We start from the raw sequence: 72,089 nt of genomic DNA, 5'->3' as shown, positions 1-72,089 counted from the left end.
GGGAACGCTCTACAGAGGAACCCGTTAGAGGCGTCGTGGAGGAGCATCATAGTCCTGAACGTCTCCAGGTGGCCCACAGCGTCGGTGGTTCCGTCATATTGCGGAACGGTCGACATTTTGAACCCTCTGGGTGCCAGCGCGTTCATGACATTATTGGTGAACGACGGTCTGCTTGAGAACATCTTTGTAGCAGGCCGGCCTTGATCCTTTGTCAGCTCTTCTTTACGGTGGTCTATCTCTTCTATCCTTCGTAGCATTGGATCAGCCCTCTGGTTTGCTCGACCCACTGATCTGTTTTTCTCTACTGATTGGCTCGCAGTAGAGCTGGAATGACTTTCTGAACTCCTTCGATGATGACGAGATCTTTCCCACGGCGCACGGTCTTCCTTGGCTCGGTGCTTTTGTGCAGAGCGAGATCGTGACCTCCGACGGTGGTGAGGTTCTATATGGGCATGCCTGGTTTTGGACTGATGGACTCGTCTTGTGGAGTGGTGGGTCCGGTCTCCACTAGGATGTGCTGGCTCCCCCCTGTGAGTACTCGACCTTTCCTGTACGGGTCGTGGATCCTCTGGGGGATGTTGGGGAGGCGCTTGGACCAGATGTTGGTATTGGCCAACAAGAGTAGTCATCTGTTGAAAGAGAGCTCGAACTTGTTCGGGAGTAGGAGCTGGGTTCAGGTGTTCCGAATGGGCCAGGCTCTGCTCCGCTATTGCTGAAGGGGCCACTATCTGTGAGGCCATTCGTTCGCTCTGAATCCTGCGAGGAGCTTCAGCTCGAGCCACCCGAGCAGTTGGTACTCGGGCACTCCTCCTTCCTGCCATTTTGTATAGGGGATTTGAACAGCTTTTAGTTCAGGGTCCCACGGATGGCGCCAATCTGTTAGGCCTAAAATTGGTAACAGATATGGCAGTAACGTAGGTGCTGATCTGGGGGGCCCAAGGAGCTGAACTGAAAGAACTGAGTCCTGCACAAGAGCGCACGAGGTCAGAAGACCAACCCGGAGTCAGTATGAGCAGAAGTGCAGAGCCTAAACTTTAAGAGTAGTGGTTCAGAAGTTATTATCCCCTTCTTTGAGCCTCAGGAGGCCTTTTATAGAGAGAGCCCTGGGGTGGTTGAATTACCTACTCCAGGACAGGTGTCGGCCCATTTGTGGGTTTAGGTTTACCTGCTCTTGGCAGATTACCAGACTACTCCTGACCAAGTGCCGAATTCGTGGTAGGCCCTTTAAGGGCCACGTGTCGGCAGCTAATTAGTCGTTGCTTTTCATACCCCATCAGTGAGATCACACATAAGATAATATTTTTGGCCATGACTATATCGACTATAACATATAAAAATGCATTTTCAGTCACAGGCATCAAATTTATTCTGATACAGTATGGCATATAGACAAAAAAAAGGCAGCCAAATACTTGTAAATGTGAGTACACAGGTTGTTTGTTAAAGAGGACTTCGAATGGCATTTTGCCCAAGAGGAGCGGTGTAGGCATGCAATTAATGATATAAGCGGCAGTGAGAATACATTCACCCCAAAAATGATGGATAAGTTGGCTTAAAAGCTAAAGGCATGGGCAATCTCAAGAATATAATGGTGTTCCGCTCAACAATGCCATTTTGTTGTCGTATGGCAACATAACTGCATTGATGAGAAACCCTCTTTTATTCAAAGAAGGATGGCATAGATAGAAACTCAGATCCATGATCAGACTGTATGGTTTGAACTTTGCAACTAAATTGAGTTTGTGCTAATGCAAAAAAGAATTTTATCAAGGATTGAGTTTCGTATTTAAATTTCATGAGATAAACCCAAGTGCATCGTGTAAGATCATCCACATTAGTTAAAAATAATTTGCACCTAAATGAGAAGGTTTAGTGTATACACCTCAAATATCACAATGAATTGAGCAAAAAGGCTTATTAGAAGAATTAGTACTCCTTATAAATGGTAAAGGAGTTCGTTTTGCTAAAGGACAAATCTTAGGAGTCATTAAGGAAAATATAAGACGCGACGTTTGATAACTTATGAAAAGGTGTGTTAGTAGGATTACCAAGTCGACTGCGCCAAAGATTCGGATGAACGGAACTGGACGTTGAGAGTGCATGAAGCGAAATATTGAAAAGATGGTAAATGCCACAATTTTCTTTATCCAATCCGATCATCATTAAGTCATAAAAGAAATTCATTGAATAATTGTGGGAATTAGTCAATTTAATAAAAGATGAACGATTGAATTTAAATGAAGGGATACAAAAACATTATCAAGATGTATGTTGGAATTGAGATGTGGAACCAATGTGAGATATGGTGCAGGGGTTCTTTTCGGCAAGTTAACATGTAGTGACGAGGTGGTTGTGGAGGAAGAATGTAATTAGGAGAAGAAATCATGCGGTCATTGGCACCCATATCAATAACCCATGAATGAGAATCAGAAAACAAGAAACAACAAATAGATTTACCTGCAAAGTTTGTTGTGAGCTGTGATTTACCACCATGGAGTAATGAGAGAATTTTCGTTGTAATTTTTAGGAGTGAAGGAAGGCATCATGGATTGATTGCATTCGGGTATCTCTTTATCACTTTGGAAAACATGAGTAACATCGTCATTTTTAGGCCTTGCACTGATGAAGCAAAACCTGCTACCTTATCAATTTAGGAAACATGAGTAACATTGTCATCTTCATTTTTGAAGCCTTGCTTTGATGAAGGAAAACCTAATTTGTGACGACGATGACCGATAGATACCATTCAATTTGTAGCAACTGGCTTTGGCCTTGCCGGGGGCAGTCTCGACGATTACTATATGAGTTTTTCTTTTCTTTTCTTTTTTGATGAGTTATTAGTGGCAGATTGCTTTGCAACGAGAGCCACAACCTCAGTGGTAGGTGATGCAGTAATTTTCCATTGTTTATTCTTTTGAAGAACAAAAGAATAGATACTCTATTTATATAGGGAAGTAGATCCAAGAGGAGGATCTTCCCTTGAATGGAAATGTAAGGATCATCATTGAGTCCCATGAGTACCTTAAGTCCTGTCAGAAATGTTGGAGAGAAAGGTACTTCTGGTGGTAAGAAAAACAGAAATTGATATGCTTCAAGGTGTGATATCACTTTCCTTAAGACAAATTTCGCCCCCACCAGAAGTTTGCAAAGCGGATCCGCTAATTGCCTCCAAGATACAATGAAGCCTTCTAGGAAAATCCTACAAACATTTGATGATGCCTCGTACAGGCAGAATCAAACACGAAACACCCTTTGAGAGTGGCAAGCCTTAGGTAAATTTCCAGATACTTTTTCTTCATAATAACAGTATCTAGAACACAAGATGAGACCAGTATGTAAAATGACAAACTTGGGGGATAAAAAGACAGTAGAATTGTGTTTGGAAGTTCTCAAAATATCACAACAGAGTACCAAATTCGTTTCTCATTCATAAATGACAGATTTTTGCTCTGTCATAGGTGACTTTTCAGTGTGAAAAGCACCTCTACAGAGCACCTTTCCATATTGGTTTAAATTCTGACCGTCTGATTGCACCTATTCGCGATTCAATGGTCCATATCGATCTTGAAGTGACTGTTGAGCTATGAAAACATTCGTGACCATTGGGACAAAAAGAGAATGAAAAAAAAAATGAAAAAATGGCTAAAGAAAAACTAGCCGTTTGAGCCCCAATGGCTCTTTTACTACGGAGACTCGGTCGACCAGGGTGAGTCGGTCGACCGCCCCATGTTGCTGAAACTTTTTATTTTTTGGTTTTCGACCAAACCCTAACGGTCGACCGGCCCTACTATGCTGGAAATTATGGAATTTTCAGAACCAATCTACAGTTGACCAGGATTGCCCCGAATGCCAAACGTTTCACTTTGATAAAATATTTTCAAAACACTATGATTTGACCCAAAAACACTAGATTTTAAAAATCAAAATCTCTAACAATCCCTCACCATTTTCAAAATCAAAGAAAGTATTCTCATCAGGCTTTGAAACCTTATGTATAAATGAAGGTATCTCTCGATTTGAACATTCACTTAGTGAAAACACATCAAAGTTAACCAAAATTGCATGGTAGACATATCTTTAAACTAGCGATTTTATTTGGTTAACGGGACACGTTTCACACGCAAGACTTCATCTCTTTAGGCAATTTTTAAGAGCCGACACATGTATTGGCCATGTGTCTATATCTTAGTTTCATGAGCGCTCTAGAGACTTGCCAGGTCTCATAGGAAGCGGCACCACTCCCTCACTCACGTAAGTAGACTTATTAAGGGTGCCCATGTAACTAAAACACTCCAACACCATGTTATAAGCCTATTAAGAGCCCAAATGCACAGTCTTTCCCGTTAAACATTACAAGTACCAAGCACTTTACCTTGGGATGACAAATAAAATATATTATAGTGCTTGCAATCACTCCCTATGATGTACTTGGACTCACTAAACTTAAGACTTGATCTTTATTCAAGTGTTGAGTCGAGGTTCCATCACTGGTATTTATCAGTTTGTGGCTTTAACCCTATCCCTTTTGATGTTTTACACATTAGATATCTTGCAAGAGCTAGTCAACAGATCAGCCAAATTTTTGCTCAATCTCACAAAATCAATAGTTACTAGACTCTCTTACAATACTGTGTCTAAGTCCTATATGTCTGGGCTTACCATTGTAAACATGATTATATACCCTTGAAGTGTGGCCTGACTATCACAGTGGACACAAATCAATGGCATTGGTTTAGGCCATAACGGAATTTATAATAACAAATTCCAAAGCCATTTCGCCTCTTTACAATATGCAGCCAATGCATAAATTCTACTTCCATAGTAGAAGTTGTTATGCATGTTTGCTTTCTAGAGGCCCAAGAGACTGCTCCCCCACCAAGAGTGAAAATCTACCCACTGGTCGATGTATGGTTTATATGTGCAGTTATCCAACTGGCGTCCATTTATCCTTCTATTACTTGTGGATACCCATAATAACATAAACCATAGTTTATAGTTTTCTTTAAGTATTTCAATATTCTATATACTGAGAAAGCCTAGGACTACTGGTAAACCTACTAAGTTTACCTACTGCGAATGCAATATCAGGTCTAATACAAGCCATAGCATACATAATGCTACCAATAGCACTAGCATACTCTAGTTGGGAAATGGTCCTAGCAATATTAGGACATAACCCCCACTATGATCAAAAGGTGTTGAAACAGGTTAACAGACAAAATGATTAAGCTTTTCGAGAACTTTCTCTATGTTTCCATCTACTTTGATCATCTTCTTGAAAATCCACTTACAATCTATAGGTTTAGACCTGGGTGGTAGGTCAACCAAAATTCAAGTTTATTGCCCATGATGGAATCCATTTTGTCATTAATGGCTTCTGTCTTAAAAGCCGCATCCTGTGACTTTATGGCTTCTTCATAGGTTTGAGGGTTAGTGAAATTCCAAGGGTGGTCCCGAGTACGGCAACTATGAGGAGTGAAAATTAATTAGGTTTCTAACAAGTTTTAATCTTTTGAAAAATCAAACCTAAATTGGAAATTAAGAGATCAAAATGAAATTCAAGCACACAAGTTAAATCTAGAGGTGCAATGCAAAATAAAGAGCTAGAGTTCAAGAGAGAGCGCACCCGAGATTTAAAGTGGTTCGGTCCTTAAAACGCGAGGCCTACTCCACTCCACCAACAAAGACCCGTTGATGGCTTCACTAAGTGATCTTCTTAACTTCGGCGAAGATCGGTGCCGATTACAAATTCCGATGACCTTTAACCTTGGTGGCAATCTTCACCACGGAGAGTGGGCTACGCTTCTCCGAACACTCACCCGAATACAATTTCTTGAATAAGAAAGAAAGAACAAAAATTCCTCACAAGGGTTTACAACTTTGTAGAAGATGTACAAATATAGCCTAAAGATCCAAATCCTAATCTTAGATGATGAGAGGCATAATCAAGTCTGATTCACTCTTTGGATGTTCAAATGAAGTTTAAGAGTGTTAGGATTGATTGTCTTGAAGTTTAGAATGCCCATATATATAGGAAAACCAAAATATGACCGTTCAATGGTATTGTGATAATTCCAGCAAAATTCCCAACGGCTCAAAATATGACCGTTATAGTGTTCTCGGAGTTCCGAGAATATTTCTCGGAGTTCCGAGAAAAAATCTCGGAGTTCCCGGAATACAAACAGAAGATGAAAAAAAAGTCTACTGGACCATTTCTCGGAGTTCCGAGAATTTCTCTCGGAGTTCCGAGAAGCCTATGAAGAGCATATTTTCACTTCATGTTTTTGGGCTTCCAACTTAACACCAAGTTGGGATTGCTATAAGGGTTCCAAGGTGTTGGAACACCACAAAGACAATCACATATAAATTTAGGGTGTGTGTTTATTTCCTTAATTATGCCTTTCAGAATCCTAAACTAGGATTGGATCTTAATACAATCTAATATAACTTGATCTTCAATGGACTCTTCAAGTCTTCATTTATCTTGGACTTCGATGTCTTTGGCCTTCCGAATGTGGTTCATTGAGGCTTCTTGGCCTCAATCCAAGCAATGATGTCTTAGCACCAATGTGATCTACAACTTAGACAATCAAACATATTAGTGATCATAAATCACTTGTGTATTGGAATCATCAAAATAAGATGGGAATGCCAAGGTGGAAACCATTGGGCTTACAATCTCCCCCTTTTTGATGATGACAAGCACAAGAGATTTTTCAATAAAAGCACATATATTTTTCCTAATACTAAATTCTCTCCCCCTTTGGCATCAATCAAAAAGATTGGGGTAAAAGAGAAACAAATGGATGAAATATTCAATTTAATGCTCCCCCTTTTTCAAGGAAAAAGACAAACCTAGAACTCCCCCTATTTAGAATTTTTATTCAACATAAGAGGGGATATTTAATTAACTTTGAAAAAGATATTCAATTTTAAGCATGCCCCTAATCTAAGCACATATGATGAAAATCATATGGGGACTTTGGGAACCCAAGATTTCTTGGTTCCACCATAATCCCTAATCTTAGATGCACATTGGAATTGGTAATGACCATTTATTCCACAATAATGGCATCTAACATGAGGGTTAGACAAGCTAGTCCTATCATAAAATGCATGATTAGGTCTTTGACTAGCTTTCTTTAAGATTATGTCAATAATTTTATCACCATTTAGAAAACCATGAAGACATAATCTTAACCGTTCATTTTCATTATGAAGATGGGTTAATTGCTTTAAAGAATTATTAAATTCATCTTCATAAGATTTGGAAGAGCTTGCCATATTTTGAAATTGTGCTAATTGGCAATTTTTCTCATCCAAAATACCCTTAAGGGTTTCAAACTCAAGTTTAAAATTTTCAAGTTGTATTTGAGATTTGGAAGAAAATTCATTTTTCAAAAAATTAAGTTCATTTTTTTATTTTGAAATGGATTTCTTTTGAACTTTATTTTTAGAAATTTGAGAGTGCAAGGTTGAGCACAATTCATCATATGATATTTTTTCACTATCACTACTAGATGAATAACATGAAGGGTTAGAGTTTACCTCGTCTTCATGGGTGAGTGCCATGAAGCAAAGATCGTCTTTCTTTTTTTCCCCTTCGCTTGAACTTTTTTCCGAGGTGCTAGTAGCATCCCATCCGGCGGCAAGAGCTTTATGTTTCTTCCATTCCTTCTTTCCCTTGTATTTTGAGGAAGATGACTTGAGAAGTGGACAATCCGGTCTTTTGTGTCCGGCCTTCTTGCAATTATAGCACCTTATTCCTCCTTCTACTTCACTTTCTTCTTTTTTCTTCGTTTTATCCTTTTTATGTTTCTTTCTCCATAAGCTTTTAAATTTCCTTAAAGCTTCTTCTTCATCGCTATCCGCCTCGCTAGAGGATGATGAGTTTGCTTTGAAGGCTTTTAGAGCTAGAGAAATTCCAAGGGTGGTCCCGAGTGAAATTCCAAGGGTGGTCCCGAGTATGGCAACTATGAGGAGTGAAAATTAATTAGGTTTCTAACAAGTTTTAATCTTTTGAAAACTCAAACCTAAATTGGAAATTAAGAGATCAAAATGAAATTCAAGCACACAAGTTAAATCTAGAGGTGGAATGCAAAATAAAGAGCTAGAGTTCAAGAGAGAGTGCACCCGAGATTTAAAGTGGTTCGGTCCTCAAAACGCGAGGCCTACTCCACTCCACCAACAAAGACCCGTTGATGGCTTCACTAAGTGATCTTCTTAACTTCGGAGAAAGATCGGTGCCGATTACAAATTTCGATGACCTTTAACCTTGGTGGCAATCTTCACCATGGAGAGTGGGCTACGCTTCTCCGAACACTCGCCGGAATACAATTTCTTGAATAAGAAAGAAAGAACAAAAATCCCTCACAAAGGTTTACAACTTTGTAGAAGATGTACAAATATAGCCTAAAGATCCAAATCCTAATCTTAGATGATGAGAGGCATAATCAAATTTGATTCACTCTTTGGATGTTCAAATGAAGTTTAAGAGTGTTAGGATTGATTGTCTTAAAGTTTAGAATGCCCATATATATAGGAAAACCAAAATATGACCGTTCAATGGCATTGTGGTAATTCCAGCAAAATTCCCAACGGCTCAAAATATGACCGTTATAGTGTTCTCGGAGTTCTGAGAATTCTCGGAGTTCCGGGAATACAAACAGAAGATGAAAAAAAGTCTACTAGACCATTTCTCGGAGTTCCGAGAATTCTAGGAGTTCCGAGAATTTCTCTCGGAGTTCCGAGAAGCCTATGAAGAGCAGATTTTCACTTCATGTTTTTGGGCTTCCAACTTAACACCAAGTTGGGATTGCTATGAGTGTTCCAAGGTGTTGGAACACCACAAAGACAATCACATATAAATTTAGGGTGTGTGTTTATTTCCTTAATTATGCCTTTCATAATCCTAAACTAGGATTGGATCTTAATACAATCTAATATAACTTGATCTTCAATAGACTCTTCAAGTCTTCATTTATCTTGGACTTCGATGTCTTTGGCCTTCCGAATGTGGTTCAATGAGGCTTCTTGGCCTCAATCCAAGCAATGATGTCTTAGCACCAATGTGATCTACAACTTAGACAATCAAACATATTAGTAATCATAAATCACTTGTGTATTGGAATCATCAAAATAAGATGGGAATGCCAAGGTGGAAACCATTGGGCTTACAGTTAGTTTCGATATTTAAGTCTAACACGATCGAACTATGCAGTTTTTCTCTTGTCTCTTCTACTAGATAGGTAACAAAGTCAAAGCCAAAACTTCTTTCCCTTCGATCTCTTTACTTCTTATTTTACTAGGTTCATCAACTTCTATTTGAGGCTCTAGAGGGGGTTCCATAGAAGTAATAGGTTAAACTTTCTTTGGAATCAAGGTAAATCTATTTTAGTAGAAAATAATATCTCTAGACTCAATAACAGTATTAACCTCTATCACTCATTAGGTTCTTTAACTAGAAACCTACAGGCCTTACTACGGCTAGCATATTCTAAGAAGATACACTATATACTCTTTTTACCTAATTTCTTTAACTTAAGTTTTAATTATGGTCCTACAACCCCGAACTTTAAGGTAACTTAAGTTTGGTTTCCTTTCTTACATAACACATAAGGGGTTGTATTTTATTTCTTGCTTGATACCTTATTCAATATGTGACAAGCAGTACGAAAGGCTTCACGCCAAAAACTCTTATTGAAACCAGAATTAACAAGCATATCATTTATCATTTTAGTTAGGGTCATATTCTTCTTTTCTGCTACACCATTTTGTTGTGGTGTATTAGGGGCGGAAGTTTCATGTTCAATGCCTATTGATTTGCATTAATTAGGAAAGTGCTTTTCACCACCCCTATCGGATCTAATGCATTTAAACTTTAATTCAGATTGGTTTTCTACTTCTGTTTTATAGATCGTAAACTTTTATAACACATCATCTTTATGACTAAGTAGATATACATAACAGTACTTTGAATAATCATCAATAAACATGACAAAGTACTTTTTACCTCCCTTTGTGGGCACAATATGTATTTCACATACGTCGCTACGTACAAATCTAATAAATGAGTAGTTTTATCTACTCTAGGAAATGAATTAGTTACTATTTTAGTTTGCATGCATATTTACATCTATCTACAAAGTCATTTTCATACTTAGGAATTAAGTCTAACTTAACCATATCATTTTTCTTGCATTTACATGCCCTAAGCGACTATGCCATAAAAATAAAGAAGAGTGCAAAACATAAGCAAAGACATTCACTTTAATGATATTAAGTTTGAACATTCCTTCATACATTTATCCCTTCCCAACAAAAGTACATCCCTTAGAAAGAATGAATTTGTCAGATTCAAATACAAGTTTGAAGCCATTCTTATTAAGAATACTTCCAGACACTAAGTTCTTTCTAACTTCTAGTACATGGTAGACATCGGTTAGAGCGAGTCTCTTTCCAGATGTGAAATCAAGTTCCACCTTTCCTTTTCCTTTAACTTCTATTGTCAACGAATTGCTCATGTATAGCATGCTTCCATCTTCAACTAATTCATAGGTTGAAAACAGATTCCTGTCTTTGCACACATGCATCGTCACACCCGAGTCAATCCACCAATCATTGCCATCCTTAAAGACATTTGGCTTGGAAATCATGGCCACAAACTTATGTTTGTCTATTGGTGCACCTCCTTTCTTATCTTTAAGAAGTTGATACACTCTTATAATGGCCAGGTTTGCCACAATTGAAACAAGGACCCTTTTTTTTCTTATTCTTATTAAAAAAAAATCGGGATCCTTGTTTCTCTTCCGATTGCCTTTCCATTGTTGGTTCGAATTCTTAACATTTTCCACCAAATGGATTTTAGATGATAGAGATTCTTGCTCTTCTTTCTTGTCTCTCATTCTCAACTCTTCCTCGTCTCTCATTCTCAACTCTTCCTCAAACCTGAAGCTTTGAACCAAGTCTTTAAGAGAGATTTTCTCTTTCTTGTGTTTGAGACTTTTCTAAAGTCTTTCCAAGTTGGGGGAAGCTTGTCAATTATCGAAAGAACAACGAAGGAATCAAGTAAAATACCTTGCAAATGAATTTGACTCACTATATACTATATCTCATAAAACTGATCAATGACAGACTTATCATCTACCATGTGATAAATTTAAAATTTGACCCATTGAATTTTTTGCTACTGGCATCTTCCACCATGTATTTGGCTTCAAGTGCATTCCAAATCTCGCTTGTCGATCTCATGCCTTGAATATATCGAATAGTGTATCCGACATAGCGGTAGGATGTGTCATTTGCAAATGTAGTCATCATGTTCCTATGTCAAACTTGCACGAGCCTCTGCCAAAGTCTTATTTTTGTTCACCACCGGCTTTGGAGTTGTAAGAACATGAACCACTTTGACTGATGTAAGAATGAAATGCAACTTCTTTTGCCACCGCTTGAAATTCCCTTTGAAAAAACGTTCAAGTCTAACAAAGTATTGGGTCATTTGACGGTTGGAATACAACTCCATTGAAGCAACATAAAATTTGTCTTAAAATTGTTGAAGAGAAAAGTACTTTTGGTGGTGAGAAAACAGAAATTGATTTGCCTCAAGGCGTGATATCACTTTCATTAAGATAAATTTCACCCCCACCAGAAGTGTGCAAAGGAGATCCGCGAAATGCCTACAAGATACAATGAAGCCTCGTAGGAAAATCCTACAAACGTTTGACGACGCCTCTCACAAGTAGAAATGTCATTTGAGAGTGGCAAGCCTTAGAGAAGTATCTCTTCAAAGTAATAGTATCTAGAACACAGAGGATGAGGACAGTATGTAAAATGACAGACTTGGGGGTTAAAAAGAGAGTAGAATTATGTTTGGAAGTTCTCAAAATATCACAACAGAGTACCAAATTCATTTCTCATTCAGAAATGATAGATTTCTGCTCTTTTTATAGAGCCACAGGTGACTTTTCAATGTGAAAAGCACCTCTATAGAACACCTTTCCATATCGGTTTGAATTCTGACCGTCTGATTGCACCTATTCACGAGTCAATGGTCCAGATTGATCTTGAAGTGGTCATCTTTGGGTTGTGAAAACATTTGTGACCGTTGGGGGGCAAGAAGAGAAGGGAAAAAAAATCAAAAAATGGCTGAAGAAAAACTAGCCATTTGAGCGCCAACAACTCTTACTCCACACATACTCGATCGACCAGGGTGAGTCAGTCGACCGCCTCATGTTGTTGGAACTTCTTATTTTTTGGATTTCAACGAACTGCGATCGACAGGCCCTAACTGGAAATTATGAAATTATGAGAACCAATTTGCAATCGACCAGAGCAATTCCGGTCGACCCGCACAAGAATGCTGAACTTTTCCTTTTTCTCAAAACACTTTGAGAAAACATTTTCAAAACACTATGATTTGACCCAAAACACTAGATTTTGAAAATCAAAATGTCTATCAAGAAACTGTAGGATTTCTTCCGTTCATGTTCTGAGAGACCTGTTAGTGCACCACAACTACAAGTTGATAAAAGAGGTGTATGATACGATCGGGATTGATTGAGTGGATATTTTTAGATACTTTCTATTAGTTAGTATTTGCTAATTATCTTATATTTATCGATTTAGTAGGAACCTTTGCTCTTATTACTTATTTAGCTTTATTAGGATTCTTTTTAGTAAGAAAGTGCTGTAGAAGAGATCTTTTATTAAAAATGTAATTGCCATTTTTCAAGACAAAAAATGAAAAATAATCTTCTTCTTCCCCTATACTTCTGTTATTCTTGAGGTTATCTCCCCGGACGTGAGATTAATTAAGTCTCTCTTCCAAGCGCCGTATTAATTGGTATCAGAGTCGACGATCTTCGGCTTGCGTATCGATAATCATGGCAGATGGAACAAGACTTAAACAAATTGAGGCGGAATTGAAACTCCATTCTACTGCAATTTCTAAATTGCAAGAATCCGCCTCTCATCATTTGGAAGAGCTTACGAAGTTACAAGATGTTGTTGCTCAAATAGAGGCTTCGATTACAAGTCAGTTTACAGAAATTTTACTACGCTTAGGAGCGACAACCATTCGTAATGTGCCTGCTTATTAGGAAACTGAAGGTAATACTGTCGATCGGAGTGATATCGTTGTTCCACGAATCTCAATCCCTCCTTCGGGTACATTCCAACCCCGTTATGCAAAGATCGATTTTCGTAAATTTGCAGGCGATGATCCAAAGGGTTAGGTTTATCGTTGTGACAAATTTTTTTGGGGTTAATGGAATTGATACAGAGCAAAGGGTGTCTCTATCCTCAATTCACTTAGAAGGAAAAGTTGTTCAATGGCTTCAATGGTTTGAGCACACTCATGGAATTGTTTCTTGGCCGGTCTTCAAAAAGGCTATTTGTCAACGCTTTGGGCCAAGAGTGAGCGAAGATCCCAGTGCGGATATTATAAGGCTTCGACAATCTGGGACGGGTGCAGCATATCGAGAGCGTTTTGAAAAAATTTCCCGTAAAACTGAAGATCTTCCTGATCAATTTTTTATAAGTGCGTTCCTTGTGGGACTTAAAGATGAGACTCGACCAGGTGTACAAAAGCTCAAGCCTACAACTCTTGATCAAGCTATTGAGTTGGCCGGGTTAGAGGAGGAATCGATTGATGCTATTAACCGTCGTCCGCGACCCCCTCCTAAACCTGCTCTATTACCTTCACCGCCCGATTCGAAACCTTAATTTGATGGTAACAATGGCCTTCCTCCCATCAAACACCTCACCGAAAAACAAATGATGGGACGCCGAGAAAAATGCCTCTGCTATAACTGTAATGAGAAGTTTGTACCAGGATACCGTTGTAAGCGACCCCAACTGTTTCTATTAGAAGGTTGTGATAACAATGAGGTTGAGGCAGAGATGGAAGATACTGATCTTTCTCCCGAAGAAGTTCCACCTGCGGATTTACAGATATCTATGTTCGCACTTACAGGCTCGCCGTCATTCCCAACTATGCGTATTAAAGGGTTGGTAAAAAAGATGCCGATTATGATCCTTGTGGATTCTGGGAGCACACATAACTTCCTTGACCCACGAATGGCGAAACGATTCGGTTGTGTCACGCAGAAAACAAATCCCTTGCCGGTGACTGCTGTGGATGGTACTCGACTTTTTAGTACAGGGATTTGTTGTGAATTTCAGTGAATGATGTGTGGAAATAATTTTTGCATTGAGGCGCGTTTATTGCCATTAGGCGGCTACGACATGGTTCTCAAGGTACAATGGTTGACAACGTTAGGCCCGATAACATGGGATTTTGCAAATTTACGTATGGAGTTTTCTCGTGATGGCAAAAAATTTATTTTACGGGGTTCCACGTCAGGAGATGTTCAAACAATGGACTCTCAACATATGAGCATGGTTCTGAAAAATCTACGCAAGGGATGATGCCACATGAGAACAATGGCGAGACTTTCACTAACAATTTGCAAATTTTAGACCTTGAGGACAAGGTCATTTTGAAGGAGAAGGGAATTGATACGATCGGGATTGATTGAGTGGATATTTTTAGATACTTTCTATTAGTTAGTATTTGCTAATTATATTATATTTATCGATTTAGTAGGAACCTTTGCTCTTATTCGCTATTAGCTTCTTTAGCTTTATTAGGATTCTTTTTAGTAGAAAAGTGTTGTAGAAGAGATCTTTTATTAAGAATGTAATTGCCATTTTTCAGGACAATGAATGAAAAATAATCTTCCTTCCCCTATACTTCTATTGTTCTTGAGGTTATCTCCCCGGACGTAAGATTAATTAAGTCTCTCTTCCAAGTGCCGTATTAGTGTACCGCGTGAGTTCATCCCAATAACATTTCAGTTGGTTAAAATAAACTGCAAAAGATGTGTACTCTTGAATAAGAGAAGAAATAGATCTTTTGATCTGGAAAATACACTCTCCTTAAGATCAACCTATACTTCACATGCAGAATCAATGTAGCTTGACGGCAATGTGTCTATTGAGAGAGAAATACAGGTAGTCCTCTGATACCATGTAAAGTTTTGTGCAAAACGTTTCACCTTTTCCTTGCTTTGGAGAAAGAATACATAGAACAATGTTTACATATATGAATACCTTGATTGAAGGGATTGATTAGCTGCTTAAAGAGATACAGCAATTTTGTACAAATACAAGTCATATTCAAATTTGCACATGTTTTGTATATGATTTGACCAAGAAACAGTACTTATATGTTTTTGCAGATGTTTTGCATGTGGTGGAGACCAAGAAACATTCCTAACAGGCTCCTTTCTGCCAGTAAAATACATCTCTCCTGAAAATCAGAAGGCAAAACCTTAAAATACATTTTCTTTTCAAGGAGACCACTAGTATAGAAAGAAACAAGATATATGTCCACTTTTTCTTGTCATGGCTCTTATTACAGATTACCAGAGATCTATAGCATTAGCGACGAAAAGTACTGCTCAAATTCTTTATCGATGGTTGGTTTCTTTGTACCTGCTCTAGCATCTGCATCCAAAAAATGGCAGGTCTCTGCACTCAATACAGGAATTTTAATGGAGAAAAATAAAGGCGAGAAATATCGAACATTTACCATGGTTGACACCCCATCTCCCAGACGAAAGCACATAAAAATTCGATGGGGCCTCGTTGGAATAAAGAAGCATCTCCTTGGCCGCTACGTCCAAACATTGATCTTGGCCACCGACTCCAAATTCTGAGCAAATGTCATATGCATAATTCATACCTAGTCTGAGAAGTTTGTCTTCCGGGCATGGAGTTTCGGGCTCAAACTGAGTGACATCCTCCAAATTCGGCCTAAAATTGTTGCTACAACTACCCGAAGAAGTCGAAGGTTGATCATGGTAATACATCTTCCTTTTTCCGGTCTCAATTCCAAGCTTACTTTCTGCATCTATGGGCATGGAGGTATCAGATTCTCCCATTAAGACATTGCTATCTATCATGGATTCTGATTGTTCCAATCCACCCTCAACCTCCCTTTCTGTTTTCCCCTTGATTGTACATCCATATGGGTTCTCTTCTTTCTTTTCAGCAAACTGAATATCATCTGTGTCACTTGATCGATCTCGAAATTTATGCTTTGGTAGAGGCAATTCTCCTTGCTCAGCTTGCAACTTCCTCTTCTTGGTCAAGTCAACATTGTTTGCAGGAACTTTGACGACCTGGAAGCTGAAATGACATAGGAGAAGAAAAGAATTGTCTAGTGTAAGAAAAGCAGAGGGAGCCATGATCATAATATTGTCCTTGGAAGAAAAGATTCTATTGTTTCAAGTCACATAGCTAATTTAGTAGCTGCAACAGTCATGTTTTGGTATATTAATGGAAATGCATTAGAGAAGAACATCTCAAAGTCTTATGGTATGTACTAAGTTCTTAGCATTGACCAGACCATAGTTGTCGATTTCGTTTCATTTCGTTAGGAAAACCGGAATGGAATATGTTTATGATCCGTTTCGTCTAAAACAAGAGCGAAATGCCTTCTTTGATACGAAACACTTATTTTTTTCTCTCCTCTTCTTGCCTCTTCTTAGTTCTCTTCTCTTCTTCTTGCCTCTTCTTAGAATTGGATATTTACATTGTCCATTTACTTAAGATTTACATATAAATAAGGAAATAACCCTCAATTTGGATTTATTAAAAATAGTTTTAAGACCCAATTCTAAAAAGATAAAAAGTCAACTTTCCAATTCTAATACAAAATTCGACCTTTTTCGGCCATTTTGGTCTGGTCAAAATCTTAACTTCCAAACAATGTAGTATTTTTGTAATTTTAAAAAATTATAATTTCTACCATGTACAAAAATTATTAAATCCCAAAAGTCCTATAAAAAATTCTCATAATTGGGTCTCTAAAAATTCTCTAAACACATGAGAGTGATTTTCCTTTCAGTAAATATTGGATCTTTACAACCTTCATGTTATGATGGATTGAGTTGTAGAGGATGACCCTAACGTTCCAATTTTTAGCAATTTTAATTTTTTGGATTTTTATAAAAAAATTAACTATTAAAAAAAATTGCTCCGGTCGTAGCGTCCTTTACAAAACGAAACGACGAATGAAACAGAATCAACAACTAAGGTCCAAACCCTTCCCCTTTCTTCTTGTCGAGGCCTACGATGGCTGAATGGAGCCAATTTGAGGAAAACCAACCTCCACTAAAAATTTCAATAAGCCAGCCTCACAATTACAATCAAAGCAATATATATTGGACTTCTCTAGCTACCAAAAAAGCAGGAAACAGGTGTACCAAATAGGAAAAACTCTAAAAAGCCCTTGGCCTCCTAAACATTAGAGCAGCATCCTACTAACTTGATTCTCCTAATTAATAGTAACAATCAATCTTTGGCTAACTTTATTCTACTAATTAATAGCAACAGTCAATCCAAGTAGCAACCTACTAACTTTATTCTCCTAATTAAAAGCAACAACCAATCAAAGCATCAACCTCCTAAACCTACCATGCCCGACGTGGCTTTCCAATCTTAAGACTTAAGTGGTGTTCTTCCCTATATTTAACATCTCGCCCCCATAACATTGATCTTCTACTGGAGAAAATTCTGGAAACCGAAGCTTCAATCCTTCAACATCTTTCCAAGTGGCTTCTGCTAGTGACAGTTCTTGCCGGTGTATCAATACCTCTGATTCCGATGGTCCAAGATAGCATATGAGGGAATGGAATGATAACTGTCGATAACATTGCCTTCCTCTAACTGCTGGTATTGTAAGTTGAACTTGACCTTGTTGCCCAACTTCCTTTTAAGGAAACATGATGTATTCTAGTGCCCTCAGGTAACTCCAACTTATAGGGAACAAATCCAGTTCTCTGTAAATTTTTAAATGGGCCATAAAACGGTGAAGAAAGTTTGAGGTTTCCTCAAATTGCAAGAGAAGTCTGGCTATATGGTTGGAGTATCTCCAACCTGAAACTCCATATCCGTCCGATGTGCATCATAAACTCTCTTCATTATTGATTGGGCTTGTTGTAGATGATGTAGATGCTCACGTAGTTCTCGTAACACCCATTTTCTTTCTTGGAGCTCCTTATCTACCGATTCAACTTCGGCTGTTCCTGGGACATGGAAAGCAGAGTTGGAGGTACTCTAGCATAGACAACTTCAAATGGAATCTTCTTTGTGGAGTAGGGGCTGGTATTGTAGCAGTATTCAGCCCAAGGAACCCATTTGGCACAATCTTTCGGTTGAGAGCTCGTAAAGCATCTGAGATACATTTCGACCATCTGATTGACAAACTCCATTTGCTCATCTGTTTGAGGATGGCAGGAAGAGCTAAAATTGAATTCAGTGCCTTGTAAGCGAAACATTTCCTTCCAAAAAAATGCTAGCGAAAGTCAGGTCACGATATGAAACAATAAACTCGGGCATTCCATGTAATTTGAACACTTGTTCAAAGAAAATTTGAGCAACTGAAATTGCTATGTATGGGTGAGTAATAGGGATGAAAAGGGAGGATTTAGATAACCTGTCAACAACTACAAAAATTGTGACCATACCTTCGGATACAGTTAGCCTGTCAATGAAGTCCATGAATATATGGGCCCATACTTGATTGGGTATTGGCAATGGCTGCAAAAGCCCATATAGAGAAAGGTTCTTATACTTGTGACGCTGAAACGTATCACACTCCTTGATCTATTTCCTTATCTGTTGCAGCATGCCTTGCCAATAGAAAACACCCTTAAACCTATGTTTTTAGGAAGCCCTCATGAGTAGTGACATATATATTGCCTTGATGATTGGTTAAATCAAAGAAGAATCTCGAGGTAAATAGATTCGATCCTTGAAAAATAAAACACCATCTTTATGCTCCCACGATTTTTAGAGATTACTGTACTGAACACGTCATAGGATGATCTAAACCGTCCATGTGATGGGCTCCAACGTAAATTGGTCCCGCCCCCAAATCATTTCCATAGGACGATCCAGTTGCCGGGCCACGACGTAAATTGGTTGCACCCCCTACATCATTCCCATAGGATGATCCGAATCGTCGAGTTGGGTCGCAACATAAATTGGCTGTGCCCTTCAAAATCATTTCCATAGGATGATCCAAACCGTCCAATTGGTGGTCATAAATACCCTAAAGGCTTAAAAGGGGCTGACTTAGGGAAGGAAAGGAGGCACAGCCCATTTATGTCGTGGCCCACCAATTGGACGGTTTGGATCATCCTATGGAAATGATTTAGGAGGGAATGACCAATTTATGTTGCGGCCCATCCACTGGACGATTCGGATCATCCTATGGGAATGATGTAGGGGGCAGAACCAATTTACATCGTGGCCCGGCAATTGGACAGTTGGGATCGTCCTATGGAAATGATTTGGGGGTGTGACCAATTTACGTTGGAGCCCATCACATGGACGGCTTAGATCATCTAATGACGTATTCAGTACAGTACTCTCTGAAAATACGGGACTATAAGGGCTTATACCAAATAAATCTCGATCATTTGGGTTTTTACAGGTGAACGTGCGGGTCCGAGTCACTTTTTGCCCGATCTACTCTCTCCCACTCTCTATCCCACCCTACTTTCTCTCTCGCCTCAACCGTACCAAGAGCCCAACATATTTTTCTCCCCTAATCTTATCTCCCATCTGTTGGTGTACCACATACCCCTCTACATTTTAATCACATAAGAGTGGCCACCTCACCTCATCTTTTTACACATTTTCTCTTTATGGTTTGACACATCCCTCCCCAAACTAACCTACACAATTCTTCTTTTCTTTGTGCTAATCCATTCCACCTCATTAGGCACATGTCACGCACCTAGGAAAGTGACTTATAGATTTCTTCCTTTACTCTTATGTTTAATTATTCTCAACCAATTGGAAGAAACCTTGGTGCTTGCAAATTCTATCACCTCCCGAGAAAAATAAAACTCTATAAATAGAGCTATTTTCCATCGCATGAAAAGAGGAGAGAAAAATAATAGAAAAGTGACAGAATGACCAGCTCCCCTTCCACGCCTTCATCTCCTCCATATTAGCCTCCACTCTCCCATGTTCCTCTCCTCCATTTGCAGTCCCACCACCATTCTTCCTCCCCCATAGCATCCCTCTTCCAACACCTGTTAATGGGGACATCAACGAAGGAGGAGTATTTAAAGTTTACAAGCGAAGAAAGAATTGTGGGAAGGAGAGACTAATTTTTGCATGAGAGATGGACGTTCACACATGCTTACATATACCACATGTGTTGTACCACATGCCACATGGCGTCCTCTCTATGTTGACATTTTCTTTTAGTTTTTTTTTTATTATTTACTTTCTATTTCTATTTTTTTTTTGTAACCTACTTTTTAGGCATCAAATCTCCGTCCATTTGGTGTGTCTTTTGGTATTATTAGAAACGTTTTTCAATTACCTATCTAAGGGACCCAAGATCACATGATTTGGATGTGTTTTGAGCAAGTTATGAGTGTTTTTAGGAAGTGGTGTATGTCTATTACGAGATTACTATTTTAGGTAAGTTTTTATCTTTATTTAGCTTTGCTTTATATTAGATGAATGGTTGAAATTAGTTTTTTACTTTAGGTTATCTTCTAGGGTTTCTTTTCTTATAAATACATCTTATGAAAGTAATGCAAAAGACTTTTGGAATATTGAATAAAATTGAGAACTTTTTGTGAGAGCTATTGTGGCTTGGACTTCTTCTTCTCTTCTCCTCTTGGTGGCTTGGTGCCCATCTCCTCTCATCTATTATCTTCAATCAAATCAACACAAACAAGGTTAGTAAATCAGATTTTCTATTTTCTTTATTCTTGAACCCTAAAACTAGAAAACCCAAAATACATAGATCTCCCTTGTTCTCCAAGATCTTGTCATGAGATTTAGAGGGATTGTTTTTATGATTAAACCTCAGCCTAAACACCCAAGAACCCCAACTTTAAACCCCTTTTTAGCCCAAGCCTATAAACCCTTTTAAAAGATCCATAGCCTAAACCAACTATCAAATCAGAACCTAAACCCTAGAATTACCTTTCTTTTACCTTCTAAACCTTAACCTAAGATTTGGACATCAGTATTAAACCAAAATCCCAGATCTGCCAAATTACCAAAATACCTCTACAACCCAAAACTGGACTGTTTTGAGCCTTTTACTGCTGCTGGAAATTTTTTTCGTTTTTCTTCATTAGATATTATTATTTTCATTCTTGTGTGACATCTATTTCATTGGTACTTGCATTAGCTTTTAGTTCTTTTAATTGGTTGCATGTGTAGGCCTAGTTTCGAACTAATCTTTCTATTATCAATTCATCTAACGAGTCCTTATCGCTTTGATTGATTTGTATAAGGTCCAGCTCATGCTTAATTACAATCTTTACAATTATTTATGCTATTTAAGTCTCATTATTGCTGCGTAAGACCTAAATTGTCCTAAAGTCTTAATCCCACCAGGAGTGTAGGATTTTCCCTAAATTAGGTATTGTCCTGCATCACCTCTCCTCCACCACCCATAGAACCCCAACACCTCTCCTCCACCACCCATAGCATCCCAACACAAACAGTCCCCTCATTCCTCCACCCACATTATTTCAATAGAACCGCCATCCTTATTTGCAGCCCCCATTCCCACCGCCTCAATTTGCAGCCCCATAACGGCCAGCGACACTCCCATTCCCTTGCGCCTCCACAATTCCCTACCATCATCTCTAACGTTACTTTGCGCCACCACCATCCACAACCATCATCCCGTCCATTGGTACCCCATTCGGTTTCTCACAACAGCACCCTCTGCCATTCGGTTTCTGCCAATAGCATCCTCCCTTCCCTCTCCCTCATTTGTCTAGCCTAGGGTCCCACCATCTCCATAAGCCTCTCTTTCTCTCTCTTCCAATTCTTTCGTGGCCGAGCATTTCGTCCCACTCTCTTTGGTCGAGGCCTCCTTGACCCCATCCCTTCGCCAAAATCAGATTTCAAGAGGAGGTTAGGCGAGGCCCTTATCAAGTACGGGTTCTACTAAAAGGTGTGCAGTCTTCCTTTTGGTTTACTTAAGATTTTCTTTAGATTAGTTAATTGCTTGTTTCATTTAAATAAATAGTCTCAACATGCCAAATGAACAAAAGGTAGTTCACTTAGACCAAACATGACATTAACTTTGATTAGAACTAGTGGATTTGTTTTCTTAAAATAAGGCGGTAACTTTGATGAGACCACATAAAATTAGTGGCTTGGTTTTCCCAGAGCAAACATGTCACCAGCTTTGTATGGAATAAACATGTCAATAGCTTTGATTGTAGCAAGTAGAATTGGTAGTTTTGTTCCCTTTGAATGGATCAAATAATTACAGTAGCATTATCTAGTTGAATAAAACAACATGTCAGTAGCTTTGAGTGCATCAAATAGAATTGGTTGAAGAATAACAGTAGCACTATCTCATAGTCTCATGACAAATGCTAACAGTAGAAATAAAAAAAAGGGGCCCACAATCCTTTTAAAAAAATCCAATCAAATCTAAGGGCCAACACGGCCTAATCGACTCGAGTCCAACCTTAGTCCAATCCGAGTTCAACCCGAGTCCAACTCGTACTCACACCTAACCCAGGTTCAACCCGAGTCACCCAGAGTCTAAACCAACCTCACCTGAGTCTAACCCGGACTCCAATCCGAGTTATGACCCAAGCCCAATTCTCGAAGCTCCTAAGGGCCACCCGGCCTTGACCACAACCTCGATCCGAGTCCAATTCCTGAACCCTAAACCTAGGATACCTTGAAGGGGAGTGTTATACGAAGCTGGTTGTGTGTGAAATTATTGTCCTTTTTTGTTGTATTGGTATTTTAGTAGTTGTTGTTGTAGTTTTCTTTGTAGCAGAGTTCCATAGTATATACACTCCAGCTCGAGGGGGAGTGTTGAAGAGTGTGCAAGTGTAGTTTAGTTATTACTTGTATTGTAAGGAGTATTGTAGTCTTTGTACCTTGTTAACCTAACTTGGGCCTATATATAGATCTTATTACATGAAAACTCCCTAGCGGAGACTCTCCATCCTCTCCATTCCTCTGCTTCTTCTCTCTAACCCTATCCATATTTCTAACAATAACATTACCAACGTATTTAAAATAATAAATCTACATCCCTTACAGAATTAGAGGATCAACTTATTTATGAGACAGCTCCTTGTAGAGCTATTGACAAGGAAATTTATTAAACATCAAGTTTTCCTATCGATTCAACCATCAGACATAATTGTGCATTTTGACAATGACTTCACATGCCTTCTTTAGTTCATCCATTATGATATTATGTTTTGCACTTCTTATATGCAGATTCATACCCTCATCTCATGCATTGAGCCAGCTTAAACCTAAGACCAAATGCCCCACTCAACTCACAAAAGTACAAGATATGGGCATTGTTAAATGTATTGACGCCCAATTAGGGGCATTTTTGTCTTCCAAATATATATATATATATATATATATATATATATATATATATATATATATATATAGAGAGAGAGAGAGAGAGAAGGGTTGCTGCGCTCGAGCACAGAAACAGGGGGTGGGGTCTTTGGGGGGGTGATCCTAAGCATTCATTTGGAAGGCCTCATTATGGATGGGGGGCTTACCAAAAATCAGCTCCATTGGATCACCAATGGGTGTCCATTTGTGGGGCCAAAAATGGACAGATACTGTTTGTCCACAAATCTGTCCATTTTTGGCCCCACAAATGGACATCCTAAGGTGATCCAATGGAGCTGATTTTTGGTGGACACCCTACCCATGACAGGGACCATCAAATGAATGCTTTGGATCCCACCCAAAATGTGGCCCCACCCTGTTTCTGTGCTAGAGCGCAGCTAAGCTTAGCTGCGCTCGAGCGCAGCAAATGCATGCTCATATATATATATATGAGGAAAGTCTTCCTGAGTTATAGCTCAAATAAGCTTATCTGAGCTGCGTGGCCCCACATTTTTGGGGGGATCCAAAGCATTCATGTGGAAGGCCCTTCCATGGATAGGGTGTGTACCAAAAATCAGCCCTGTATGATCATCCTAACTCTGCCATTTGTGGAGGGAAAAATGGGCAGAAACTTGGACACACATTGTCTGTCCATCCCCCCCACCCCCACCTTTGATTGGGTTAGAATGATCATACAAGGCTGATTTTTGGTACACACCCTATCCGTGGAAGGGCCTTCCAAATGAATGCTTTGGATCCCCGCCAAAAATGTGGGGCCAGGCGTGTTTTTGAGCTGCTTATCTGAGCTATAGCTCAGGAACACTTTCCTCTCTCTCTCTCTCTCCATATATATATATATATATATATTACGTATGGGGGGAGGAGAAGGCTTACGGAATTCACTCTCTCACATACGATTATGTCAAAGCCTCTCGTTCCCATCTTCTTTCTCTCCTAAATCTAACACCTAAAATGGTGTCAGAGCCATGTAGATGAACCCTATCTCTTCATCTTCAAAATCCTAACCCTAATCCATCTCAACCCAAAATGCAAAACTGCAGCACTAAATCATCCAAACCAATTCCATCTTTTCATTGCGAGTCGTGTGAGTTAGGGAAACACCATCGTGTGTCCTTCCCATCTCTTATTAGTAGTAGAGTGTATCGTCCATTTGAGCTTATTCATTTTAATGCTTGGGGTCCAGCTGGAACTACTTCATTAAATGGACATAAATATTTCATTATATTTGTTGATGATTATTCGAGGGCCACGTGGTTGTTTTTACTTAAATATAGATCTCAAGTGTTTAATGCATTTCGTCATTTTTACTTTGAAGTAGTCAACCAGTTTAAATGTTCTATTAATTGTTTACGTACTGATAATGCTAAGGAATATTTCTCTGTATCTAATGGGTTTCATGATTTTCTTTCCTCTCGTGATATTATTCGTCAGTCGCCTTATGCTCACACATCACAACAGAATAGTGTGGCTGAAAGAAAGCTTCGTTATTTACTGGATATGACTCGTACACTTATGTTTTAGATGAAGGTTCCTAAAATTCATTGGGGTGATGCAACCCTCACGGCATGCTTCTTAGGTAACCGTCTTCCTTCTTCAACTTTATCTGGGCAAACACCTTTTTCGGTCTTGTATCCTCTTGGTCATCCATTTCCATTAGTGCCACGTGTCTTTGGATGTGCATGCTTTGTTCATAAACTATCTCCAAGACTTGACAAGTTGGAACCAAGGGCAAAAAAGTGCCTCTTCTTAGAAAGACTATAAATGTTATAGTCGTTGTCTTAGAAAGACATTTGTCTCTGCAGATGTCACGTTCTTTGAGGACTAGCCTTATTTGCCTGCCATAGGTTCTCGCTGACATCACTAGCCTGCCTGTCCCTATTCTGATGGCTCCTCCTTTACCAGCCCCTATGGCTGTTCCTAATCTTCCAACGGGTCCTCCTATGGCTTCTAAGGGTTCTGAAGTGCAAACTTATACTCGGGTACCTCGCCAGGTTGTTCATTCTACGACTGAACAAGCACTATCTTCGCCCACTGATCCTCTTCCACAGTAGGATTGTCAGCCTTCAGATACTTGTTCTCCTACTCATGATTCACCAACTGCATCCTGTACTCGATCTTGTAGCATTGCTCATCCTATATCTAATTTTGTTTCTTATGACCATCTCTCACCTCCCTTTCGGTCCTTTGTTTCTAACATGTCTTCGATTACTTTGCCTAAGTCTGTTACAGATGCTTTGAATCATCCGGGATGGAGAGTTGTTATGGATGCCGAGATGGGTGCCCTTCACCCAAATAAAACGTGACGGCTGGTTCCTCTTCCTTCTAGTGCACAGACTGTTGGGTGTCGTTAGGTCTTTGCCATTAAGTACCTTCCAGATGGGTCTACTGAGCGTTTCAAAGCCCACCTTGTCGCTAAAGGGTACACTTAAACGTTCGGTGTTGATTATCAGGAGACGTTTTCACCAATTGCTAAGATTCCATCGGTTCGTGTATTGATCTCTCTAGCAGTTAATCTTGGTTGGCCTCTATATCAATTTGATGTCAAAAATGTTGGGAAAGTTGCCATATTTCCCACCCACCGTGGGTTTCTTGGGTGGGAAGGTAAAAGCCAAAAGAGGAAAGCTTGGCTTTTAGGTTTTAGGCAAGCCTAAGTATAAAACGAGATTTTTTTTTCTCATGTGGGCGTGTGAGGCATAGAGAGTGAGAAAAAGAGAGGTGAAAGAAGAGGGTTTTCTTCTTGGGTTTTCTCTTGGCGTTTTCTCGGGTATTCTCTTGTGGGTTTTCACTCGGGTTTCTCTTGTGTACGATCTTGGGTTTGAGAAGCAAGGAAAGGGTTGCGGGTTTGTGGGTTTGCGATTAATCCATTGTAATCCTTGTATATTGTTTTTCTCATAGTTGAAGATCGTGTTTCTCGCCCGTGGAGTAAGCTTGGCCGAACCACGTAAAATCTTAGTGTTCATCTTGTGACTTGATTTATAAATTTACTTTTCCGTTAATTTGTGCACGATCGATTTTCTCAACAAGTGCTATCAGAGCTCAGGTGGAGCAATCATCGAAGCCGGGTGGAGTAATCGTGGGTGTTGTGGTTGGATCGCAGTTAGAGCGATTTTTTGGGTAGAAAGATTGTCCAAGAAAGATTCTTGTTCGAGGTGGAGTGCTACACCGAGAAGTGCGAAGTAATCTGAGATGACGGTAAAATCAAGTTCTACTCAATTCAACATTGACAGATTTGACGGAAAGGGGAGTTTCACCCTATGGCAGATGAGGGTGAAGGACATCCTAGTTCAACAGGGCTTGGCTAAGGCATTGAAAGGAAAGGATGGGAAGCGAGAGAAGATGACGGGTGCCGAGTGGGAAGACATAGAGTCGAAGGCGGTCAGCACGATTCGACTATGTCTGGCAGATAGCGTTATGTTTAACGTTATGGAAGAAGAATATGCGCCTAAATTATGGGATAAATTGGAAAAGCTTTATATGTTAAAAAGCTTGGCCAACCGGTTATATCTAAAGCGGCAATTGTACGGGCTGAAGATGCACGAAGGCGAGGACCTTCTTGAACACATTACGGTGTTCAATGGGCTTGTGGATCAGTTCCACAAGGTTGACGAAAAGTTGAAAGAAGATAAGTTCCTATTACTTCTTACTTCACTTCCTGATTCGTATGACAACCTGGTGGCGACTTTATTGTATGGTAAGGATACGATAAAGTTGGAGGAAGTCACGGCGTCGCTTTTATCGAATGAGATGCGGAAGAAACCTGTTCTTGGTGTAAGTAAAGAACAAGGGTTGGTTGTTCATGGTGGGAATCAAAGAGGAAGGTCGTCTGACAGGGGATCAGGAAAAGAAAGGTCAAGATCCGCGGTCGGCGGAAAGAGCGTGCAATGTTACCATTGTAAGAAATATGGCCACATCAAGCGGGATTGTCCAAAGCGAGCTGACCAGGTGTACAATGGTGCTACGAATACTGTGGTGGCGGTAACGGATGAACAGAGCGAAGAGTTTGGAGACGTTTTCACAGTCTCCACAGGTAATCACACTTCTCCTCATGATGAGTGGATTTTAGATTCAGGGTGCTCTATTCATGTATGCTCCAGGAGAAAATATTTTGATATGTTCCAGGAGACAAGGGCTGGTGTAGTGTCCTTGGGTGACGGGTCTACTTGTGACGTCACGGGAGTTGGGACGGTGAAGATCAAGATATTCGATGGAGTAGTTCATACTTTGGGTAGTGTGGCGTATGTCCCAAAGATACGGAAGAATCGAGTATCACTTCGTCGATTGGACTCCAGGGGTTGCATGTTTTCAGCTGCAGGTGGAGCCATGAAAATCACAAGCGGCTTTATGGTTCTGATGAAAGGAGAGGAGTGTGGTGGATTATATCGTCTGGTAGGGGACACGGTGACTAGTGTTCCTAAGATCTCGATGGTTAGATGGAAACAGGGTAATGGTGTGCACACACGTAGGGTCTCTTTCGCAGTTGGTACAGAGACAGGTTTCCAGATTGCAGACGATGGTGAGAGGATAATAGTACCTGCGTTGGGGAGGATGGATCGAGATCCCTCTCCAAGGTTGACTAGGTGAGTCAACGGGTTGGCAGCTACACACGTGCATTGGCCGTGTTGATCGAATCAGAAGGAGTCAGAACCAGGATTGATTCGAGGGTGTGTAGCTAGTACTTCGAAAGGCCAATGGTAGGTTTCGCGGTGACAGCGGACCAGTGGCAACATCGGATCGATGGGAGAAAATTTTCAGGTGGCTGGGAAATAAGCCAAAGGTGGAGATTGTTGGGAAAGTTGTCATATTTCCCACCCACCTTGGGTGGGAAGGTAAAAGCCAAAAGAGGAAAGCTTGGCTTTTAGGTTTTAGGCAAACCTAAGTATAAAACGAGATTTTTTTCTTGTGCGGGCGTGTGAGGCATAGAGTGAGAAAAAGAGAGGTGAGAAAAAGAGAGGTGAAAGGAGGGTTTTCTTCTTGGGTTTTCTCTTGACGTTTTCTCGGGTATTCTTGTGGGTTTTCTCTCGGGTTTCTCGTGTACAATCTTGGGTTTGAGAAGCAAGGAAAGGGTTGCGAACTTGCAGGTTTGTGGGTTTGCGATTAATCCATTGTAATCCTTGTATATTGTTTTTCTCATAGTGGAAGATCATGTTTCTCGCCCGTGGAGTAATCTTGGTATTCATCTTGTGGCTTAATTTATTATTTTACTTTTCCGTTAATTTGTGCACAATTGGATCGGATTGCCCGGCGGATTTTCTCATCAAAAAATGCCTTTCTTCACGGCGAGCTGTCTGAGGAAGTTTACATGGAGCAACCTCCTAGGTATGTTGCTCAGGAGGAGATGTGCTCATCAGTATGCCGTCTTCAGAAGGCGATTTATGGACTCAAGCAATCGCCCAAGGCTTGGTTTGGACGATTTAGTGCTACGGTTTTGCGTTTTGGGTTGAAGCAATGTGTTGTTGATCATTCTGAGTTCAGTCACAAATCTAGTTCTGGATGTATTCTCCTAATAGTGAATGTTGATGACATTGTAATTACAGGAGATGACAAGTCTGGCATATACAATCTGAAGTCCTTTCTCCAAGGTGAACTTTCTACTAAAGATCTAGGTCAGCTCAGATACTTTCTTGGTATTGAGGTTGCTCGCTCTCGTCATGGTCTCTCATTGTCACAAAGGAAATATGTGTTGGATATTTTAGAGGAGACAGGCTCAATGGGGGTGAAACCTGCGGCTATTCCTATGGATCCAAATGTTAAACTTCTTCCTGATCAAGGAGAGTTGATGAATGATTCCGATCGATATAGAAGATTGGTTGGAAAACTAATCTATTTGACTATCAGCCGTCCAGACATATCATTTGCAGTTGGTATGGTTAGTCGCTTTATGAGTGCTCCACATACTTCCCACTGGGCCGCTGTCATCCAGATCATCAAATATTTAAAGGGTACGCCAGGTAAAGGTCTATGCTTCAGAAAATATGGACATGAAAAGGTGGAAGGATTCAGATTGGACAGGATCTCTTGCTGACAGGAGATTAACAACAGGATATTGCACATTTGTCGGAGGTAATCTTGTGCCGTGGAGAAGTAAAAAGCAAGATGTTGTGTCCAAGTCAAGTGCTGAAGCCGAGTATAGAGCTATGTCATATATACGAGTGGGGAGCTAATATAGCTTCGCTCATTCTTATCAGAGATTGGGTTCACATCGACGTCTCCAGCACAGTTATATTATGACAATAGAGCGGCAATTCATGTTGCAACGAATCCAGCGTTTCATGAACGAACCAAGCATATTGAAGTTGATTGTCACTTCATTCGTCATCGAATTCAGAGTGGTGAGATTTGCTAAGTGTTTACCCGATCTGCAGATCAACTTGCAGATATGTTTACCATAACATTGGGATGTGCAAAATTGAAAGATTCTTGTAACAAGCTTGGAATGTATGATATATACATTCCAGCTTGAGGGGGAGTGTTAAATGTATTGACGCCCAACTAGGGGCATTTTTGTCTTCCAAATATATATATATATATATATATATATATATATATATATGAGAGAGAAGTGTAGCTACACGTACGGGTAGCTAACTTAGCTACTCTGTCGGCTTAAAATGCAGTGGGGCCCACATTGTTTGGGTGATCCAAACCATTCATTTGATAGGCCCTCACATAGATAGGGTGTGCCCAAAAAATCAACTCCATAGGATCATCCCAACCCTACGATTTGTGGAGGCAAAAAAGGACGTGTAAAAACCTTCACAAATCTGTCCATTTTTGTCTCCACAGTTTGAAGGGATGGGATGATCCAATGGAGCTGATTTTTTGGGCACACCCTATCAATGTGAGGGCCTATCAAATGAATGGTTTGGATCACCCAAAAAATCTGGGCCCACTGTATTTTAAGCTGACGGAGTAGTTAAGTTAGCTACCCGTACGTGTAGCTACACCTCTCTCTCTCTCTCTCTCTCTCTCTCTCTCTCTCTCTCTCTCTATATATATATATATATATATATATATATATATATATATATATATATATATATATATATTACGTATGGGGGTAGAAGGTTTACGGCATTCACTCTCTCCCACATACGATTATGTCAAAGCCTCTCATTCCCATCTTCTTTCTCTCCTAAATCTAACATCTAACAGGCATATATATATATTACGTATGGGGGTAGAAGGTTTACGGCATTCACTCTCTCCCACATACGATTATGTCAAAGCCTCTCATTCCCATCTTCTTTCCCTCCTAAATCTAACATGTAACAGGCATTTAATTACAATAAATGAGAAGGCATTCGCATAAACAACCTTCTTACTTTCCTACAGACATCATTTCTTTCCTACTTTCTTAATTTTGTTTGTCGGGCTTTGACAGTAACAAACTGATCAATTGGACATCTTGGCCTTAGTGATTGGGAAAGACTGCCACCAATAGAGTCAGCTATCCATAATGTCACTCCACCGTCTATAATTTCACTGTTATTTATGAGTTCTAATTCCAAAACATATTTGCTCCCTCCATGGCCTCTTCCAATATCCACAAGTAGGTCATTTCTTTTACTTCTCCCAATTAAAGATCCTTATAAGTTATAATGTCTTGACATTCCTCGTGAACAGCCAAGAGATAGCTTGGACCAAGTTTCATTCCATGATGTGTTCCCGCAAAGTGATGTCTGAGATGATATATATACCTCACACTACATACTATATAACCCTTACGTTGATCCCCAAGGTCTTCATATGCATATTTCTGTGCAAAATCCCTCTTTTTTGCCGTATTACAAAGTCACAACCATAACGTACTCCAAACAACATAAATGAAATGGAAAAAATAAACATTGGAGGACTGGTTGGTACCATTGATGATGATCTTTCCATCTTCAATGAAATCTTGGCCGAAGTAAGGGCAAAGCAGACAACAGGCGATTTGCATTGTAAGTTAACATTAAAAAACCAGTAAGCTTACTGCAATCGTGATGTGAAGGGCACTCCAACCTAAGGGCAATTTAGGTGTATTCCGCAATATACCTCACCGCCAAAGGTTTACGCCACACTATTGTCATACTTTTCTCAGTACCCTTCACCTTGAGGCATATACCTTCCACACTTCTATGAACAATAGTTGGAAGTATAATATATCACATTGCAACTAGAAATTGATATGTACTTCCACTCAATTTGGTGTGAGTAAAACAATTCTTCGGTGCATTGAAGGAAAGATGGATCATGGAATACAATATTTGACTGCTGAAAAAGTTGATATTATTGGTTAATAATATTGCCTAAGCAGGAGATGTTGATGATAGTAAAATCACATGAGGAAATCATTTTGGTAAGGGTTATGAGAAATTTTCATAGTTAAAATCACATGAGATCATTTTGGTATTGGTTATGAAAAATTCTCGTAGTCCTCAAAGAACAATCTATAGTAAATCTCTCAACTGATGCAAAATACGAAGCAGTTTCAGCACATGAATGTGAAGAGGTATCGATAAAAGTTATGTTCAAATATCAGTAAGAAATGCAACCACGCATATTAAGTCAAAACTCTTCAACCACTTTATCACATAATCCAATGTCCAATAGACAAAGCAAGCATAGAAATTCACTACCATCATATTCGAGACTTGGTGAAAGATCAAGAAATGAAATTCAATAAATGCAATTACAATAACGCATTTCATTCATTCTTGTTTGAATCTGCTTATTAGGGGTGCAACTCGGGTCGGGTTCAACCTGAAAAAAAGTCGTCTCAGGTCGGGCTGGGTTGAGTTCGGGTCGGGTTCGGGTTCGGGTTCGGGTTGAGGTTTCCCATCCCGGGTGGAGTGCGGGTCAGGTTGAGGGCTTGGGAAACCGACCTGAGTGAAACCCAACATTTTTTTATCAAATTATTTTTTAACCTAAAAACTGTCAGTGGGAATGTTGAGAAGATAGAATTCTATAGAGTTGCTTCAAGGCGCGTAATCGCTTTCCTTAAGACAAATTTCCTTCAAGATACAATGAAGCCTTGTAGGAAGATCCTACAAATGTTTGACGATGCCTCGCACAAGCAGAATCAAAACCCGAAACGCCTTTTTATGAACTTCAAGCCTTAGAGAAATCACTAAAACTGTTTCTATAGAAAACAGTCTTTGGTGCGCTGTTTTATGAAAATCTTATCTTGAAAAACAAGAGAGTAGGAGATTGCTAGAGAAAGAAAAAGTACAGCAATAACTAACTGTTTTCTATATATGAAAAGACAAATTTATGCCCTTTTTATAGAGCATTTGATGTCTTTTCATTGAGAGAAGCATCCCTTTAAAGCATCCCTTGGATTGATTGAATAATGGCCATTCGATCGCAACTTTTTGCAATTCAACCATTTTGGATCATCAATAAAGTGTCCCTTGAGTTTAAAATCATCCATGACTGTTAGGAAGCAAAAGACATGAAAGAAGCTTCAACAATAGAAGTGAGCCGCGGTCGACCGGGGCTACCGCGATCGCCCGCCAATCGGCTTCTGGACTTTTATTTTTTATCAATCCAAAGAACCGCGGTCGACCGAGGCTACCGCGATCGACCAGCCACACCTTTCTAGAAACAATTTACATTTCTAGTAACCAGTCCGCGGTCGATTGGAGCACCCGCGGTCGACCGACCCCGTTTGAAAATTATTTTTCCATATTAAAATTAACTTATGAAAATTCATTTATATTTCAATTTTAATTTGAAAATCTCTAACAATCTCCCACCATTTTCAAATTAAAATAACTTTCTCATCAGGCTTGGAAACCTTATGCATAAATGAAGGTATCTTACGATTTGAACATTCACTTAGTGAAGACACATCAAAGTTAGCCAGAATTGCATAGTAGATGTATCTTTGAACTAGCTATTTTATTCGGCTAACCGGACATATCTTCAGACATAAGATTTCATCTTTATAGGCAGTTTATAAGAGTTGACACATGTATTGGCCTTGTGTCTGTCTTTCGGTTTCATGAGTGCTCTAGAGACTAGCCATGTCTCATAGGAAGCGGCACCACTTCCACACTCACATAGGTAGACTTATTAAGAGTGTCTCTGTAACTAAAACACTCCAACACCATGTTATAAGTCTATTAAGAACTCATTTGCTCATCCTTATCCTTGTAAACATTACAAGTACCAAGCACTTTACCTTGGGATGAAAATAACGTATATTATAATGCTTGCAATTACTTCATATGATGTACTTTGGCTCATTGAACTCAAGATTTGATGTCTTTTCAAGCGTTGGGTTGAGTTTCCATCATTGGTGACCATTGGTTATTGGCTTTAGACCCATCACCATTGATGTCTTTAACACCAAATCTCTTGCAAGACCTTTTGTTAATGGATCAACCAAGTTCTGGCTTGATCTCACATAATCTATAGTTACTACTCCATCAGTAAGTAACTGCCTGATAACACTGTACCTAAGTCCAATATGCCTGGACTTACCATTGTACACATGGTTATATGCCCTTGATAGTGTGGCCTGACTATCACAATGCACATATATTGATGGCATAGGTTTAGGCCAAATAGGAATTTCTATTAGCAAATTCCTTAGCCACTCTGCCTCTTTACAACAAGATGCCAATGCAATAAACTATGCTTCCATAGTGGAAGTAGTTATGCAAGTCTGCTTCTTAGAAGCCCATGAGATAGCTCCCCCACCAAAAGTGAATATCCATCCACTTGTTGATGAATGATCAACACGCTTAGTTAACCAACTGGCATCTGTGTATCCTTCTAACACTACAGATACCCACTATATGACAATCCATAGTCTATAGTGCCTTTTAGATACTTTAATATCCTATTTATAGCATTCCAATGAACATTACTAGGATTACTAGTAAATCTACTTAATTTTCCAACTGTGAATGCTATGTCGGGTCTAGTACATATCATAACATACATTAAACTAACTATGACCCTAGCATACTTTAATTGAGATATAGACCTACCAGTATTAGGATCTAATCTTAAACTTGAATCAAAAGGCATAGAAACTGGTGTGCAATCAAAGTGATCAAATTTTCTAAGTACCTTTTCAATATAATGTGATTGGGTAAGAATAAGGTTACTACCTTCCCTTAAGATTATAATACCCTATGAAGCAGGGGTGCAGGTGCGACACGACACGGGTACGCGGGTACGTGATTTCCAAAAAACTTGGGTGCGGGTGCGTTCGGGTGCGTTGAATATAATAATATTTTTTATTAAATTTTTTTTAAAAAAATAGGAAAGCAATCAAATAACAATAACATCACCATTCACCAAGATGGAAAATTCTAATATTACTCTTCATTTCATACGTGATTAAGTTCATCATTAAAACACCAAAATAACATAAAGCACCAAAATAACATAAAGCATCAATGCATCATCAATCCTAGAAGTCAGTCGCTTCAGGCTTCAGCTCCAATATCGACAACATCGTCCTCTACGTTGTCGGTAAAAACAATGGACTCCAACTCCGGCTCATCCAAAGAAAGACTAGCAACTTCAAGTACCCCTACATCCTCGAAAGAATCAAATGTATCTCCACCTATGTCCCACATCTTTGTCTCTCCTTGCTTATATTGTGGAGTTTGTCTTGAGAGAAGCCGAAGATTGCTATGAACGAAAACCAAATCTTCAGCTCGTTGTGGAGTCATCTTGTTCCTCTTGAGAGAATGCACAAAAGAGTAAGTGCTCCAATTCCTCTCGGCACAAGATGACGATGAAGGTTGCATAAGAATCTTCAAAGCTATGCTTTGAAGCATAGGAGCACATGTACCATGGATGGCCCACCACTCATGAGGCTTGATAGTGAACCGTTCATTGATGGAATCAACATCATTGAATAATCCGGACTTCATGGAGAATTGCGCGAACTCCACATTAGCTCTTGTGCGGTCCGAGGAATTGGTGAAGTACCTCTTGAAGCACTTCATCCTCTCAGTATAAATTTCTGCATCCTTATGTGGAGGCACCCGACTTGAATCTTCACTAAGCCAGTGCTCACTATAATACCTTTAAGAAAGAAAAAACTAATTTAGCTTCAAATTTCAAGTCAAAAGTTAGAACTTAGAAATAAACATAAATAACTAATAATCCAAATAAATTTAAAGTCACCTAACCTTGGATTCAATGAATGAGCCAAGCAATGAAGTGGAGTGTTGCTCTTGTTCCAACGAGCAACTCTCGTGCACCACGTCAAAAAATTTGGACTCCTCTTCTTTCCTCTTTCCTTCCTTCCTATATATTGCCGCCCTTACTTTCTCTATCATGGTATCCCACAAATCATAAACCAAGTGAAGGCAAGGTGTATCTGTGTCACACTCTCTAAGCATGTCATAGATGGGGGATGTAAATGCGAGTATGTAGTCGATAGAATCCCACCATATGTCATCTAACACCTTCTCTTTTACAAACCTCGATTTTCCCATGTCATGCTCCCTATAACAAGTCCATTTGTCGCTAATAATCATTGCTTGAAGACCTTGCTTTAAGAGTTTCAATCTCTTAAGCATAACAATAACACTGGCAGATCGAGTCTCCGCCACGGCAAGCAACTTCAAAGTGTTGAACTCGTTGAATATGGCTAGTCTCATGGAATGATTCATTATGAAATTCTTAATGATGCTAGCATCTCCCGAAACATCCGTTATCCAACTGCATTCGTCATATGTAACTTGATTTGCTTCCACATTCTTCGCAGCACATATGTTCTTCAAAGCAAGGTTGAGGGTGTGCACCACACATGGGGTCCAAAAGATGGAAGGAAACTGTGCCTCAATAAGTTGCCCGGCCGCCTTGCAATTTGCGGCGTTGTCGGTAATTACTTGGACAACATTTTCATGCCCAACTTCCAAAATTACCTCCTTCAACAAGTTGGCAATGAAATTTTTGTCCTTTGTCTCCCCTGAATAATCTACCGCCTTGAGAAACATAGGCCTACCCTCGGTTACCGCCATAAAGTTAATGAGAGGCCGCCTTTGTGAGTCACTCCATCCATCACTAACAATGCTCACCCCTTTATCCTTCCATGTCTCTCTAAGGGGTTGCAACAACCTATCAACATTTGCCCTCTCTTTTGTAGTAGAGTTGTTCTTCGCAAGTTGTACCCCGGAGGCAAATAACCGAAAATTTGATTGTTGGCCGCACAAGAGTATGAACTCGCATAGTGTGGGTTCCTTGCTAGGTGAAATGGCAAGCCACCGGAGTAAAACATCCGAGCAATCTCGCCATGTACTTGATCGCGGGTCGCCATGTTAAATGCCTTTTCAATAGCACTCACACTTCTACTTGGACCACTTGTCTTCCTCCTCTTTAGATCAAAACTTGGAGGGACAAACATACTACTTGGGCAACTCAATGATCCACTACTTGATGATGGCGGCAATGGCACTCTCTTGGGAGCATTTTGCTTCATAGCCTCCTTGCATTCTTCCTCCAACCTTTGCATTCCGAGTAGGTCATTTGCTTTCACCTTAGGACACGCTCCGATTCCTTGTCCTGATACCTTCAACAAGTGCGCTCTAACCCTTGTGTATGAGCTATTCCAACTCTTATGACAAAAATTACATTCCCATCTCACATTCCCTCCACCCTTAGGATTTTTATCAAATCTAGTGGCATACCTCCATAAGGGCTTCGAGAGGTCTTCATCAGTAGAAGTAGAAGGTGGTGCATTTGTGGCTTGGGCGGCGCTACTAGCCCCGGATGAAGACATTCTATTAAAAGAACAAGCACAAATTTAGTTTTGGGAGTCAAAATTTAACATAATTTTTTACTCTTAAAATCAGTTTTGGGCTCCCAATCGATTGTTACAATCTTAAATTAACATGGCCCTAAAGGGTAAAGGCCTCTAATTGAGCCCAAAACGGATTTTGGGGGTCAAAATTAAACATAATTTTTTACTCCTAAAATCAGTTTTGGGCTCCCAATCGATTGTCACAATCTTAAATTAACATGGCCCTAAAGAGTAAAGGCCTCTAATTGAGCCCAAAACGGATTTTGGGGGTCAAAATTAAACATAATTTTTTACTCCTAAAATCAGTTTTGGGCTCCCAATCAATTGTCACAATCTTAAATTAACATGGCCCTAAAGGGTAAAGACTAAAGCCCTAACGAACTAACCCCTCTAATTGAGCCCAAAACGGATTTTGGAGGTCAAAATTAAACATAATTTTTTACTCTAAAATCAGTTTTGGGCTCCCAATCAATTGTCACAACTCACAATCTTAAATTAACATGGCCCTAAAGGCTAAAGGGCTAAAGGCTAAAGCCCTAATGACCTAACCCCTCTAATTGAGCCCTAAAGGGCTCCCAATTGAATGTCACAATCTCAAATTAACATGGCCTGAAAGCTCACAATTGGAAATTTGGGATTTAGGGCTTTAGGCCCCAAAGCCCTAAATCCCAAATTCCCAATTGTGACCTCCAAACTGAAAATCAGTTTAGGGCTTCAAAATCACAATCCATTTTAAGATTATGCCAACCGATTGTGAGCTCCAAATTGATTTTTATGTGACTCACAATCGATTAGGGCTTTAGGCTATTTTTTAGGGCAAATCACAAATAAAATAATGCAAATCACAAATAAAAATAAAAGAGAGAAAGAGAGTAGAGATAATAAAAAAAAAGAGAGTAGAGAGAGATAAAAAGAGGAGAGAAGTAGAGAGAGAGAGAGAGTACTTTTGTAGGGTTAGGTTAGGGCTCCGACGACCGACGGTGGCGGAGGCGGCGGTAGTAGTTGCAGGGAGAGAGAGGAGAAACCGAGAGGGAGAGGAGAAAATGAGAGAAGCTCGGGCCGAGAGAGAGTGAGAGAGGAGAGTTGCAGAGAGAGAGACAGAGAGAGAGAGAGAGAGACGTAGAGAGAGGAGACGCGGGGAGAGAGAGAGTTGCAGACGAGAGAGAGAGAGAGAGAGTTGCAGACGGAGACGGGAGACGAGAGACGAGAGAGAGAGTTGCAGACAGAGAGGGTGAGGGAGAGAGTTCGTGAGTGGATGTAACTTAAACCCCTCCCCCCCAAATTGCTATTGGCAGCCATTTTTTTTGTTTTTTTTAAAAACACTTAAAAACGTGTCGGGTGCGTCGGGATGCGCACCCCAACCGCACCCGACCGTAAAATTAGAAGAAAAAAGTTTTTTAATCGGGTGCGCACCCGACATGCACCCGGGACGCACCCGAGCGCACCCGTGTCGGATACGCACCCGATACGGGTACTTTAGCCATTTTGAAGCACCCGTGCTTCACAGATAATACCTAGTATCACATCTGCAACACCCATGTCTTTCATATCAATGTTTAATGGCAAAAACTCTTTGGTTCTTGTGATACTATCCATATCACTACCAAAGATCAACATGTTATCTACATACAAGTAAATAATGACACTTCTTCCACCTTTGTACTTGCTATATACACATTTGTCAGATTCGAATATCTTTTTTTTTTTTTGAATGGTAGTATGATATATTAAAGAAGACTGAGGGAGTCCCCCTTACAGAACTAGAAGAGAAACAAAAACAAAATACAACAACTGAGAGATGAAATTAAGGAGGGAGAAAATCATAAAGAGTGAGAACTTGATTTGACACTCCATCTTTTGCTAACTTATCAGCCACCTCATTAGCCGATCTTCTCACCTACTGAAAAGATACCGACATATCTTGGACGAGGTCCTTAATCTCATCAAAATATTGAAGAAAACGCCAAGGGGGATCCCGCGAGCCTCTGAGCCCATCTTATAACATTCAACGAGTCCCCCTCCACCACACATCTAACTGAGCGCCCCTTTAATAAACTTAAAAAGCCTTGATGCACTGCCCTGACCTCTGCCTCGTTCGAATCAGCCCTACCGATGGGCCCCGAAAAAGCCTGGAGGACTACACCGTTACTATCTCTTAAAACACCCCCAATCCCAGCTGGTCCAGGGTTCCCCATACTGGAACCATCGAAGTTGAATTTAACGATTCCGGCAGTAGGGGGGCTCCATTTAGGGGTTAAAACAGGCCTGGTTTCCTGACTCTCGCAGACCAATGTCCACCCTTCCCACAGGTCATAGGCCGACACAAATCTGAATAAAGGGAGTGCCCTTGCCCAAGATATTATCAGAGTAATGACCTGAATAAATAGTAAAAGAGGAGATTTAGTTTTCCCTACAAAAACTCGGGAATTCCTTTCTTTCCAGATGACCCATAAGAATGCCATGAGTGTCAGCCACCACAAACTCTTGCCTTTTCTGCCCCATGGTATACATTTACATCCGTCAATCAAATCTTGCAAGCCGGAGGGGAACACCCAATTGATGCCAAATCTTACTAGAATCTTCCCCCAGACCTCCCTAGCTACTCGACAATGAATGAAAAGGTGATCCACCGTCTCCCCAGATTCAAGGCACATAGAACAGTGATCAATAATCAGCATATGCCTCTTTCACAAGAAATCCACTGTTTGGATCCTATTTCTTATGGCTGGCCATCCGAAGAAGCAAACTCTAGGGGGCGCCGCAGATTTCCACACCTTTGCTGCCAAAGCATTGCCCTCAACAGACACCATACTGTTGTAAAATGACTTTACCGAGAATCTGCCTGAAGAATTGTTGACCCACAACCTTTTGTCATCCCCCGTGCCACTGACGTAAGTCTCAGCAAGAAGCTGAAATAGTTTGTTCACCGATGGCAACTCGCGGTCAAAAAAGTTCCGACGAAAGAGAGGAGATTCGAATATCTTAAAACCATTTGATACTAGAACCTTGTCAAATCTCTCATGCCACTGTTTAGGGGGTTGTTTAAGCCCATATAAAGACTTAATTAGCTTACATACTTTATGCTCATGACCAGGTATAATGAAACCTTCAGGTTAATCCATATACACTTCTTCATCAAGTTCACCATTTAAGAATGTTGTTTTAACATCCATTTGGTGAATGTGAAGGTTGTATATGGATGCAAGAACAATTAGGACGCTAATGGTTGAGATCCTAGCAACTGGGGCATATGTATCAAAGTAATATATTCCGGCTTTTTGTGTAAAGCCTTTGGCAACTAGTCTTGCCATAAACTTTTCTATGTTTCCATTTACTTTCATCTTTTTCTTAAAGATCCATTTACAACCTATGGGTTTGAGTCAAGAGGTAAATCAACTAATTTTCAAGTTTTATTATCCATGATTGAATCCATTTCATCATTTATAACCTCCTTCCAAAAAGCTGCATCTTGAGATTTTATCGCTTCCTCATAAGTTTTTGGATCAGGTTCTACTTTTAGATATATCATAGTAGAAGTGAAGACCTTATCTCTTGATCCTTCTACAAGATAGACAACAAAGTAAGGATCATAGGTTTTGTCTCTCCTATCTCTTTTACTTCTTATGATTTCATTACGTACCTCATTTGTTTCCTCTTGAGGCTCTAATGAAGACTCTATAGGTGGGTTTGAATCCACTAATCTAGGAATAGATGAGAACATGTTTTCAAAGAAGGTGGCATCCCTAGACTCAATAATGGTATTCATATCTACTAAGTCATTTGGCTCTATAACTAAGAACCTATAGGCTTTACTATGATTTGTATATCCAAGGAATATGCATTCAATTCCTCTTTCACCTAACTTTCTTTTCTTAGGTTTGGGTACTTGAACTATGGCTCTACAACCCCAAACTTTAAGGTAACTTAAGTTGGGTTTTCTCTTTTTCCAAGCTCATAGGGTGTAATATGAGTTTTCTTATTTTGTATTCTATTTAGGATGTGACAAGCCGTTAGTAAGGCTTCACCCCAAAATCCCTTATTTAAACAAGAATTGACTAACATGGAATTAACAATTTCCATTATAGTCCTATTCTTTCTTTCCGCAACACCATTCTGTTGTGGTGTATAAAGGGCGGAAAACTCATGTATTATTCCCCCATTTTCACAAAATTCAAGGAATTAGTATTCCCCTCCTCTATCAAATCTAATACACTTGATCTTAGTTCCACATTTATTTTCTACTCTATTTTATAAGTCTTAAACTTATCTAAGACTTCATCTTTATGGCCTAATAGGTATACATAGCAGTATTTTGATAAATCATCAATGAATGTCACAAAATACTTTTTGCCTCCTCTTGTTGGGGTGCCATGTAAATCACATATATCACTATGTATAAATTGTAGTAAAGTGGTAGATCTTTCTACACTAAGAAAGGGTTTAGTTACTATCTTGGTTTGCATGCATATCGTACATTTATCTACCATGTTGTCATCACATTTAGGAATTAATTCTAACTTTACCATATCATGCATTTTTCTAAAGTTAACATATCCTAATCTATCATGCCATAAAGAAAGAGAGTCAACCATGTAAACAGAAATATTAACTTTATTAATATTCATCTTGAACATGTCCTCATACATATAACCATTCCCTACAAATGTCCCACCTTTGGAAACTACAAACTTGTTGGACTCAAATACAAGTTTAAAGCCATTCTTATTAAGACGGCTACCGGATACAAGATTTTTTCTAAATTCCAGTACATGATATTACATCGGTAAGAGTGAGGACTTTTCCGGAAGTGAATTCAAGTTCCACTTTGCCTTTTTCTTTGACTTCTGCAGTTGAAGAGTTTCTCATGTAGAAAACACTCCCATCTTTGACCAGCACAAAAGTCGAAAATGCGCTTCTGTCCTTTCAAACATGTTTTGTAGCGCTCGAGTCGATCCACTATGCATCTTCACCTTCGAGGAAATTAATCTCAGATATCATGGCAACAAACTTTTCCTTATTTCCATCTTTGTTTTTTTTAGTGTTCGACTTTTTATATCGATACTCCCTCTTGTAATGGCCCATTTTTCCACATTGGAAACAAGCGCCTTTGCGTTTTTTGTTCTTATTAGAACCCTTGCCGTTTTAATGCATTTTCATCTTCCGATTATCTTTCCAACGTTGAGTAAGGTTAAGTAGGGGGATTTGAATCTGACATATTGACATTTTCCACCATGTGGACTTTAGAGGATAATGGTGCAAGATCTTCTTTGTCATCTCGAAGCCTTGATTCTTCCTCAACTTGAAGGGTTTGAATCAAATCTTCAAGAGACATCTTCTCCTTTTTATGTTTAAGACTTTTTCTAAAGTCTTTCCAGAATGGTGGTAATTTGTCAATAATTGAGGGATAATGATGGTATCATCAAGATTCACCCCTTGTTGATGTACTTGACTGGTGATATGTTGGATCTCATGGATTTGATCCACCACCAACTTATCATCTGTCATCTTATAATTTTAAAAAATGGCTTACTACAAAAATTTTAGCGCTGGCATTTTCCGATAGGTACTTCGCCTCTAAAGCCCTCCAAAGTGCTCCCGCCGATTCCATGCTATGGTAGATATCAAACAGTCAATCGGTCACCCGCCAATAGGCTTCTAGAGTTTTATTTTTTAACGATCCAAAGAACAGCAGTCGACCGAGCACCCGCGGTCGACCGGCCCTGTTTGAAAATTGTTTTTCTATATTAAAATTAACTTATGAAAAAATCATTTAATTTTCCAATTTTAATTTGAAAATCTCTAACAAAAATTAGGGTTAGGTCGGGTTGGAAAAAAGGGTTCCTCGGGTCGGGTCGGGTTGAACCTCGTCGGGTTGCAAATCGGGTCGGATCGGGTTCGGGTTGTGTAAATGGTTCCTCGGGTCGCGTTCAGGTCATTTTTTCCACCAATCTTGTCATTTTTTTTCACTGAATCTTTGGTTGAGTTATTGCATTCAATCTATGCCTATTTCTTTCTGAGTATTTTCTTTGGAAATTTTGTCTGTTATCAGTGATTACTTGTGCTAAAGTCATTGTCATTAATAACTGATTTTTTAAGTGGACTCACACCCACTTTAATAGCATATAAGTGTATATCGCGCTTCAATCATAAATAATTTCCACTCACATGGATTTATTACATTCCATATATTTTTAACCCAAAACAGATTTTCTGAGAAGCAGTTTAGAACTAAAGCTCAAAATTTGAACTCTGTTTGAATCATACATGGTCAACTATTGTATTCCATAATGACCCATATTTGGATTGTATTAATTCTGTTTATTCTAATTGAATCTTCCTTTGGCTTAATTAAACCCATTCCTTTGCCATCAATATCACTAACCAAGTTCAAAAATAAATAGAGATCTAAATTTATAAGCTCTCCATGTGATAATTTATAGGTTCTAAAACAAGCATACTCTGCTAGAAATCCGGTTTATTATAACTTTAAAAAATCCTCTACTTATATTACTTTTGAGCTATCATTTCTTATTTTAGTATCATAACATAGAATTTTCCTCTTAGATTTCAGATTCATAACGCCGACCCCAACTAGTTTGGGACAAAGGCTTAGTTGAGTTGAGTATTTCAGATTCATAGCCTTCATTTTGCTAGCTCCTTGAAACTAATAGATTGAAATATTCACACCCCAAATCCATACTATATCCATCTTTAATTGCTGTATTATACTTCAAAAATTCCTTTAAAAAATTGAAATATGAATTGTGATCTTGAAGCCCCGGTTGCCTCAGCTACAAGCTCTACATTCAAACTTTAACTTCAGAGTTCTCTAACTATCAATTGACACTTCTGCTTTCCCTTGAATTTGTAAATCTAAGGTCATTTATACTCTGACTTCAATAATGAAATTTAAAATTTAAAATCCCCCCCCCCCCACCCCCCTCGGCCTCTGTATATTAAATTCAAAAGTTTAAAATTCGATTCAAATTCAAATTTTTAAACTTTCCTACTTGTTTTCAAGATTATCCATATTGTTTAAATTAATCACAGAAAACTAAAATTGCACATTCAAGACAAATAAAACTGGGAAAAAAATCCACAATAGAACAAGTAGGTTTTCAATGAAGCAACCCACATTTTATCAACTGGATAAAATAATGCATGACCCAAATAATTTCTTGAGCTATTAATTCTCTATGCCAAACAAAGTCGAAGCCAAAGCAAATTAAAATATAATTAGATACAACAACAAAACAGTAGAAATAGAAACAGACCCCCTTCTCTCAAATCATAAACAATTGATTTCAAATGTCTAATTGAAGAGGATTTACTGTAAAATCTAAGAGTAGTCTTGCCATGATGAAGAACATGATTCAAAATGCAAGAATAATGTAAACAGACAAAAACCCAGAAAGCTAACCCGCCAATCTCGTATGGGTTGTGCATGTACTCCCCCATCTTTACACAGTCATCAGATTTCAGCTGAATAAGATAGGGTTTTCTAGTTAGGAAAACCTTGACCTTATCTATGTGCCACGTGTGCGTCATCGGTGCACTGATTAAATAGTCCCAGCAAGAAGCACGTGGCTGATGAGTACCTAACAAAAGAGGACACAGTTTCGACATGCGTTCTTCTCTGACTCTCTGTCTTAGTAGATTGAGGGGATTGCTAGCGTCAGACGCCTGCTGTGCATAAGTTCACTAGACATGTATTCATAATTTCATATTAGGCAAGTGCTATGTTGACCAACTTTTTTTCTCGGGCCACCCCTTATATAGTGTCTTAGTTAGGGTTGCAATTTGGGTCGGGCAGGTCGGGTTTTCATAACCTTACACCACCCAAGAAAATTTCTCGGGTCGAGTCTTAATGGGAAAACCCGAGATTCATAAACCTGACACTACCCGAGATAATTTCTAGGGTTAGGTCGAGTCGGATTTACAATGTTTAGTCTACTACAGTGGTTAATTTCTAAGTAGAAAATAACATATCTCTACACCAAAAATCTCTAAATTTAAGTTGGCAAGTGCATAAATTCAGGAAAGAAACGACTTTTAATCAGGAAACTAATTCTAATAACACACTTAAAAGGTCGGGTTGGGTTTCAGGTTTCAGTTTTTTTAATTTAAACCCGGCCCAACCCGAAATTGGATTGGGTTTTTCAAGCTAAAACCCAAGACCAATGCTATTTTCAGGTCAGGTCGTTGTTGCAGCCAAGGTTTTAAATTTAGGCCAAATCCGAAAAAAAAATTTGTGAGGACCAAAACCGAAACGTTCCGAAACCGAAATTTCCGAAATTTGGTGATTTCAGCCTAAGAAAACAACATTTCGAGCTCTTCTACCGAATTTCGGGATTGATTTTGGCTAAAATTTCAGTTTCGGTGAGGACCGGAATTACCCCCGAAACCAATATTTAAAACCTTGGTTGCAACATTACAAGGGTTGGCTCAGGGAAGAAGAAAGGGCCAATACATCACTTCCCTTCATGTTTAGTATGAAGAGGTTAAGAATATTCAACTACTTTGTCCTGCCGCCTATCTAGGGTGCATTTGAAGAACTTGGGTCTGTGTGTAGAATGTTTTGATAGAGAGGTAAAATAGCGAATTCCCCAAAATTGCCTTTTCGGAATCGGTTAAAGAGCATTTCTTCGATGGTTTCATTCAGTAATTGAACAGGAAGCCTTTGGGTAATATGGTCGATTTAAGAAGATTAGATTACTTCCCTTATAAAGATGAGATAAACCACTTGGCTTTTATACAGTATCGTGTACGCACGTATAGTCCAGCATTTTTCAAGAAATGTTCTGGTGTAATCACGACCGTTCATCTGCAGGGCCCAACCGTAGATAGGTCACAGTTGAGGTAGGACAATCCTCACCATCCAATCTGTGGAACTTGCACATTAACGAGTAAGAGTAAGATAGTCCAATAGTTTTCAACATCTCTGAGCTGCGTGGTTTATAATTTTGTCCAGAGTGCTGCTCTAACTCATATACACAATAGCATATATGTATGCACTGCTGTCCATGTAGAAAGTTTGTTGAGCAATGTCTGACGAATCCACATAAAGTAAACCAGAAAACGCCAATGAAATGAAACTTACATTTATACCTTCTTTACTCACAATATAGTATAGTAACTCCTGAAACTGAATACAGTAATACACCTTCTCTATAAAAACAATCAGCTCTTAGGGCAAAACCTCTCCCTTTCTCTGTAAATACCAGAGAAAGCTTAACAAGAGTGTAACAGTTTCACTGAATCCTTTATAATTAAAGGAAATGATATCAGCACAACCATGTTTTGATATCTTCACTAACGCATCTTGTCTTTTAGCAGTTAAACATCTGTCAAAGGTTATTACAGTTCCCAAAAAGCTCTCACAAGCCAAATTAAAAAAGAAAAGACAAGCTGGGTTTGTGCAATTATTAAAACATGGTTGTGCTGAACTGCTGATATCATTTCCCTTGAGTAATTTACAAGGTGGGCAGGCTGAAAAAGACCACCGCCGGGGTTATCATCCTCCTCGCCGTCTTTTGTATAAGTAAGCTATTAATACCCGTGTGGAACCATTAAGCATTATGTCAAAATTCATGGCGGAATCTGCCTCGGCGTTGCCCAAAGTGCATCGTCATAGAAAGTGCGAAACCGGAGACCAGAACCAATATGGTTAGACATTGGGCAGATCCAGCTGAAAATGTTGGGACCCAACACCTGTTGATGAAGAAAACAGATTTCATTTTCTGGAAAAATGTTACCTGAAACAGATTATATTTCATTGTCTGGAATAAATGTGAAACAAGATCGTAATGTGCTTCAGAGGAATAAACAAGCTCCTCAAAAGGACGGGGGGGTATTCCTGAAACATACATTTCTTGAGAAATTTTGTGACAATAATTAAGTTGGGCAGAATTTGGGGTCATTAACATGGGAAGCCATATGGTGGCTTAAAGTGCAGGACTTTCCTAAATGTGTCTGCAAGAATTAAGCAGTATTCTGTAACAAAAGAACTAGTTTGTTTGGGTCCTAAGTGAGGGCCTGCTAGGTGGGGCCCAATCGTGTTCCATCAACTCTAGGGCTTTTTGCGTATTGATTAGGTACCTAATACTTGGTATCAGAGCTGCCAGCTCATCACGTGAGACAACCTGTGGAGAAGACTGCCTGGAAAGGGCTTACCTGGTGAAAAAGCCAGAGTAAAAGCCGTCGAAGTGAAAGTTGGCACAGAATGGGCCACCACAGAAGATGCGGCCTATGGAAAGGGCTACCTGGCAAAAAGGTCAGAGTGAAAGCCCCCGCAAAGTGGGCGGCCAAAGATGGCGAATGCAGACGCATGGTGAATTAGGGTCCAAAGTGGGGGCTACCTAGGTATGAAACTAGGTGGGACCCAGCCTGATATGGGATGGGTTTAAAGGGCTTAAGCTAATGTGTTCCATCAGCTTTGGGGCTTTTGGAAAATTAGTTAGATACCTAACATAGCTTGAGGTGGGGAGTTGGCTTGTTGGGTCACAAGTGAAGGCATTCTGGCTAACATTACCAGACAAAATATAGGATAGAAACATGATCAAGGGTTAAATATTAGGGAAATGGTGCAACCCTAGTGAAAATCTGTCCTGTGCAGTAGCCTAGAAGGTCACAAATTACTGTGTAAATTGACTAACAGAAGACTCTGAGCATTTCTTTTCCAGAAAATGATAGGCATAATCATGATAATCACCAGAAGAAAAGTAGACAGAGACAGTTGTTCTTACTGATACAAGATTCTCATACACTCCCAAGTCATATGGATGGTGATAAATGTTTCCTACTTTTTCTGCTAGCCACATTGCCCTTACACCTTCATGATACTGCGATATCCATTATGCATATATCAAAACTTCCAGATCAAATTAGACACAAACTGAAAATAGTAAGCCATTTATAGTTTATCGAACCTCAATTGTGGTCTTATTATGCAAAATGAGGAAGATATGCCACCCCAGGAGAATACTCAATGCCACAGTTAAGGGAACTAGTAGTACCCCACAAATAATCTGCAGTGAACATGGAATGAGTAAAACTACCATGGCGATATCACTTTCAGACATTTACATGTCTTGGATAACTTACATAAGAAGTTTTGAAAGAATCTCCACTCTGAAGCTCATCCTTGTGAACATCATAAGCCGCACTACCCACAAGCAAGACCTGAAACAAAGATCATATATTCTTTCCTCATGCATTACAAGTTTACAACTTACTGGCGTAGTGTTAAATTTACGCCGAAATCCAAAATGTCGACCGAAATATTTCAGTTTCAGGCAAGGCAAAAACGAAATACACTATGAATAGGATTTTAACAAGATTACACCGAAATATCTTGTTTCACCCTTATTTATAAAATTTCCACCAAGATGTTAAAGATTTCCACCGAAATTGTCAAATTTTGCACTGAAATTGTCAAAATATCCACCGAAATTTGAGACATTTCCACCAAAATTTTAAAAATAATGAAAATTTTAACCTAATTTTACATGATTTCGGCCGAAATTTCCATCTAAACCAAAATAATTCGATTCGGTGGTGGCCAAAACTGAAATTTAAAACCTTGCTTACTGGTAACCCAATGAATAAGAAAGAATTGAAGTGTACCATGGAGTAGATGCATGCAATTACAGCATACAACACGAACACGAAGAAAACCTTATAGTTTGCATGGCCCACACAGTTGTTTATCCAAACGCAGTGATGATCCTACATGCATCAAATGACAATTCTTAACAACAGCTGAATGCTTCTTAAATAACCAGGAAATGAGCAATTATTACTTACACATACCATTCTCAAAACACACCTTCTGCAAACACGACAATGATGCGCACGAGGAGGCTTATAATGGGAACATTTCTGGCAGTATCTCAAATCCCCACCCTGCAAGGAAACCACCATTAAGAAAGCCAACGTTGCCCTGTTGCGATCAACTCTAGTCCATCCAATAGCTACTTTATTACATGTGTCTACAAATGCCACTGACTTAGTGAGATAGATAGAGGCCATACAGGCTACAACCAAAAAAATTAAGGTATGGAATTTACTATGTACCAATCAAGCCTCCCAAACTATGGGCTGGCCACCCTATTTAGCCCTGGATTTTTAGCCCCCAATATATTCAATAGAAACCACATTTCCAATCAATATTCATTTTTTCTCTCAAGCTAACATGGGATCAGATCCCGAATCCCCATTATGGGAGGTTATTGTTTGCAAGTGCCAACTGTTTCTTTGTGAGTCTGCCTCGATAACCGTTATTATGTTTGTGTGGAGCCATAGTTATCAACTTGTGACTCCACTCATGACTCGATTTCTTAATTTTATGACTCATGACTCGTAAGAGTTTTTGACAAGAACAGAAATTTAATTGCAAAAAATATAATTCTATATCAAAAGATGAAGCATGTAAAAAATATAACCAAATAGCACATAGATGAAGCACTAAGCCAAAAATATAAATAATTATATGCTTGCAACTTGCATGCACAAAAATAATTAAATTCTAAGTTCCAACTTCCAAGTTTTCAACCATCAAAACAATAAAGCACAGGCCCAGCGACTCGAATCGTAAGAGTCTTATTTTTTTGAGTCAACTCCCAGCAACTCGTTCGAGTCACCAGACGACTCGGACGAGCCTTCGACAGCCTCGAAAGCCCAGCGACTCAGGAGTTGACTCGTACGACTCGTAAGAGTTTGACAACTATGCGAGTCACCCATGCGACTAGCCTCGAAATTCCAGCAACTCGACTCGGCTAGGGAGTTGACTCGTACGACTCCTAAGAATTTTACAACTATGTGTGGAGCAATCCTAGTTGTGGCTCCATTGTCTGCATTGATATAGGGATCAAATTCTAAGTCAGCATTACTAAATTCTAACATTCTTTATTGTGCATTTGTGCCCATACAAGCCAAGATTAGAGTAAGAGTGGGAAGTGGGAAAAACAGGGGAAGCCGGAGTATGGTAGGGTAGCAGCCCAGACGAAGCACGAGTATATATCATTACTATTGATACATTCATGATCTTAGTAAGGCCACCCCTACTAATCAAAGGCCTCCGTAAAGTCAAGTATTTCACCTATCTGAATCCTAACCAAAACAATGTAAATTCATTTTAGTATTTATTGGACGTAGATGATTGTTGAAGTTCATACAACATACTTCTTTGAAGTTTACTAAGTGATATTCTTAGGATTTAATGTTTAGGATGGCTCTACACTTTATTCACAATTTTGTACTTGTGCTTTTTTGCCTTCTGAGAAATTCATCCCGTCTAATAACACATGCCAGGTGCATACCGAGACAGCAAGACATGCCATTGACCAGGCACTAAGGATCAGCTGATCTGTCCAATTTTGAAATCGTCGCCCATTGACAATGACATTAGGGAGTGCATAAAAAAAGGACTCCCTGTAAGTCCATCAGCACTAAGAAAAAATAAATAAATAAGATATTGATAAAAACAAAACTCAGAAACTAAAGAAATGAACTCAAACATGAGTGAGAGAAAAAAAAACAGAAAGAAAAAACTCGAGATACAAAATAACATCATTTATCAATATTCTGAAATATAGCAAAAAATTGAAATGTGGAATGCGGATAGATAGTTACTCACATACAAAAGAATCCCCATGCTCATGGCGGCACTGGGAAAAAATTAAAGGATAAGACAGAAAGGCAGTGTAATGGTTGGCATTTATACTGGGGGAAGGATGTACAGTTACAGGAGCGAAGGATGAATCTCATTTTTCGGCATGCACCTCCTCTTATAGTAAATAGTTGATGTGACTAAACCTTCAATTGACACCAACTATCACTTTAAATAAAATTTCCACCACTTTTCTCCTTTAGGATAGCTTAGATTAATACGTCATTTTGTGAAATTGTTATATGCTACATATATAAGAATGGTGGACAACGCTGAGACCCAAAAGGCAGGAATGGTGTTATTTTGGAAGCTAACAATTGTGCAAAAGTCAGGTGACAGGGGCGGAGGTTTTACCGTTTGGATGGGGATTCAACAACCAAGAGTTTTATGACTAACACTAAGGTAAAGTTTGGAGGCATGTAAAATTCTTCTTGCTTCAATAAATTTCCACAAAAGTCAGTTTTATGCCAGTTCGGATTGGTGAATTTTTGCAAAAATCTATTTGAGCATGTAAGAAATTTCAATGGTTTTGGGGTGAGAGGATTATGCTTGTAGCAGTCGGAATTCGATTTCAGAGAAATTGGATCTCTCTCCCCCACAACACCCACTTAAGCTACGAGTAGACAGATCTCCTTTTGATAGACGACCTACAACATGTTATTATAGCTTTGTTGGAGGTACTCTAATTACCTGACATAGCAAAAAATATGTGGTTGCACGATCCAGTGCAGGAGAAAAGTATGGAGAGCAATGGCTCACCCAAATTGTTAATTGATGTGGTTGAAAACTCTTATGGAGGACCTAGGATTCGAAGTTTGTAACCAATGAAGATGTATGGTTACAATCAAGCTCCTGTCTACACTGTTAGCAATCATGTGCTTCATGAGAGGACTAAACATATTAATGTAGATTGTCATTTCGTTCATTAAAAACAGTGAGGAAAGACTTGATAGCTAGGAACATAACAGAGAACATGACCCCGGATAGGATAGAATGGAAGAAAATGATCCATGTAGAAGAACCCAACTAGAGCCAGGATTAGAGCCGGGTAGATTCATTTTACCTTCTTCATGAATTTTTTCTAAAGGATCCATTTAGCCAACCCCAACTAGTTTGGGACAGAGGCTTTGTTGAGTTGAGTTGAGTTGAGTTGAGTTGGGTTGAGTCATTTCGTTCGTAAAAAAAATCATTAGTAAATTGATAATACTCCGTGTGTGAGGTCTAATGATCAGCTAACAGATATATTTACAAAAGCACTTTCATGCAGTCAATTTGAAAGCACTTATATTCCAAGTAGGGCATAGATGACATCTATGCACTAACTTGAGGGAGAGGAAAATTTAGTTTCAGTCTAGTTCTTTTAAGTAGGAAGTTTAGTTTATATTAAGTGGAGTACAATGGTTTCGGAAACCATTCCGATTGGGAGATCCATGGGGAGCAGAAGAAGGAAATTTTTGGAGGTCTATGAGAAGGAAAGGGAGGCCACTCTGCAATAGCTTCAAGCTCGGTCAGCCATGGAGAAAGGGAGAATCTCTCCGTCCCCTCCCAGGGCATCGGATCGTATCAAGGGTGATCAATGCAGTGTTCAAAGGCAAAGCTCCCAGGTCTGCGAATGCGGAAGGGCTCTGGGAGGAAAACTCCAAGACGATTTCACCAACTGTCTTGATTCCAGATACTCGGAATCAGAAGCTCACTTAGTCCTGAACATAGAAAAACCTCCTGTTGGAATTTATTGAAGGAAAAAAGAATTGAACTCACGAAACCGAAAGGTGCAGGGGGTTTGGCAGAGATTAATTCTGATGACTGATCAGAAAAATCAGACACTCAGATATCGGTGGGCGATGACAATTCAGCGAATCGTATCCCATCGCCCCCTCCCTCAACAGTTGCTCCACAATCGCCAGCCAAATCAGGGAATTCTTTTCAAGGAGGACGCACTCGAGGTCGAACTGAGGGAGATAATTCAAGAAGCCCTCATTCAAGGAGATTCAGAATCTTGTTCTGAGTGCCGCTTCCTAGTTCGAATTGTTGGTGTTTCAGCACGGTAACGAAGGATGTCTTCCTCCCTGCCCGGGGTCAAACTCAGGAACTATGGGAGTCAATCGAGGCTCGAGACAATGAAGCTAGAACATCCCGCAAAAACAAGAAAAAAGGTATGAGGGAGCTCAAAAATCTGACCTAGGCCAAGTGTGGGATTATCAATGGGAGTTACCAATGAAGATTATTTTTTGGAATATCGGAGATTAAGAGCGGGGGAGTAGTGTGCAGGCATCAAAGACATCTACAGCAGCTGAGATCCTGATAAACAAGCTATGGGGAAGGAGGAACCGAGGGTGGGCAGCACTCAATGCCGTAGGATCTACAAGGGGGGTAATAATCATCAAGAGGGACGACAAATTTCGCATAGCCAAGTCGGGAGCAAAGGAGTTTTTCCCTCCCGACTACGTTTGAGGCAAACAGAATGTCGGAAGTGTGGAAGTTAATGATCGTTAAAAACCCCACCAGAGCACGTCTCAGGAACATATTATGGGAGGATCTACAGGACATCTCTACCAGGCGTCTTGGCCCGTGGATCATTGGAGGCGATTTTAACACCATTCGCCTTCCCCATGAGAAGAGTCCCCAGGCAGAATCACCACAAGCATGTGGAATTTCCCCAAGTTCATCATGGAGAATTAACTGATCGATCTATCATCCACATGTAACCCTGTCATAACTCATAACAGTCTTGAATTCCCATCCCTTACGTTATGAGTCTGCACCTTAATCCTTATACATTTCTCTAGTCAATCTTTAAAACCCTAATTCACTCTATGCATGCAGAAGTAATAAAGAAAGACTGCACAAACAAAGACAAGATGAAAGATAACATATATTACGGGAACACAAGTAGAAAGAAACATTGGTAAAACCCAAGAAATGCAAAACTAGAGAAAAGGCAAGGGCGGGCTTAGCTAACTGCGCTCTCACCCACTCTATAGAATAAAATTAAAGAGATAAATAGAAGAAGAAATGAAGAAAAAAACAGGTTAATTCGAGGAAACCCAATACTACAACTGATATAGATAATTTCCTATGTTCCTTCTCCTATTCTATGTTCCTTCTCCTACCATCAAGCCCTTATTTATACTAATTCTACCATAACTAACTCCTTAATTTAAGCATATAATTAATCCTTAAATCAAACAATCACAACTCAAAACCCAAACCTCCAACTGATATTGAAAATTTTCTATGTTCCTTCTCTTACAATCAAGCCCTTCTTTATACTAATTCTACCCTAATTTAACTCCATAATTATTATTTTTTGAAATGGTAGCAAGATATATTAATTGAAAAGAGAACCGAGATGGTCCTCAAAGATTACATAAGAGGAAAAATTATAATAGAACAACCAAATCACGGCGGTAAAAAGTCAAACCACTCCAAGCCTACCCTACTAACACCTGATCTAGCTAAATTATTAGCTTCACAATTAGCAGATCTCCTCACATGCTTAAAGACCATAGAGGAGCCTGAGATCAAATCTGAGATCTCCTCAAAAAAGGAAAGAAACCTCCATGGAGGAGCCACCGCCCCCAATACATTTGAGGAATCGCCTTCCACAACCACCTTATCATATTGATCTTTATCCAGATTCTTGATACCTATAAAAGCTGCCTTGACTTCTACTTCAGTCGAATCACAATTACCAATAGACCAGAATAGGACCACAAAACCGAACTAGCAGAATCTCTGCAAAGACCCCCATTCCTTGAAGGACCCGGATTTTCCAAGCAAGACCCATCAAAATTAAGCCTAATAATGCCTGCAGGAGTACCTCCCAGTGCTGGGCAATCTGGGCTCTTCTCACACCTTCATTGCAAACAACCTGTCACCCTTGCCACAGGGTCAAAGGACGAAGAGAATCTAAACAACGGGAGACTTTTTGCCCATGAAATAGATATAGCTATTATTTTAACATAGAGCCACTGTGAAGATTTAGCCACCCCATCGAACACCTAGAATTCCTTTCTTTCCAAATGACCCACCAAGTAGCCAATAGACAAATCTTCAATAATATCTTCCCTTTCTTTTTCCAAGGAGCCAACTCCCAACTCATAATCACCTCGGGAATAGATTTTGAGAACACCCAGGTTCTACAAAACCGCCCAAAACAAGGCCCCAAATTTCTCTCGATACCCTACAATGGATGAATACATGCTCTATGGACTCCCCATCTTCCAAACGAAGGGGGCAATGATCCACTAGATACATACCCCTTTTTCTTAGAAACTCCATTGTTTGAATGCACCCACAACTCACGGCCCAACTAAAGAAGCTTACCCTATGAGGGCATAGAAATTTACAAACTTTGCCAGAGAGAGAATCACCACTAGGAGGAGCTACGTTATAGAAAAGATTTAACCGAAAAGATTCCAGATGGGTTCCAAATCCATATCCATAGTCTTCAATCTAATCCACACCTCTTTATGTAGCACCCTTCAATCAATGATAAGAACTGAGAGATTGAATTCAATTCTCTATCAAAGAAGTTCCTCCTAAAATTCGGTGTTCAAATCACCCTATTGTCAACCCTCTCAAAGCAATTATTAACTAGCGCCTTCTTATGAGATGCAACCACGAACAATTGAGGAAAAAGCACCCTTAGAGGCCCAACCGAATACCATGCATCCAACCAAAATCTAATGTGATTTCCACTGTATACTTTGAAACGAATACCTTTTTCAAATTCATGTCTCATCCTTAAAATATCACGCCATACTGTCAAACCTTTCTTGTTAAAAGCATCATCCGATTCCCACTTCCCGGCCAAAAACCCATACTTGCTACCTATCACCTTTACCCACAACGAAGATTGCTCCTCTCCAAACCGCCAAAGCCATTTACCGAAGAGAGCATGATTAAAGTCTTTAATTTTTCTTATGCCTAAACCTCCATTTTTAATCTGAATACACATGCTTTTCCACCTCACCAACCTCTCTTATTGTCCCCACCACCTCAGAGAAATCTGCGCTGAATCTGTTCAATCCTCATCACCACACTCACAGGGCATTTAAACATAGATAGGAAATAAAGTGGAATATTAGCTAGCACCACCTTGACAAGAGTCAACCTACTCCCTTTAGATACTAAATTCCTTTTCCAAGTTTCCAGACTCCTCTCGATTCTTTCAACTATAGGAACCCATAAGTGTTTGCTCAGTCTGCCCACCCCCAGGGGTAGATCTAGATAAGAATATAGCAAAGAATCCAATTTTCACCCCAAAATCTTTGCAAAACCACGAGCATCATTCAAAGGCAAATTTAGAGCATACATCCTAGATTTTAGGAAATTGGATCTTTGACCAGTAATCAGTTCATAAGACCTTAGAATCGCCTTAAGATTCAAGATCTTATTAACTTCTGGAGCACAGAAAAGAAGAGTATCATCTACAAATTGTAAGAGTGACACTTCCACTTTATCTCTTCCGATAATAAAGCCTTCCACCCAGCCCCTCCTACTTCCTTTATTCATCAATCTGCTACGAGTGTCTGCAACAATGACAAAAAGAAACGGAGATAGAGCAGCCCCCCCCTAGAAGACTTAAAAGAAGCCTTTTGGAGAACTGTTTATAAGAATAGAGAAAAAAGCTGAGGAAATACATCTCCTCATCCACCCTCTCCAATGGAGGAAATTTAACTCCATAATTTAACCACATAATTACTCCCTAAGGCCCTGTTTGGATGGCAAGAATTTTGTGGAGAAGATTGGAAAGGAAACATATTTCCAAAATCACCTACTTTATTTAAAAAGTCTAAATTAACCATAATCATATTATTTCCCTCCAGATTGTGGAATGAAAAAAAATTTACTAGAGAAAATATTTTAAGTAAAAAACATGTTTTTCTTGCAATCCAAACAGGCCGTAAATCAAACAATTACATTACAACGTATAATTATTCCCTAAATCAAACAATTGCACAATTGCGCTTTTATCTTGGAAACTCATAAAATATTGAATAAAGAAAATTTAGCAAGGATCCTAACACACCTTCCTCTTGATCTCGTGAATCGGGGTCTCAGGATCTTCAACATCCGGCACGAAAGACGCCGGAACATTGCCAGGATCCCTAACAATGGCGATTGTATAATTAACAATACACATGAAAGCAAACCCAGTAAAGATAAGTGCATTCATGAATCCAGGCGAGGTATTGAGCCCTAGCCATTCATCAATGATTACAAAGACGGTCGTATAATAGAGGAATAAGATTACTGAATAAACTACAAGAATCGGAAGCGAAATGAAATTTTGTCTCATTGGTTTTTCTATTGGAAGAAGTATTTTATATATTCTGGTCTAGGGTTTTGGTGGGTATGAGAGAGAGGGGTATTTTGGGGTCATTTTAGGGTTTGGGAGATACCGTTTTTTGAAAGTATGGTGGCGATGGGTGGTCTTCGGAGGCCGCCGGCGTGAGTCACGACGGCGCTCCGGTGTCTTTTTTTTTTGGGGTTTGGGGGGGAGGGAAAAAGTGCGTGGAAGGGGAGTTTTTGGAGGAAGGTAGTGGGTGATTTTGTTGGTTCATGGGGAAATATTTTGTTGAATTAGACATAAATGCTCTTGATATTGATATTGGCATTGTCTTTTTTTAATAATTGCACAGCACAAACTCAGCTTGTCTTTTTCTTTTTAACCGGCTTCTGAGGGCTTTTTGGGAACTGTAGTAACCTTTGACAGCTGTTTAAATTATAAAAGACAAGATGAATTATTGCAATTATCAAAACATCGTAGTGCCAATATCAGGATCCATATTTTTTAAACCTTTTTCTTAAGTGAAATGATATCGGCATAACCATGTTCTAATAATTGCACAAGCTTAGCTTGACTTTTGTCATAGCATTATAGGAACGGTACTAATTTTTGACAGCTCTTTATTTAACAAAGACAAGATGAGTTACTGCAATTATTAAAACTTGGTTGTGCTGGTATGATTCCTCTTTTCTCAAAGGAAATCACATGTTTTGATAATGGAATGAAGTCAAGTTGTCTGTTGTTTTTTAATTGGCTGCTGTGATCAATTTAGGAATTGTAATAGCCTTTGACAGCTGTTTAAATAATAAAAACACGTTGAGCTTGTCTAATTATCAAAACATAGTAGTGGGAATATCAGTATCCTTTTTTAATGTAATCATTTTTTATGCGATTGTTAATGTATGCTAGATTAAAGTTTGGATTGTAGTCCTTATTGGTCAATGCATGATTAAGAAATTCTTGTTTCATTGGTCCTATACTCCTATTTATCGTAGAGTCTCATCGGCCCATGTAGGAAGCAGAATAAGGGCCTTATTAGTGGCATTGTCTGATCCGTTCGTGAAGTTCGATTGGGGTCATATTAGTCATCTGTGGCAGATTAGGATTTGGATTGCAATCCTATTGGTCTTTGTAATATTAAGAAATTATTGTTTCATTGGTAGTATTTATCTTAAAGTCTTATTGATCCATGTAGGATAATGAAGTATGGTCTTACTAGTCGCATTGTCTAATACGGTCATAATGTTAGATTGGTCTTATTAGTCCACATGGAGATCTATTATTTTACAAATGTCATGATTATTTTACAAGCAGATTAATAATAATAATCTAAAATATAATTATATTAAAAAACATTAAAAAAAATTTGTGCTAGGTCATAATTATATTTTTTTTAAATAACTATATTTTGTATTAACCTACTTGCAGAGAGGGCGAGCCTTGGCGCAACGGTAAGGTTGCTCCATTGTGACATGATGGTCATAGGTTCGAATTACGTAAATGGCCTCTCTGCAAAGCCGGGGTAAGGCTGCGTACATCTAGGCCTCTCTGCAAAGCACGGGTAAGGCTGCGTACATCTAGCCCTCTCCAGACCCCGCAATGGCAGGAGCCTTGTGCACTGGGCCGCCCTTTTTTATATTTTAGGTTATTATACACGGCTGATAGATTAAGGCTGCGTACATCTAGCCCTCCCCAGACCCCGCAATGGCGGGAGCCTCGTGCATTGGGCCGCCCTTTTTATATTTTAGATTATTATACACGGGTGATAGATTAGGGTTTGGATTGCAATCCTATTGGTCGATGTAATATTAAGAAATTATTGTTTCACTCGTCGTATTTATCATAGAGTTTTATTAGTCCATGTAGTATAATATAATTATGACCTTATTTGTGGCATTGTCTGATTCGGTCGTGATGTTCGATTGGTCTTATTAGTCCGCGTAGAGATCTATTGTTTTATAAATGGAATGATTATTTGAACATATGTATTAATGCCCTTATCTCTTTTTGTAACGACCCGGGTTCCAGAAGCCTGAAGCCCGGCCCGTTAATTGACATATAACAATTATGCGGAAATAAACTCGTACATTTAAGTTGATTCAACCATGAAATAGTGTAATTGATGTCTCAACATCTTATTGGAAATACATAATTAAGATAACTCCGAGTCTTAACTAATACATAACTAAAAAGACAGAGCAATTGCATAAAGGAAACTAGTCCTAAAATTTCCCAGGCATCGCTCCTTATCTAGTTCCCATCCTCGGTGTGGTCCTCTTGTATGTAAGTCGTGTCCACATCTGAAATTTTATTGGTGTGAGCTTCAACCACAAAAACTCAAAAGGGAAAAGAAACTTTTATATTATTTAAAAGCATAAAGGAAATTATTAATATTCCATTTAACATATGCCACCACTTATTCTAATGCAGAAAAATACTGTGAACATTACATTTACAATAGATCTTCTTTTATTAGTTTTCCTTGGGATGCCATGACAATAAAAGTTATTCTCTCTCTTCTTCTGTTTTTTTTTTTTTTTGAAAGAAAACTTCTGCGAAATGCATCATATGAATATCTCATACTAAGGCAACCATATGCACATTGCTAGTTGAAAAGGTACCCACCTCTAGCACAACCCCTGCCTACGAGAAGGTCATAATATATCATAGTCATCATAATATACCCAATCCACCCGATTTACCGGTGTGCGAAAGAGGTGCCTAGTCCAACCTATTTACCGGAAGCGACTTAGGCGGACTCTGCGCAGGCCCTAATCCTTAATTTGCGGAATAAACCCCACCATTTTCATAGATATACGGCATTCCATAGTGCTATGCAATGCATGGGTCCTTAAATCATTTCCTCCTTGTTTTGGAAAAACATTCAAATAGGTTAAACACTTAGGATCTTGGTTTGCAAAACTATGCATGGATATTCTTGAAGGCCAATGATGCATAACCCGCCTTTCATACCCGTCTTATCATTCTTTTAATTACGAGTTCCAACATGCTAAGAGACAAACAAATATGGGTACATTATTTAACATGGCCGTATGAGAGTACATTTCTTAAGATATCAAGAAAGAGCAAGAATAATTGTATAAATATGTACTTACTCTATTTCACACATTACGAAAAATAAATGACTCATGTAGCTCATTTTATTAGATTTAATCTATCAATTCCGGGAATAATTTTCTAGTACAAAAAAAACATAAAAGAAGAGCCCCCTTTAAGTCTAATGTGAAAATTGCGCATTCCAGCCATAATGCGGCGGGCAGTTTTTTTTTAACAATATTTTCGGACCTCTAGATGACAGAATCTAAAAACATATTAAACTATAAATTTGTAGATCTTTTCTAGATCTTTCCAACAAGTATAATTACTCACAGATCGGACAAGCGGTTGAAAAGTTATGTCTGTTTTAGCGGATTGTTTTTGCTAGTCCTAACTAGTTATGTTTGCATTCCCGCCATAATGCAGCAGACAGTTTTTGAATAACATTTTCGGATCTATAGATGGAAGAATCTCGAAAAATAGTAAACTACAAAGTTGTAGATCTTTTCGAGATCTTTCCAACGAGTATAAATACTCACAGATCGGTCAAGTGGTTGAAAAGTTATGTCTGTTTTAGCGGACTGTTTTTGTTAGTCCTTGTCCGCTAATGAGGATATATTTCCAAACTATAGTATTAGGTCTTTTGCAGCCACCTAATCCCCAACATGTCATTCTTAGTATGTCTTTTAGTCAATCATTCTTAGCCAACTTATAGAATGTCAATATATATATATATATATATATATATATATATATATATATATGTGTGTGTGTGTGTGTGAGAAAACGGTTCCTACACATATGTGTAGAGAGTTCTCTACACACTAGCTTAAAATACAGTGGGGGCCCACATTGTTTGGGTGATCCAAGCCATCCATTTTAAAGGCCCTCACATAGATAGGGTATCTACAAAAAATCAGATCCATAGGATCATCCCAACCCTACGATTTGTGGAGGACACCCTATCTATGTGAGGGCCTTAAAAATGAATGGTTTGGATCACCCAAATAATGTGGCCCCCACTGTATTTTAAGCTTGTGTGTAGATAACTTATCTACACATATGTGTAGGAACCGTTTTCTCTATATTTTAAACATGATATGTGCATAAAATCTTAAAACATATTATACTTCATCATATGCACTTTACTAATCTAAGATTAGGCCTAGCAGTGAGTAGCTTTAGTTAGACTTAATTGGGCCTATAGTTTCATTAGTATGGTCTCACATTTCATGTTTCAAGTGTATGGCAGTGTAGAATTTCAAAGGAGGGTGGGACTGCCTTAAACATAAGTCTCATAGAGATTAAAAAAAACAAGGTCAATTATTAGGAAGCTTCCACGAGAGATTAGTATTAGTAATAGCATACATGCATTTAAATGACATGAAAGCATAATTTTCACCTACCTATTGTGTTTCTTCTTCTTCTTCCTCTCTCTTTTCTACTTCAAACAAGCCACCGAATAGAAAATAATGGCTCTTTGCACCCTCCATAATATATTTATAAAAAAAAGGCTAAGGTAAAGTCCCTATGCAATTCTCTTTCTAAATCAATTAAAAATAATATCATAGAGACAACCATCCAACTACTCTCATAAAAGCTAGCTTATCTAAGGTCTTGATAGTTGAACTTTGCCCGAGATGGTTGAAGAGATAAGCCTTATAAAAAATAATTTCTTGTTGCACATTTCCCAAGAAAAGAACATGCTCTTATTTTTCCACCTACGAATTGGTGCTTGGTCAAGATTAATGTGATTGAGAATAAAATAAAGGAACTTAATTTTATTACCTAGTGGGTCATAAAGACCTTCATGCAAAATCCTAGCAAAACTTGAGGATAGAATTAACTAACCCTACAATATGTCATGGTTCACCATATGTTTTTAGTTGGCTGACATCTATGAGTAATGATTATTAGATTAAGAAAATTAAACCTACAAAATATAATTGTTGCCTCTTATATTCAAGACACTCTATTGCAAAAAGAAAATTACTCATGTTTTAGTTTTGGTAATGACACTCCATCTCTACAATAAATAAAAATAAATAAATCCTAATATGTGTGCGCGGGGCTGGTTGTTACACTTTTGGAAATGGCACAAATATTTTTTAACCCTTTTAAAACAATTATTTTTTATACATACTAGGTAGAGTAGGGTTTGGATTACAATGTTATTGGTCCATGGTATGGTTAAGAAAATTCTTATTTCGTTGGTTGTGATGTTTGGTCGGCATGATTATATATATATACACACACACACACACTAGTAAAAAATCCCGTGTGATGCACGGGCCGACAAAGAACTGTACGAACCACATCATAGGTTGATCCAAACCCTCACAACATCAATAGGTTGTGCCCGTGAAATCATTTCCATAGGTTGATTCTAGCCCTCTAATCTATAGAGGTTTCCATAATTGTTATTCCTCTGAAGGTGCTCGCAATTCGTCAATATTTGTAAAGGTGTCCAGAATTCATAATATTATGTAATATGTTCACAAAAATCCGTAGTATTATGTAATATATGCACCAAATCCATATTTTTGCAAAGAAAAAACTCACTATGTTGACTTTGTCCATTTTTTATTACAAAAGCATAAAGGAGGGGGGGTAGGATTGAAATTATGTGGCGGATAAAGGACGGGGTAGGATTGAAAATATGTGGGTTGAATGGGTGCCTTTGTTAAAAAAGTCAAAAAAAGTGATGTGTAATTCTCTTAGAATTTTGAGAGAAATTCAAATAATTCAAACCTTTTCTCTTCTGCTATATAGAGGTAGATATAGGGAAAAATACATATACACCCACTCAACTTTCTGACATTTTCAATTATAACCCTGACTTTTAAAAGTCACCAACTACACCCCTTGAGGTTTCAATTTGTATTAGGTAGACCCCCTTAGTTGACAGTTCGTCCACGGATCGAAGGGATAGGATGATCCTATAAGCTGATTTTTTGGGCACACCATATCTGTGTCAAGGCCCATCAAATGAACGCTTTGGATCATCCAAACAATGTGGGCCTACTGTGTTTTTGGTAATGTTTGGATTCGGGCATGGGGTTTGGAGGGGGGTATGGGGTCTTCCTTAGCATTGATAGTCTTTCAAAAGAGGGGGTTTACCTTATGCAAATTGAAACCTCGGGGGTGTAGTTGGTGACTTTTAAAAGTCAGGGTTAGAGTTGAAAATGTCAGAAAGTTGAGGGGGTGTAACTGTATTTTTTCCATATATATAAAAGGGAATGGTGCACACAGTGGTGCTGCCACGTGGCACCCTTCGATACCTCGTTCTTCTATACCTAATCAATTACGTTACTCAAAACGTCATAAATGCACATTAGTTTAATATAAAATGATACTTAATAAAGGGAAGTTATATATTCACCCTTTTTTTACTTGGTTGTCTTCCAATAATCTGTACGTTACTCAAAACGTCATAACTTTTCTTTCCAAATAAATGCCCATTAGTTTAATGAGGAAGTCTAAACTAAAGGGAGCAAAGAGGTGAAAGGGCTCTCCTATTGGCTACACATCACCATCATGCATCAATAACGGCTGAAAAGTCAAACATGATGGTGAAGTGCAGCCAATGGGGGAGCCCTTTCACCTCTTTTTTGCAAGGGCTCCCTTCAGTTTAGACTTCCTCTAGTTTAATATAAAATTATACTTAATAGAGGGAAATTATATATTCACCCTCTTTTTTACTTGGTTGTCTTCCTATAATCTGCCTGTTCAAATATGCATTTCCCAAACGTGGGACTCAGGGGGTTGTGCCAAGTGGCACCCCCTCTATTCTGCCGATTGATTTATTGATTTATTAATGAGTGATGGAAGTTTCTATGTGTTGTTTCATGAAGTTTCTACGTATAATTTGAATGGGAAGACAATATGTATCTGAAGTTTTTACGTATTGTCTCATGAAGATCCTTTTGGATATCCGAAACAGGTTTTTCTTTTTTAACTTAGCTCTTTCTTTCTCTTCCTCAAGTTGAAATTTTTTGTATGTTACTGTGTGATTTTACATAATTCATGATCTTTGATTTGATAATAATGGAAGAGTTTGTTATTCGATTTTGATTTTAATTTGAATAGACAAATGACATTTGACTCTCTCTCTCTCTCTCTCTCTCTCTCTCTCTCTCTGTGTGTGTGTGTGGCGTCTTCTAAATTCATTAAAGTACTTCTTGGGATTTCTATGGAAGGCAACATAGCAAAAGTACACCATATGTTTGATAAAATGCCTGAATGAGTAATGACTTTGATCCTTGCAACATGAGAACCGACAAATATCATCTCCTGTTGAAAAAGTAGATAAATAAGTCATGGAACCAGAAAGGTAGGTGCGCCAATTGCTATTGAATTAATTCTAATTAATTCTTTAATTCCATCCAAAATAGGCCAATCTTTATGTAGCTGTTTTGCATTTTGTTGAACAAGTGTTCTTTGAGTTGTTTGTACGGTGTTTTTTTATGAGTTATCTTGAGATTATCATGTGAGCTAGGAAATGTTTAACATGAGTTATCTTGAGATTATCCTTCGAGTTGTTCGTAGAGCTTTGTATGAGTTATCTTGAGATTATTATGTGAGGCTAATACTAAATGAATGGAGTTCAGATATAGAACCCAATTTACGCAGGCCACCTACCCAGTTGTATTTTCCATGTATTTTTTCTTAAATTGCAAGCTAATTTGTAAAATTTCAATCTTAATTTCACGTACAATTTTTCCAGTTAAGTTATTTTTAATGCCCCCTTTACATAAGTTTTTAAGTATTTTTTTCCTTCACCATTTTTATTGAGCTTCAGATATTTTATTTTACTTTTTTAATTGTTGCCTGAGGGTGTTGTTTTTTAAATCTAAATCTTCATTATGATTGTTACTTCTTTCTTTTCCTTTTTTTTTATAAAGCTTTCTTTTTTGAGCCGCCCCGTGCATCGCACGGGTCTGCAACTAGTCTATTATATATATATATATATATATATATATATATATATATATATATATATATATATATATATATATATAAGCTGGATGTGGTTCATTGAAGGTGTGCCACGTGGCACCCCCTTTGCAACTCATCATCTTATCCTATGTGGCAACTAAAATCTCAAATGCCGTTTCAACACTTGAATGGTTGAACCGGTACCCTTCCAATAGCCACCTTCCAAATTAGCTTGGTATTCCAAAGAGGCGCTTCTATAAGAAATGAAGTGAAGCAAACCTTTCCAATTCAACACCGTATCACACGTCTCATTTAATTACATCCCAACCTTCCAAATGGACGCAACCCTTCCCATTCCGCCCACAAATCTTTACATATTAGAAATTGTTTCCATCTTAACGTTCTTGGTTATTTTCCTCTTTTCTTTCATACCTTCTTCTCCCGTCTCTTTATCTGTTCTTCTTTCATCTCCATTCCCCCCTCACTTCTTTATTGTTTTTTTAAAAAAAAATTCTCTGTTTGGGTTTTTTTCTTCTGAAGGAGCGATTTCCATGTTCTGTTTTGAGTTCTTATTGTAGGAAGCGATGAGAGGCAAGGTCATCAGATGCATTTATCTATTGTGAACTGAGGGGTGAAATCCATAATTCCTTCATCCCCATTTCACACATTTCTGTTTATGTGATGTCAATGGGTCATGCCCGCCAACTATTTGATGGAATGCTTGACATGAACGGATATGATAACTGGGTATGTAATCTCATGGCACATCTCCATCAACATTTTTTTGTATTTCCTGACCATAGTAGCTCCACGTTTTTCTGTTTTTGTTTTCTTTTTTGTTTTAATTTCTTCTAATTTGGCTATAATCCATTGTTTCTATCTTCAATGCTATTTTTTTTAATATTATAAAATTTATGGGTGTCTTCGATTGATCATGCTCACCAATTGTTCGATGGAATGCCTGAGAGAGATTAAATGACATGAACGCTTATGATAACTGGGCATGTCGTCTCTAGGCATATCTCCATGAATGTTTTTAAGTATTGGCTAGCCATAGTAGTTCAACTCTGTTAGGGTCTGTTCACTTGTTTTCTAGGGAAAGGAAAAGAAAAGGTTTCCCGAGAATCTGACGTAGCAAAAGGAAAAGAAATCCCGAGAAACTGTGCAGGAAAAGGTTTCCCACGCCTGTTCACTTGTGTAGGAAATCCCGGGAAATTGTGCAGGAAAAGGTTTCTCACTCCTGTTCACTTGCGCAGGAAATCCCGGGAAATTGTGCAGGAAAAGGTTTCCCGCGCCTGTTCACTTGCCAATTAAACATTGGTGGGAAACCTAAACATAAAAAATCATTTTAAACATTTTAATCATTTTTGAAAGATACATGTTCTCATTTTCCTTCCTACTTTTCCATAGATTGTTGAAGAATTAATGCATATAAACCAATATTTTTCAAAATTACGTTGCACCACGGATGATCCAAACCGTCCATTTGGATTACAACATAAATAGGAGGTTCCCCAAAAGTCATTTCCATAGCATGATCCTAACCCTCCGGTCTATAGAGGGACTGGACGTTGTGGGTCTGTTCTAGATTAGAGGGCTAGGATCATCCTGTCCAAACATTTTTGGGGATAAAAAGGGTCACATTTCTAACTCTACGGTTTGAGGATAAAAAGGGTGGTTCCCACCAAATACCACCCTTGATATTTGATCCAATGGCAGCCTCTTAAAAAGTGTGCTGCTGTTGGAACAACAATCATGGGTGGTACCCTTTCAAGGTATTGTAGATGGGGCATAGTTGTTAAAACAAGTATTCTACAAATGAGTGTTGCATTTATAACGGCATTAAAACTGTAAAAGTAAAGAAATAGCAAATGCAACTAGGCGAGTGGATCCAATGGGGGCGCGGCGCCCTTCAGTTTTGCAGTCTCATTAAGAATATCCTTAATTTTAGAGAGTTTAGAAACTTAAAGAGGTCCCAGAACCAAGCATACAACACACACTTTATGACTCCATACATGTGATAGCCCGCAAGATCAATGGTCTGGATCAATTTCTGCTTTATGACTCATACATCAACTAGAAAATCTCAACCATCGGATTTAGACAATCAAATAACTGACATAACCTACCATGAATTAAGTGTAGATCACGATCCATCTAAGAACTGGGCTATGGATTTGATAATTGATAATGAGAGATTGTACTAATAGATGTGTGAGATTACAATCCAAAAATACATAATTAAATAAATTTTATATGCTTGCTTAAGCATCCCCAAGGACCACAAATACATCAACTTAAACTCAACAGACCCATATCCCACACTTCACAACATAGGAGCAAACAATTCCATGTTCACAATGGCAGTACAAAAATAATGACACCCCAACCCAAAGAAAAACAGTCCACCAACACTATAAAGATAGAAAACAGAACTGATGACCATGGTGGAAGATAATTTATATGTCACAACGGCAACACTGGTCAAAACATTTGATGGTCAACATTTGTCAACATAAGCTAACCTCCAAAAGATAGACGTACAAAAACAAACTTGTGTACTCCCTACATACACGAGTTAGCACTGAAGCATATTAGCCAACAACGAAAACTAACTACACGATATACCCGTCACATCAGAACTTGTCGAGCCTTGGGAATCCAGATGAAGGTGGTTGGTCTCTGCTTTCCTATCTTCTCTCGGCCCACTATTGGCTTGTATAAATGCTCGAAGGGCAACCTCTGCCTCATCCCTAGTACTGTAGGACCGGTAGCAGGCTCCACTAAACTTGTTCACTTGATCGTGACAGTCTTGCCAACTATCATATACACCTACCTGCCTTCTCTTGAAGACCACATAAAATTTTATTTTGCCCATTAACCTGCAGGAATGCAATTCAAAATAATATAATAAAAATAACATACAAGTACTAATAACCACCACTAACATAAACAACATAACCATAGTTTGTCATCATACCATGAATTTCTCACCACCTACATAAGCAACACAAACCTGCTGGACATACCCACCAATATAACCAAAAGTTTTAAACATAACCGTATCCAAACAACACAACATAACCAACCATAACAGTATCCAACCATAACATCAACCATAAACAGAACCCAAAAAAACATAACATGAGTTTCCCACCACCAACATAAGGTTGAGAACCCACCATAACAAACCTAACTTCAAAATAAGAAATAGTCAACCCACCATCAAAAGAGCGAAATACTGGAACGACCAAAACCAGATATAGGGAGAAGCTACTGCTCTAAAATAGCGATAACTATCTCATGACGTCCCTCGTCCTCCAGGGAAAGGAAGACCTCAGCTTCTTTATGATGGGTATGGAGGTACATGTAGGCTCTAACCCGCTCCCTATAGGAGAAATTATGCATGCTCATCATCGAGTCTTTAAGATGACTGAGGTCGTGCACCTCGGCAGTCGATGTGATGGCATAAGCCATCATCCTGATACTGTCAGATAACCTATCCATATTTTGTCCAAGCTTTGCATCTGCACCCCGCCTCCTCTTTCCGCTGCTACCCGGAATAGGTGCTTTCACAGGGGATGAGTCACTGAACCCCATGCTAGCGTCTCTAACAGGAGAAGAATGGCGTGATCTGGAACATCGTGGAGGACCTGGAGGAGTACCTACAGGGGGGAATATGTCAGCCATATCGTCGAGCCCCACTGGGTCACTGGAAGGAAAAGTACCCAACTCATCCTGGGAAGGGGCATGGCTGTCGTCAAGAAACTCTCCTGTAGCATGATCCTCCCCAAACACATACTTCCATTCTTCATAAAAGGGGTAACGGGTGTTAAAGAACTGAAGGTGTCCGGGAGTACTCTGGAAAAAAATGGTGTAATTGTAAGTAATGAGTGGAAACTGATTACAGAGAAAAACAAATCATAAACAAATCTATTGGAGATTACCTGCCTGCAGGTAATCATTCTTCACTTCATTCTCAACACTTATTTTGCATTGTATTGTATCCCAACCAAAACCGCTGCGACTGAGGATAGTGTGAACAATCCTGTAATTGGTTTTCATTGTCTTCATTCTGTTCCTCACATGATCTTTCGTGATATCCCTACCAATTCTAATGGTAAGATCTTGTGCCAGCGCGTTTAATGCAAGCTCTTTAAACCCATTAGCAATCTTGTTGCCCTCGGCAACCTGATGAGCTAAGCTTGTAACAAGTAGTCTATCCTCATCCTCTCCCCAGTGATTTTTTTCCTCCCCTTTGACACCCCTGAAGTAGACGCCATCTTACCTGTGACATTGTTCATGTAGAAAACATGATACCATCAAATAGAAGACGCAAAAGTAGTACTAAAAGCAAACACCTAAAACTAAAAGCAAACAAAGTAGTACTAAAAGCAAATATGCATTCATCCCAAAGACAAAGTAATAAAAGCAAAGTGTAATAACAACAAAGTATTCACGAGTGAACATAGTTACAACCCAAAGACAGATAATAAAATGTGATACTAAACAACAGATCATCCTAAGTATGACCACGGCGTGCCTGGAAATCACGCCACAAATGATCCATAATGCCTGTACGGATCAGTCCTCCTGCTCTCACATTCTCGGCCCTAGAAATAGGGGGCAAAGGAAGAGGTGGCGGAATCTCCTCCGGAGGGGCTACTGCCAACGCACGGTCAACCACTTCAATGTACCCATCGTTTGGCATCTCCCTCCTAATGTGGTTGTGGACGCAGCAACAAGCTAACACAATGTCCACCTGCCGCTTTAAAGGATACATGGGTGGTGAATTTATTATGGTGAATCGCTTCTTTAGGACCCCAAAAGTTCGCTCGATTACATTCCTAACCCCTGAATGCCTCTGATTATATAACTCCTCAGGAGATCAAGGCGTGCGCCCCCTGATCTCATTCAAGTGGTAACTAGGGCTGCGGAATGGAGTTATAAAATGAGCCAGGCATGGGTACCCAGCATCGGCAAGGTAGTATTTTCCTGCACTCACAAGAAAGATTATGTCTAAGTTTCATAACTCAGACCATAAACTAAAGGTAAGGTAAGGTGTAAAAAATAAAGTCTTAAGTACCGGGTGGACACAGAATGGGTTTCGCGAGTGATAAAGCGGATGCCAAGACCCGTGAGTCTGATGCCGACCCCTCCCACCCAGCTAACACGTAAGTGAACTTCATGTCGAAGTCACATGCAGTGAGCACATTCTGAGATGGGTATCCCTTACGACACCAAAATCTGCCATTCAACTCTGCACTTACTCTTGCATGTATGTGAGTCCCGTCGATTGCACCAATGCAATCCTACAATGTACACATTAAACATCAGGATACGTCAGCATATGAACCTAAGGCCCTAATCAATTACTAACAAATACAGAGGTAATGCTTGCTACCTTAAAGTAGGGCATCCAGTTCTGATTTCCAGCGATTTGACGTGGTGTCTCCGTTGAAGGAGGTAAGATGAACAAGTGCCGGATATTTAGCACGTCATCCAAAACCTTGTTAAAATACTTCGAAACCATTGCCCCGGACCGTCTAATTACTGTCCTAACACGGCGGTTCATATCGCTGTGACCAAGTATTTGTAAGAAAATGGCCACTTGTTCCTCGACACAACAGTGGATTGTGTCTTCGAGTAGGGCCGTGTTTCTTAAGATGGCCACAATAGTGCGGAAGAAGCGAACATCCATACGAAGCACACCGACACAGTGATTCTCTGCATGTATGATACGTGTAACATATTCCCTGTGGGTTAGGTACCCTGATTCTTAAGGGGCTCTTGTCCTGCGCTGAAGGTTTTGTCTAATCCTAAATAACATTGCAGACGCCGTAGCCATAACTACCGCTGCTGCTTGAACAATCATTATCCTCCTATTTATTGCTTCTCGCGGCATGATGGTAGCCCTACAACACCCACAATCCCCTTTCAGACAAAACATCCAAGCTCCCAACTACCAAAAGACCCACAACCACCCATTCAAACATAGGCACCACATAGAAAGCAATCCCAAGCATAGATAATAAGAAGGCCCAAACACGACATGGAATGGGGCTTATAGGAGAGAATATACCTCAAGATCCGAACAATAGTAGTATGAATGAAAGAGGGAGGGAGAACAGAAACGCCGTTCGGTGCTGGAGAGAAGAGTCTACCAAAAAAAGAAGAAAGATGTATGAGAAGTGACTTTTGAAACAACACAACCCATGAAAGTAATGAACAAATTGCTATCAAACAATATATAATTTTAAACTATCAAACATCATAACCAAAAGGAAAACAAGATGACTGGTGATAATCAGTAGGAAATGAACAAAGGCAATTTTCTTTTCCTAACATAACAATTGATCCCTACTATTTGAGATTCGAGCCACAAAGAATAGATTTAAATCTCAACAAAGACAGTCATTTTTTACCATCACACAACTCTGAGCACTGCATAAAATTAGAAACAAATGTAGTAATATCTTTTTATGGCTGCCAAACATGCCCTACACAGTAAGGTAATTTGGTACCTATCTATGCTCCACAAGCATGACGTTCCCTAGAAATTAAAACTATCTATGCAAAATTTAAAACTATTTCACAGAGAGTTGTCCTCCCCTTCAATAAATCTGTAAAACAGATCAAAGTAGGGAATAAAAAGATCAAATAACCATGGTTAAAAGATCAAATGAGAAGGCTCCCAAAATCAACTTCTATACTTCTGTACATCATTAAACAGATCACAAAAAACAGGGAAAATAAAACAAAATCAGTTTCTTGAGTCTCTTTTTCGAAAACCCCAATGTATATGATGGAAAGCCCCACAAAAAAAAGATGAATCCCCAAAACCACTATGATGGAAACCCCCCCCAAAAAAAAGATGAATGAAACACCTGAAATACTTAACAAAACCCCAAAAA

At 39.1% G+C, this 72,089-nt stretch overlaps 3 protein-coding genes across 5 annotated transcripts in view; all 3 read right to left on the bottom strand.

Moving 5' to 3' along the window:
- Positions 1 to 15,036: 15,036 nt before the first annotated feature.
- FHL (far-red-elongated hypocotyl1-like protein) lies at positions 15,037 to 44,792 on the bottom strand. 2 transcript variants are annotated; one of them, XM_077376662.1, is made up of 4 exons: positions 44,637 to 44,792; positions 15,593 to 16,191; positions 15,427 to 15,507; positions 15,037 to 15,310 (listed from the first exon to the last, which is right to left on the bottom strand). In XM_077376662.1, exons 1-3 carry the CDS (start codon positions 44,762 to 44,764, stop codon positions 15,434 to 15,436), a joined length of 801 nt encoding a protein of 266 aa, XP_077232777.1. In that variant the 5' UTR covers positions 44,765 to 44,792; the 3' UTR covers positions 15,037 to 15,310; positions 15,427 to 15,433. The 2 variants fall into 2 exon arrangements, with proteins under 2 accessions (XP_077232777.1, XP_077232776.1); XM_077376661.1 differs by having other exon boundaries at positions 15,037 to 15,507.
- A 1,505-nt stretch (positions 44,793 to 46,297) lies between these two features.
- Positions 46,298 to 57,452, bottom strand: LOC143871260 (putative protein S-acyltransferase 16). 2 transcript variants are annotated; one of them, XM_077376659.1, is made up of 7 exons: positions 56,920 to 57,448; positions 49,028 to 49,120; positions 48,842 to 48,943; positions 48,320 to 48,397; positions 48,145 to 48,243; positions 47,962 to 48,057; positions 46,298 to 46,927 (listed from the first exon to the last, which is right to left on the bottom strand). In XM_077376659.1, the coding sequence occupies exons 1-7, from the start codon at positions 57,187 to 57,189 to the stop codon at positions 46,805 to 46,807; spliced, it is 861 nt and encodes a 286-aa protein (XP_077232774.1). In that variant the 5' UTR covers positions 57,190 to 57,448; the 3' UTR covers positions 46,298 to 46,804. The 2 variants fall into 2 exon arrangements, with proteins under 2 accessions (XP_077232774.1, XP_077232775.1); XM_077376660.1 differs by lacking the exon at positions 48,145 to 48,243 and having other exon boundaries at positions 56,920 to 57,452.
- Positions 57,453 to 70,063: 12,611 nt separating this feature from the next.
- LOC143891130 (uncharacterized) overlaps positions 70,064 to 72,089 on the bottom strand; it is a 7,939-nt gene continuing 5,913 nt past the window's right edge. The window contains exons 2-4 of the mRNA XM_077395773.1: positions 70,580 to 70,902; positions 70,262 to 70,487; positions 70,064 to 70,170 (exon numbers count right to left, since the gene is read on the bottom strand). Of these exons, the coding sequence (XP_077251888.1) occupies positions 70,064 to 70,170; positions 70,262 to 70,487; positions 70,580 to 70,902 (656 nt within the window). The remainder of the gene's footprint in view (positions 70,171 to 70,261; positions 70,488 to 70,579; positions 70,903 to 72,089) is intronic.

This window comes from Tasmannia lanceolata, unplaced genomic scaffold (genome assembly GCF_043159265.1).
Source record: "Tasmannia lanceolata isolate RefF3 unplaced genomic scaffold, GAP_Taslan_0.1 ptg000002l, whole genome shotgun sequence".
In the NCBI taxonomy this organism is placed as follows: domain Eukaryota; kingdom Viridiplantae; phylum Streptophyta; class Magnoliopsida; order Canellales; family Winteraceae; genus Tasmannia; species Tasmannia lanceolata.
The sequence above is the reverse complement of the archived record's forward strand: the minus strand, read 5'-3'. Positions and strand labels throughout refer to the sequence as shown.

Excerpts from the sequence above, each read along its gene's own strand:
- FHL (XM_077376661.1), bottom strand. The coding sequence starts at position 44,764 with ATGACGCACACGTGGCACATAGATAAGGTCAAGGTTTTCCTAACTAGA. Across the intron at positions 16,192-44,636 it reads AACCCATACGAGATTGGCGG|CTTCCAGGTCGTCAAAGTTC; the intron begins GTTAGCTTTCTG and ends ATGTCATTTCAG. Across the intron at positions 15,508-15,592 it reads GAGATGGGGTGTCAACCATG|ATGCTAGAGCAGGTACAAAG; the intron begins GTAAATGTTCGA and ends TTTTGGATGCAG.
- LOC143871260 (XM_077376659.1), bottom strand. The coding sequence starts at position 57,189 with ATGAGACAAAATTTCATTTCGCTTCCGATTCTTGTAGTTTATTCAGTA. Across the intron at positions 48,944-49,027 it reads GAAGGTGTGTTTTGAGAATG|GATCATCACTGCGTTTGGAT; the intron begins GTATGTGTAAGT and ends TGATGCATGTAG. Across the intron at positions 48,058-48,144 it reads ATAATAAGACCACAATTGAG|TATCATGAAGGTGTAAGGGC; the intron begins GTTCGATAAACT and ends TGGATATCGCAG.